The following is a 72089-nucleotide window of genomic DNA, read 5'->3' on the forward strand; positions in this document are numbered from 1 at the left end:
AAAACATGCATGTATTGTATAACATAATGTCCTAGGAGTGTCATCTGATGAAGATCATCAAAGGTTAGTGCTGCATTTAGCTGTGGTTTTGGTTTTGGTGACATATATGATTGCTTTGAAAATGGCTGTGTGATTATTTTTGGGAGCGTACTCTCCTGACATAATCTAATGTTTTGCTTTCGTTGTAAAGCCTTTTTGAAATCGGACAATTTAGATTTTGGCCACTAGATGGCATCAGTGTATGTGCAATGTTTTAGACTGATCCAATGAACCATTCCATTTCTGTTTAAAATGTTGTATCAAGACTACCCAAATGTACCTAATTTGTTTATAAATAACTTTTCATGTTCAAAATTGTGCACTCTCCTCAAACAATAGCATGGTATTATTTGACTGTAATAGCTACTATAAAGTGGACAGTGCTGTTAGATTAACAATAATTTAAGCTTTCTGCCAATATCAGATAGGTCTATGTCCTGGGAAATTTTCTTGTCACTTACAACCTCATGCTAATCGCATGAACCTATGTTAGCTCAACCGTCCAGTGGAGGGGACACTGATCCCGAATAAGTTTTTAAACAAACTATTTCCGTGGTGCCCCAAGATTGCTAACGAGTTAATTGTTACATGATTAATTTAATCATTGTAATAATTAAACATAGTTAATTGATTTGATAAAATAATCATCCCATTGTGATATTCACATCACGACACTATGGATACTCACAGACTCAGAGACCGCATGAGCAGAGCACATGCAGAGCAAGCTGCGAGCATGGAGCGAGTGACAGACAGAGAGGACAAGCTAATGGACTACTAATGGAGTAAGTTATTTCTGATTTTGGGTTTCTGGCAGGGCAGGGCAGGGCAGGGCCTTAAACCTTGAATCCTATCCTGTTGGAAAACTACCTCTACCAAACCCAAATTCCCCCATATGACATCAGGGTCGTGTTCAGTCCGGAGAAAACATTTTTTAAAGGTGTGAAACCGTGAGGTACTAAGTTGTTCAATGAGAACACAGATATTAGTTTTCCATTGCAAAGCATTTTGCTATCGTGTTCCCTACTGAACACAACCCAGATCTGAGTAATGCAAGATGAAACAATAAATCAACCCTGGATTGAGTCCTAGACATGGAAAGGCCTTTGTTCACAAAAAAAAACACACTTTGGCAACGAGAGATTCAGTGCAATGTAAGCATGCAGGCTAATTTCTTTAATAGGCTTAAATAATATTTCTTCATTACAGAAGTCTTTGAGTGATTTTCAAAGCTTTTGTGAAACTATCAACATGCTCCAGTGAAGGCCAAAATGAGGATAAATCTGCTGTAATATAGCCTAATCCATTCTATCTTCCCAATTAGCCAGGACAACTATTGACAGATAAATATCCAACCTGGATAATTAACCGTCTTTCTAAATTGTATTAAAAAGTCTCATCTCCATGGTGGGCCCAGTCTGGCACTAATATGATAGATGAAACAGGGATAAACAACAGCAGTCAATTACAGCAGTTAAAAATAACCTCAACTAATTAAGGCCTTCAGGTAGTTTGGGAAATGGAACTGTGGTCCCTCGGTTGACAACATTAATCCCTCTGTAGCTTTCCAATAGTTTCACTGTGTTCCTTTGACTTTGTCTCCTTCCCAAATGGCATCCTATTCACTATATTAAGGCCATAAGGTTTTGGTCAAAACTAGTGCACAATGTAGGTAATATGGCATTTGGGACTTAACTTTCTTCTCCTCCTATCACGTAACTATTTCCAACCAATCCTATACTGTAAATTCCCACTTGGCACACAAAGTCATTTCAACGGGGATCATTTTGTAATATTTGGTTCAGGCATTGCTCAATGGGACTACAGTCGTGGCCCAAAGGTTTGAGAATGAACAAATATTACATTTCGCAATGTCTGCTGCCTCAGTTTGTATGATGGTAATTTGCATATACTCCAGAATGTTATGAAGAGTGATCAGATGAATTGCAATTAATTGCAATGTCCCTATTTGCCATGCAAATGAACTGAATCACAAAAAAAAACATTTCCAGAGCATTTCAGCCCTGCTACAAAAGGACCAGCTGACATCATGTTAGTGATTCTAGCGTTAACACAGGTGAGTGTTGATGAGGACAAGGCTGGAGATCACTCTGTCATGCTGACTGAGTTCGAATAACAGACTGGAAGCTTCAAAAGGAGGGTGGTAATTGGAATCATTGTTCTTCCTCTGTCAATCATGGTTACCTGCAAGGAAACACGTGCCATCATCATTGCTTTGCACAAAAAGGGCTTCATAGGCAAGGATATTGCTGCCAGTAAGATTGCACTTAACCTGTTTAGGATAGGGGCAGTATTTTCACGGCCGGATAAAAAACGTACCCGATTTAATCTGGTTATTACTCTTGCCCAGAAACTAGAATATGCATATAATTGTTTGATTTGGATAGAAAACACCCTAAAGTTTCTAAAACTGTTGAATGGTGTCTGTGAGTATAACAGAACTCATATGGCAGGCCAAAACCTGAGAAGATTCTATACAGGAAGTGCCCTCTCTGACCATTTCTTGGCCTTCTATAGCCTCTTTATCGAAAACAGAGGATCTCTGCTGTAACGTGACATTTTCTAAGGCTCCCATAGGCTCTCTGCAGTCGCTGGGCGAAAAACAGTAGCACATTTGGATAGTGGTCGATCTGAGAACAATGACACGGGCGTGCGCGTGCACGTGAAGAGTCCATTTTACATTTTCAGTCTTTGAACGAAAACAACGTCTCCCGGTCGGAATATTATTGCTATTTTACGAGAAAAATCGCATAAAAATAGATTTTAAACAGCGTTTGACATGCTTCGAAGTACGGTAATGGAATATTTTGAAATTTTTTGTCACGATAAGCGCCGGCGCATCACCCTTCGGATAGTGTCTTGAACGCAAGAACAAAACGCCGCTATTTGGATATAACTATGGATTATTTGGAACCAAAACAACATTGGGTGTAAAGTAGAAGTCCTGGGAGTGCATTCTGACGAAGAACAGCAAAGGTAATCCAATTTTTCTTATAGTAAATCTGAGTTTGGTGAGTGCCAAACTTGGTGGGTGTCAAAATAGCTAGCCATGATGGCCGGGCTATCTACTCAGAATATTGCAAAATGTGCTTTCACCAAAAAGCTATTTTAAAATCTGACATAGCGAGTGCATAGAGGAGTTCTGTATCTATAATTCTTAAAATAATTGTTATGTTTTTTATGAACGTTTATCGTGAGTAATTTAGTAAATTCACCGGAAGTTTCGGTGGGAATGCTAGTTCTGAACGTCACATGCAAATGTAAAAAGCTGGTTTTTGATATAAATATGAACTTGATTGAACAAAACATGCATGTATTGTATAACATAATGTCCTAGGAGTGTCATCTGATGAAGATCATCAAAGGTTAGTGCTGCATTTAGCTGTGGATTTGGTTTTTGTGACATTATATGCTAGCTTGAAAAATGGGTGTGTGATTATTTCTGGCTGGGTACTCTCCTGACATAATCTAATGTTTTGCTTTCGTTGTAAAGCCTTTTTGAAATCGGACAATGTGGTTAGATAAAGGAGAGTCTTGTCTTTAAAATGGTGTAAAATAGTCATATGTTTGAAAAATTGAAGTAATAGCGTTTCTAAGGTATTTGAATAACGCGCCACAGGATTCCACTGGCTGTTACGTAGGTGGGACGATTTCGTCCCACATACCCGAGAGAGGTTAAAGAAACTTCTTGTTAATCCAACCACGGTGTCAGATTTCAAAAAGGCTTTACGGCGAAAGCATACCATGCGATTATCTGAGAACAGCGCCCAGCAGACAAATCATTACAAACAGTAACAAGCCAAGTAGAGGAGTTACACAAGTCAGAAATAGTGATAAAATTAACCACTTACCTTTGATCTTCATATGTTTGCACTCACAAGACTCCCATTTACTCATTAAATGTTTGTTTTGTTCGATAAAGTCCATGTTTATATCCAAAAACCTCAGTTTTGTTGGTGCGTTTTGTTGAATAATCCATTGGAACAAAGCGCGGTCACAACAGACAGACGAAAAATCAAAAAAGTACAATAAAAGTTCGTAGAAACTTGTCAAACGATTTTTTAAATCAATCCTTTTTGGATTTTTGAGGAGTTTGTAATTCGCGCCACGCCCTATCATTGGATATTGGAGCGGTGTTCCGCTAGCGGAACATCTAGATGTACGATTAAATCAACCATTTATCGGATCATCAAGAACTTCAAGGAGAGCGGTTCAATTGTTGTGAAGAAGGCTTCAGGGTGCCCAAGAAAGTCCAGCAAGCGCCAGGACCGTCTCCTAAAGTTGATTCAGCTGCGGGATCGGGGCACCACCAGTACAGAGCTTGTTCAGGAATGGCAGCAGGCAGGTGTGAGTGCATCTGCACACACAGTGAGGCGAAGTCTTTTGGAGGATGGCCTGGTGTCAAGAAGGGTAGCAAAGAAGCCACTTCTCTCCAGGAAAAACATCAGGGACAAACTGATATTCTGCAAAAGGTACAGGGATTGGACTGCTGAGGACTGGGGTGAAGTCATTCTCTGATGAATCCCCTTTCCCATTGTTTGGGGCATCCGGAAAAAAGCTTGTCCGGAGAAGACAAGGTGAGCGCTACCATCAGTCCTGTGTCATGCCAACAGTAAAGCATCCTGAGACCATTCATGTGTGGGGTTGCTTCTCAGCCAGGGGAGTGGGCTCACTCACAATTTTGCCTAAGAACACAGCCATGAATAAAGAATGGTACCAACACATCCTCCGAGAGCAACTTCTCCCAAACATCCAGGAACAGTTTGGTGATGAACAATGCCTTTTCCAGCGTGATGGAGCACCTTGCCATAATGCAAAAGTGATAACTAATTGGCTCGGGGAACAAAACATCGATATGTTGGGTCCATGGCCAGGAAACTCTCCAGACCTTAATCCCATTGAGAACTTGTGGTCAGTCCTCAAGAGGCGGGTGGACAAACAAAAACCCACAAATTCTGACAAACTCCAAGCATTGATTATGCAATAATGGGCTGCCATCAGTCAGGATGTGGCCCAGAAGTTAATTGACAGCATGCCAGGGTGGATTGCAGAGGTCTTGAAAAAGAACGGTCAACACTGCAAATATTGACTCTTTGCATCAACTTCATGTAATTGTCAATAAAAGCCTTTGACACTTATGAAATGCTTGTAATTCTACTTCAGTATTCCATAGTAACATAGTATCTGACACAAATATCTAAAGACACTGAAGCAGCAAACTTTGTGAAAATGTATATTTGTGTCATTCTCATATTGAATTGTGTTTGGTTGACAAAGCAACCAGATATCAACATTTAACCTCTATGGGCTAGGTGGGACGCTTGCGTCCCACCTACTCAACAGCCAGTGTAATCCCGTGGCGCGATATTCAAATACCTCAAAAATGCAAAAACGTCAATTTTTCAAACATATGACTATTTTACACCATTTTAAAGACAAGACTCTCGTTAATCTAACCACACTGTCCGATTTCAAAAAGGCTTTACAATGAAAGCAAAACAATAGATTATGTCAGCAGAGTACCGAGCCAGAAATAATCAGACACCCATTTTTCAAGCTAGCATATAATGTCACATAAACCCAAACCACAGCTAAATGCAGCACTAACCTTTGATGATCTTCATCAGATGACAACCCTAGGACATTATGTTATACAATACATGCATGTTTTGTTCAATCAAGTTCATATTTATATCAAAAACCAGCTTTTTACATTAGCATGTGACTAGCATGTGACTAGCATTCCACCGAACACTGCCGGTGAATTTACTAAATGACTCACGATAAACGTTCACAAAAAACATAACAATTATTTAAAGAATTATAGATACAGAACTCCTCTATGCACTCGATATGTCCGATTTTAAAATAGCTTTTCGGTGAAAGCACATTTTGCAATATTCTCAGTAGATAGCCCGGCATCACAGGGCTAGCTATTTAGACACCCAGCAAGTTTAGCACTCACCAAAGTCCGATTTACTATAAGAAAAATTTTATTACCTTTACTGTTCTTCGTCAGAATGCACTCCCAGGACTTCTACTTCAATAACAAATGTTGGTTTGGTCCCAAATAATCCATTGTTATATCCAAATAGCGGCGTTTTGTTCGTGCGTTCAAGACACTATCCGAAAGGGTAAATAAGGGTGACGAGCATGGCGCATTTCGTGACAAAATATTTCTAAATATTCCATTACCGTACTTCGAAGCATGTCAACCGCTGTTTAAAATCAATTTTTATGTCATTTTTCTTGCAAAAAAGGGATAATATTCCGACCGGGAATCTGCGTTTAGGTAAAAAGAGGAAAGAAAATAAAGCACGGGGTCGACTCGTGCACGCGCCTAAGCCCATAGTACTCTGATCGGCCACTTGCCAAACGCGATAATGTGTTTCAGCCAGAGGCTGCCTCGATATCATTCAGCTTTTTCCCGGGCTCTGAGAGCCTATGGGAGCTGTAGGAAGTGTCACGTTATAGCAAAGATCCTCAGTCTTCAATAAAAAGAGCCAAGATGAACAACAACTTGTCAGACAGGCCACTTCCTGCATGGAATCTTCTCAGGTTTTGGCCTGCCATATGAGTTCTGTTATACTCACAGACACATTCAAACAGTTTTAGAAACTTTAGGGTGTTTTCTATCCAAAGCCAATAATTATATGCATATTCTAGTTACAGGGCAGGAGTAGTAACCAGATTAATTCGGGTACGTTTTTTATCCGGCTGTGTCAATACTGCCCCTTAGCCCTAACAGGTTAAAAGATGTCCAAGCAGATCTACTGCTTGGATAGTACCATCTGACCCATTGGCTTAATCCCATTCTTTCACTTTTATTTTTGAATCCAACATATCATTTGTTATAGGCTAAATTGATTTTATTTCAAAAGTGATTTTGAACTGTCAACACAACCACATATCAACATTTGAAGGAGATGCATTTTCTGCTTGGATAGTTCCATCTGTGCCTTTGACTTAGTCTGGCTTTAATTTCAGTTTGTATGCAAATGAATAATTGATATGGTGGATTCATGTCTCGATCTAAAACAAAAATCTAAGTTAAAGAATAGCACTAAATCAAATCAAAGTTGAAATGCACTTTAAATAAAGTTTGATTTGATTTAGTCCTATTCTTTAATCCTTAACTGGCACACTAAGAAAAACAAATATTGAAAAAATGATTGAGAATACTGTGTATTTAGCCTTAATATAGGCCATAAATGAGTAATGTTTATTTGCATTACTTAAAATGTGATATATAACACATCGCAAACATCTCAACCAGCCGGGTGAGTTGCCCAATTAGGGTAAACTCATTTCATATTGGAATGAATTATACATTAATTAGCATTATGTCTGCTAAATTACTCATAACAGAAGACAGGCCTAGTAAAATGAGGACTGATATAAAATATTAATAAAATATGATACATTTGTGTGTCAAAATATGAATATTCAAATATATGTAAATCAACTTCTTTACTGTTTATATGCTCATAATGCCTGTAAAAGGACATTTGCTGAATATTATTGTGAAACATATTGAAGATAACAGGCAGATAGTAAATACAGATATGAATATGAATATTTTTTCTTTGCACAGACAAAAAATACCATAACAATATTTTTCCTTTGTCCATAATAGCTAGCATTGACTAAATAGCATTCTTATAATGGGAAAATCAACCACCTGGTGGAACAGATTTTTTCAAGAGTTCCTAAAATTATAAAACAACATTTTAATAATTTCATCATTCCAAAATTATGTTTTAGAGGCCAACAACATTTTACACTCTTGTAATATCCCGATTAGTACTGAAAATGTGTGATTAATGAAGTTCACTTCCTGGTTTTTAACCATCTTTGAATGTGTGTTTAAAATACAGGACTCCAATAATGAAAACCACTTGATCATTTTACAAAATGGCATTGGTTGAGATGATAAAATGCCAAACAAAATGAATGTGTTTAATTTAACTTCAAATTGGTTGTTAAAATGAGCTCATCTGTCTGTGGCACAGATGAACCTATCCAAGCAGAAAATACATCTTCTTCAAATGTTGCTATTTGGTTGCGTTGAGAACCAAACACAATTCAATATCACAAAATATCATGACATTTGAAATTAACCAGAGCTTGCAAATTGCATTACTTACCAACAACACTACAAATCTAAATAAAACTACATCACGTTTTGAAGTTTACTTTCCTTGATTTGTCTAACTACACTATATTGAATCCAGGAAATAAGTTGTGTGGTTTAGAGGTGCAGTATGTATTTAGTTTCACACGCAAATGTTTTCTAGCTAGTTTCTCTCACTGGCTTTAGCCACAGTGGGAGCAGGACTGTCCAGGCAAGTCCAGGAGGGTTGCCTAGCAGTACATGCCTCGCAAATTCACAAATTCCCATGATGCTACACTACATGACCAAAACTATGTGGACACCTGCTCATTAAACATCTCATTCCAAATTCATGGGCATTAATATGTAGTTTGTCCTCCCTTTTCTGCTATAACAGCCTCCAATCTTCTGGGAAGGATTTCCACTAGACGTTGTAACATTGCTGTGGGGACTAGGTTCCATTAAGCCACAAACGCATTAGTGAGGTTGGGCACTGATGTTGGGCGATTAGGCCTGGCTCACAGTCGGTGTTCCAATTCATCCCAAAGGTGTTCAATGGGGTTGTGGTCGGGGCTCTGTGCAGGCTAGTCAAGTTTTCCACACCAATCTCGACAAACCATTTCTGTATGGACCTCGCTTTGTGCACAAGGGCATTGTCATGCTAAAACAGGAAAGCATCTTCCCCAAACTGTTGCCACAAAGTTGGAAGCACAGAATCGTCTAGAATGTCATTGTATGCTGTAGCGTTAAGATTTCCCTTCGCTGGAACTAAGCAGCCGAGCCCGAACCATGAAAAACAGCCCCAGACCATTATTCCTCCTCCACCAAACTATACAGTTGGCACTATGCATTCGAGCAGGTAGCGTTCTCCTGGCATCCGCCAAAGCCGGATTCGTCCGTCAGATTGCTAGATGGATTCAGCATGATTCATCACCCCAGAGAACGTATTTCCACTGCTCCAGAGTCTAATAGCGGCATGCTATACACTATTCCAGACGATGCTTAGCATTGCTCATGGTGATCTTAGGCTTGTGTGCGGCTGCTCGGCCATGGAAACCCATTTCATGAAGCTCTTGACGAACAGTTATAGTGCTGACGTTGCTTCCAGAGGTTGTTTGGAACTCAGTTGTGACTGTTGCAGCCGATTTGTACGAGCTACGCGCTTCAGCACTTGGCAGTCCTATTCTGTGAGCTTGTGTGGCCTACCACTTCTTGGCTGAGCCGTTGTTGCTCCTAGATGTTTCCACTTCACAATAACAGCACTTACAGTTGACCCGGGCAGCTCTAAACGGGCATAAATTTGACCAACGTGGCATCTAATCGTGGCATCCAAACGGTGCCACGTTGAAGTCACGGAACTCTTCAGCAAGGCCATTCTAGTCCCAATGTTTGTCTATGGAGATTGGATGGCTGTGTGCCCGATTTTATACACCTGTCAGCAATGGGTGTGGCTGAAATAGCCAAATCCACTTATTTGAATGGGTGTCCACATACTTTAATATATACAGTGTATGCTAGATTTGGACAGAACAATTAGCTTGAAAGCATTATGGCATTCACTAATTCTAAACTATTTACATATAACAGAATTTCAGGTACATTTGTGGACGAAGATCCTATTTATTCAATCTTTAATCACTGACAACGATGAGATAGCCTATAGGGAGCAGGTCAGAGACATGGCAGTGTGGTGCCAGGATAACAACCTCTCCCTCAATGTGATCAAGACAAAGGAGATGATTGTGGACTACAGAAAAAGGACGACATAGCACGCCCCCATTCTCATCGAAGGGGCTGAAGTGGAGCAAGTTGAGAGCTTCAAGTTCCTTGGTGTCCACATCACTAACAAACTATCATGGTCCAAACACACCAATACATTCGTGAAGAGGGCAGCAACAACGCCTATTCCCTCTCAGGAGGCTGAAAAGATTTGGCATGGGTCCTCAGATCCTCAAAAAGTTCTACAGCTGCACCACTGAGAGCATCCTGACTGGTTGCATCACTGCCTGGTATGGCAATTCCTCATCTTTGCCACCTACCGTCCATGCCTTGTGAGTCATTACACTACATACTTTGGGAATGCCTCTAGAAATAAAATTAATCACTATAGTCATGCACTGTCAAACAAATTAAAACCCCTGTAGGTCTAAGCCCTTAGTTGGCGCTATCTACTAAGCTAACATATGGAATTGTTTTAAGATGGTCATAGAATGGATCACTTAGCTATTAGATTTTTTTAATACCCCTCTAGGTATTAAAAAACGTTTGATAAAACAATGAATTTGGCTTTACTGCTATAGCCCACAGAAACACATTGTCAGAATGGTCAGAAAATACAATTAAAAAATAAATCATATACGTAATAAGGTTTTGAAGTGTCCCATATCTAAAAGAAATAAGAAAACACAATTTGACATACATTTTTTTTACCATTTTTGTTCACTTTACTCATGGCACATTTTACACCTTATTCACTTTGTGTGATTTCTGGGCTACCTTCAGATGACTTACGTGAAGCTTGTGGGCGTCGTAGAGGAAAACAAACATGTACAGTTGTGTTACAAAGTGGGATTAAAATGGATTTAATTGTAATTTTTAGTCAACAATCTACACAAATTACTCTACCAAAGTTGTCCGGGGAGTGTCTATCTTACTAATTAAACTTCCTAATAAACTTTCTATTAGCTAAATTATGTCTAGTTAGCATGTCTGGGCTAGGGGGCAGTATTTTCACGGCCGGATGAAAAATGTACCCAATTTAAACAGGTTACTACTCTGGCCCAGAAACTAGAATATGCATATTATTAGTAGATTTGGATAGAAAATACTCTGAAGTTTCTAAAACTGTTTGAATGGTGTCTGTGAGTATAACAGAACTCATATGGCAGGCAAAAACCTGAGACAAATACAACCAGGAAATGAAAAATCTGGTGCCTGTAGGTTTTTCAAGTCATTGCCAATCGAACACACAGTGACTAAGGATTCATTTTGCACTTCCTAAGGCTTCCACTAGATGTCAACAGTCTTTAGAAAGTTGTTTGAGGCATCTATGATGAACAGAGACCGAATGAGAAGGCTGGGAAGTTGGTGACCCAGGGAAGGATGTCAGTTCATTGGCGCGCATTCACACGAGAGGTAGCTCTGTTCCAAAACGTTTTTCAAGACAATGCATGAGTCCGGTTGGAATATTACTGAAGTTTCACGTTATAAAGGCCCTAAAGATTGATGCTATACAACATTTGACATGTTTGAATGAACGTAAATAGATTTTTTTTTAACTTTTCGTCGTGACATTTTCCTCGCGCGTCCTACATTTTGAGTAGCTTGCTGAACGCGCAAACAACATGGAGTTATTTGGACATAAATTATGAACTTTATCGAACAAAACAGCATTTGTTGTGGACCTGGGATTCCTGGAAGTGCCTTCTGATGAAGATTATTAAAGGTAAGTGAATATTTCTAATGCTATGTGCTTTCCCAGTTATTTTGAAATCGGTCAATGCGGTTGCATTCAGGAGATGTTAAAGGTTTTGTTCACATCGGCTACCGAGAGTGTTATCACACAGTCATCCAGAACATCTGGTGCTCTCGTGCATGCTTCAGTGTTGCTTGCCTCGAAGCGAGCATAAAAGGCATTTAGCTCGTCTGGTAGGCTCGCGTCACTAGGCAGCTCGTGTCTGGGTTTCCCTTTGTAGTCCATAATAGTTTTCAAGCCCTGCCACATCTGATGAGCATCAGAGCCGGTGTAGTAGGATTCAATCTTAATCCTGTATTGACGCTTTCTTGTTTGATGGTTCGTCTGAGGGCATAGCGGGATGTCTTATAAGCGCCCGGATTAGTCTCCCGCTCCTTGAAAGCGGCAGCTCTACCCTTTAGCTCGATGCAGATGTTGCCTGTAATCCATGGCTTCTGGTTGGGATATGTACATACAGTCACTGTGGGGACGACGTCATCAATGCACTTATTGATGAAGCCGAAGACTGAGGTGGTGTCATAAGGTACTCTACCTCAGGAGAGCAATACCTCAAGACTTCTTTAATATTAGACATCAAGCACCAGCTGTTATTGACAAAAAGACACCCTCACCCATCGTCTTACCAGAGGTAGCGTCTCTGTTCTGCCGGTGCATGGAAAATCCCGCCAGCTCTATATTGTTTTTTCTTCGTTCAGCCACGTCTCAGTGAAACATAGGGTGTTACTGTTTTTAATGTCCCGTTGGTAGGATAATCTTAATATTAGGTCATCAATATTATTTTCTTACGATTGCACGTTAGCAAGAACAATGGAAGGCATTGGGTGTTTACTCGCTCGCCTCAGGATTCTCAGAAGGATCCCCGATCACCGTCCCCTTTTCCGTTGTCTTTTCTTCACGCAAAAGGCGTGGATCTGGGCGTGTTCCGGTGAAAACAGGACATCTTTCTCGCCGGACTCGTTAAAGGAAAAAGTTTCTTCCAGTCCATGGCGAGTAATCGCTTTTCTGATGTGCAGAAGCTATTTTCGGTCATAAGAGACAGAAGCAGCAACATTGTTTACACAATAAGTTAAAAAATAAGTTACACAAAAAAATTAAATTGGTTCTCTCAAATGTTTTTTTGTTCCTCGAGGTTGAGTCCTCATTGTTTGATTTAAAAATTCAACCATTGTAATAGAAGGGGATGGCGCACAGGGGCTGTGTGTGGCTGTGGGTGTTTGAGTGAAAAAGACAGAGGAGAGCCAACCAGTAAAGGCATAGCCCCCTTCATTATCAACGCATTGTGTCGACAACATCAAAGAGCCATTCCAGACTCTGAAGTCAGGAGGACTTCCAGAGTTAGCTAATAGCCAGACTAGTCCATCTGCAATGGAAAAGTAATTGTTTGTCTGGCTACAACATAACACAATTTGAAGTCATATGGGGCAGAGTCTCACAAGCATTAGAAACAGCATTGGGTGTGAATATGGTGGGAACATGTGGATCTGAGCAAGTGTCATGTCATTAATATTTGTGGGTATGTATGTAAATATTGTCTGTTGTTTTTGTCAATGTATGTTTTTGTTTGTTAAAAAAACTAAAAGTTAAGTAAACTATTACAAAATGTAATTGTCTGCTTTACTACAGATTACCTAAGGACGTCTACGTTTTAAACCAGGACTGCTCAGGGAAACTCGCCGATAACTGGATTGTGGTCTTCAAGGACACACAGCTTTGCTTCGCCAGCCCAGAGAGAAGCAGGCCCACTATCTCCTCTTCCAAGCGCAGGTATAGTTGGACATGACACTGCTGGTGGTGCCTCAGATGCTCATTTATTTTTAACATGAAACGATCAAATTATTCACTAAACATTCTTATCTCCAGATACACCTTTTGACATAGTTCTAAGACCTCTGCCAGTGGTCCTCCCAACACCAGTCTACAAGATAGGCAGGAAGACATTCCGACCCAGCTTCAATGAGACCAGAAAGTAATTTATTGACTTGCAAGCCTGTAAGTTTAAATAGTGGACAGGCATGGGGAAATTAGATGATTGCATTTTGTAAACCTTGAATGAAAGGAACAGCCATCCAAAATCTGTTAAACATAACTGCATACTCCAAGATATTAAGGTTTCCATCCATTTTGCGACAGATTGTCATGCGAATATTCTAAAATCTGCATGCACATTTTCTCACTGGAGATGAGAAACCGACTTTAAGCGAATAAAGGGCTGTGCGTGTTGACGTAGTGCACATAAAAATAACTGTTGCCCGTTAAATTCCCATGTACTGAATAAAAAAAAGAAAGTTAAATGGGTTTCCATCGCATTTTCAAATCTGCAGCTCGCAAATACAGTAGGGGTAGACTATCTACATTATGAGATAATTATCGATAAGAGCGGTATTATTTGTATTTGTCAAATGGCAGTCAAGCATCGATCATCATGTCACCAGTGTAAGACCCTCAATATTTATTGGAAAGAATCATCAAGCTCATCATCTTGCACCTTTACCATCCTGTGAAGTTCATCATAATTTATCTGTAGAATCTGTAGCCTAATAAACTGCATGCTTTCACAAGTCATCATAGTGGGATGACCACACAACACATCATCGCGTGACTCCAAGTTTACTTCGATATGATGGTTATTATATCAATATTTTTCACTAAAATATCCTACCATGTCGAACGAACAAATCGTCTTTAGGCATTTATTAAATTGTACCGGCATTTCATATACACTACCGTTCAAAAGTTTGGGGTCACATAGAAATGTCCTTGTTTTCCATGAAAACAGACATGAAGTTAGTTGCAAAATGAGGAGGAAATATAGTCAAGATGTTGACAAGGTTATAAATAATGATTTTTAATTTAAATAATAATTGTGTCCTTCAAACTTTGCTTTGGTCAAAGAATCCTCCAATTTGGCTCCAATTAAGCATCCGTCCAAAGGGTATGGCATTGCGTTGCAAAATGGAGTGAAAGCCTTCCTTCTTCAAGATCCCTTTTACCCTGTACAAATGTCCTACTTTACCACAACCAAAGAACCCTCAGACCATCACAATGCCTCCACCACTCCTCAAGCATCTTTTCATTTTTTTCTGCGTCTCACGAATGTACTTCTTTGTGATCCGAACACCTCAACAACAAAAAAGCTGACTATCTGGATGACTGTTTCAGGCAGCAGGGTTACCCAGAGGAATGGCTGCATGACGCAAGGGATCATTGTAAACATACGACCCAGGATGACAGTCTCACATCTAAACCACCTCACCCTCCTGACCAACGTGATCAATGCTTCCTTCAGTACTCCCACTTGGTAAACAGTTCGACCACATCATTAAAAAACACTTCACATCTTGAGCACTGATCCACAACTGGAAAATACGTTTAAAGAACCTCCACTGATAGTCTTCAGACTCACCCCCAACATCAGTCAAATGGTGGTGAGGTCTGATCTTCCACAAGTGCCATGTAGTACCTTTCTAGACAATGTGCCAGACTGTAATTATAGATGCATCTACCCGGCGCATCTATAATTACACAATGTTCAATCACCCTATTACGAGCAAGGGCATTAAGATTAAGAGCATCATTACAAAAAATGTGATATACCTGATCAATATACCTGATCAAGTGTATTTGTCGTCTATGCTATGTAGGAAAAATGAAATGAGCTCTGAAAACAAGGATAGCAGAACACAGGAGTAATATCAGGACTCTTGACCAGAGAAACCCTGTGGCTGCGCATTTCATGGAGGCCCATCACAACATTAGCTCTCTGAGATACATTGGTATCGAACATGTTTAGAATCCTAGGAGGGGGGAAATATTGATAATCTATTATTGAGAAGAGCATTGTATTGTATTGAATTCATCGTTTGTGTAGCATGTCTCCTAGAGTTCTGAACCAAGAGTTTGATATCAGACCATTTCTTACATAAATGTGTCACTTTGATTTGTCTTATGACCTCCTTGGTAATTTTATAAGTATATATTATTTTATGTAACTACTACATGTGCCCATCTCATTGATATTACATTATTAGAGATACACAATTGTTTTTGCACCCACCATGCGTCATGTCCGTAATGGTCATGTGAGGTGAAATGTGTATATTTTGGGATGTGAGCACTCAATTTGTCTGTTTGACCTGATGACGATCCGTTATGGATTGAAACATTGTCAACAAAGTTGCAAATTGCGAGCTTTAACAGTGTATCAGGCCTTCTTGTTCTTTACTATTATTCTTTGTTAGCCCAGCACCTGCACTACTGTTGAAAAGTTTGGGGTCACTTAGAAATGTCCTTGTTTTTGAAAGAAAAGCAAATCTTTGGTTCATTAAAATAATACCAAATTGATCAGAAATACAGTGTAGACATTGTTAATGCTGTAAATGACTATTGTAGCTGGAAACAGCAGATTTTTTAAATGGAATATACATGGGCGTACAGAGGCCCATTATCAGCAACCATCACTACTGTGTTCCAATGGCACTTTGTGTTAGTTAATCCAAGTTTATCATTTTAACACCATAACACTTGTTTCCAATCTTCCTCTGTCCAGTGTCATATTATGACCAAAGAGCTATTGAAATTCAAAAATATAAATCAATATTTTAAAATAGTGCAAAAAAAGTGTGTGCAATGTGTGTCTATGCCATTGGGTTAGCTACAACCAGTTTTAAAAGTATTAGGAGTAATGCTTAAAGAGCTATTGAAATTTGAAAAATGATATTTGTCACTATGTTGACGGTCCCTAACTGCTAATGGTGGACGTAAGGAAAACTACAGGCGAGTATTCATTGAAAATCCAACCTGAAACTGACTTTACCTCGGTGTGCATGAAGGAGTCTTGCAGTTTGGAGTGCCATAAGGAAATGCCATCTATAGAAAGGTTTGTGGACATACGTAGATCCTTAAAAACCTAAAGTTGAAGTCGGAAGTTTACATACACCTTAGCCCAATACATTTAAACTCAGTTTTTCATCATTCCTGACATTTAATCCAAGTAAAAATACCCTGTCTTAGGTCAGTTAGGATCATCACTTTATTTTAAGAATGTGAAATGTCAGAATAATAGTAGAGAATGATTTATTTCAAATTTTATTTCTTTCATCACATTGCCAGTGGGTCAGAAGTTTACATACACTCAATTAGTATTTGGTAGCATTGCCTTTAAATTGTTTAACTTGGGTCAAATGTTTTGGGTAGCCTTCCACAAGCTTCCCACAATAAGTTGGGTGAATTTTGTCCCATTCCTCCTGACAGACCTGGTGTAACTGAGTCAGGTTTGTAGGCCTCCTTGCTCGCACTCACTTTTTCTAGGATGAGGTCAGGGCTTTGTGATGGCCACTCCAATACCTTGACTTTGTTGTCCTTAAGCCATTTTGCCACAACTTTGGATGTATGCTAGGGGTCATTGTCCATTTGGAAGACCCATTTGCGACCAAGCTTTAACTTCCTGACTGATGTCTTGAGACGTTGCTTCAATATATCCACATAATTTTCCTTCCTGATGATGCCATCTATTTTGTGAAGTGCACCAGTCCCTCCTGCAGCAAAGCACCCCCACAACATGATGCTGCCACCCCCGTGCTTCATGGTTGGGATGGTGTTCTCCGGCTTGCAAGCCTCCCCCTTTTTCCTCCAAACATAACAATGGTCATTATGGCCAAAGCGTTCTATTTTTGTTTCATCAGACCAGAGGACATTTCTCCAAAAAGTACGATCTTTGTCGCCATGTGCAATTGCAAACCGTAGTCTGTTTTTTTTATGGCAGTTTTGGAGAAGTGGCTTCTTCCTTGCTGAGCGGCCTTTCAGGTTATGTTGACATAGGACTAGTTTTTCTGTGGGCATAGATACTTTTGTACCTGTTTCCTCCAGCATCTTCACAAGGTCCTTTGCTGTTGTTCTGAGATTGATTTGCACTTTTCGCACCAAAGTACGTTCATCTCTAGGAGACAGAACGCTTCTCCTTCCTGAGCGGTATGACGGCTGCATGGTCCCATGGTGTTTATACTTGCGTACTATTGTTTGTACAGATGAACGTGGTACCTTCAGGCGTTTGGAAATTGGATGAACCTGACTTGTGAAGGTCTACAATTTTGATTTTCCCATGATGTCAAGCACAGAGGCACGGAGTTTGAAGATAGGCCTTGAAATACATCCACAGGTACACCTCCAATTAACTCAAATTCCGTCAATTAGCTTATCAGAAGCTTCTAAAGCCATGACATAATTTTCTGGGATTTTTCAAGCTCTTTAAAGGCACAGTCAACTTAGTGTATGTAAACTTCTGACCCACTGGAATTGTGATACAGTGAATTATAAGTGAAATAATCTGTCTGTCAACAATTGTTGGAAAAATGACTTGTGCCATGCACAAAGTTGATGTCCTAACCAACTTTCCAAAACTATAGTTTTTTGCAAGACATTTGTGGAGTGGTTGAAAAACGAGTTTTAATGACTCCAACCTAAGTGTATGTAAACTTCTGACTTCAACTGTAGGTGCTGGGCTAATAAAGAATACTTATAAAGAACAAGAAGACCCACACACTGTCACAACAATTTATTTTAAATACAATTGTTACATTTTGGGGATTGTAAAAAGTGATGGATGAATTAAATACAGTTATTAATTAATGAGTCATTAGTCCATGTCCTTAGTAGAGTGACCTTCAATTGTAATATTTTACACTTGTTCTGTGTAACAGTGTTTTATCTCGACCCAAATGTAGACCATTATTGCACGGCAAAACAGCATGGTGTGTGTGCTGTCCCCTAAGATTGCCATAGTGTGTCAGTGAATGTGAATATCTATTGATTAGCTCTGGCACTGTCTTATAGTCAGATCTGTTTTAATACCACTTAAGACAGACAGTGTCGCACGCATGCCTTGTTTTTCTTAGATTGCAATCTGAGTGTGCACATCAAGTTCAGCGGAGGCTTTAGTATGATGTTTGGACTGTTTGGTTCATGAAATAATATAAATCAATTCTAACAAACAGTCCTATCTTATGAAAGCTTATCTTATGAAATAGTGCATATTTAGACAATAGGGCTTTGTTTCAATGTGCTATTTGAAAAATGTATATACTGTATTATTGTACATTCTGACTGTGATTTATGTTCTGAAATGCAGGCAATAGAATACATTATTTGAAATTCAACATTGTATCTTCATCGTGTGTGTCGAAAAGGAAGGGGATGGGTTAGGGTTAGTTGAAATTAGTTGAAATTAGTTAATTGAAATTAGGATGACACTGAAATTAACTCAAGGATTACATCAATTACCCAGATGCTGGGTCAATCCCCCAACCCAATGTGCTGGGTTTATGTCACACCCCAACACATTGGGTTGTTTTAACCCAACAAAATAGTCTAATTTACCCAGCAGTTGTGTCAGGTTTGTGGTGGTTCATTTCTTTACTATCAAATGAGGCGAGACAAACTTATCACACAGCTCAGAGTTATACTTAAACTAAATCTTTAAGAGTTAGAGCTTTGCAATAGCAATGGCTTGTCGACGAATCACCGTCTCTTTGATGATTCGTTGAAAGCGGCAACACAAAGGCTACTGAGATCTTTTATAGCAAAGATCCACCCCCTAGTTGACACAACAAACCACAGATGTTTTGAATGGGTCACAAGGTGAGACTTTTTAAATGAGAAAGGAGTATCCCATAGCCAGATAGCATTCGCTATAAATTATCATTCAGTTTGGCCCCTAAAACTAGGTTCCAATCTCGTTCCTGGTACTTCATAGCACAAAAACACCAGCTCATCCAATGGCATAAATCAATTGTCAACTCCAGATACTCCCATCTCAAGTAAAACCCCTTCTTGACCCCACTCCTGGACAAGCTCACTGAGGGTAGTGAGCCTCTAGGTCATACGCTATCCCAGGATAAGTGCAACATCAGAGATGACATACAATGGTTCCAGACACTACAACACACATCCCCCAATGCTAAGGGAGGGAGTGACTGGTGCACAGACATTGTGGAGACAAGTAATTGGTTCCCCATTAATCACGCCATCCCTTCACATGGTTTAAGAATAGGTAAAGACATTCACATATGAAGACAATGTTCCCTCCTGTCCCCTTCCCTTTCTGATATTCTGCATAGCACCAGGGACATGTGAAAGACAAGCCTGACCTCTCCCCTCTCTGGGCCCCAGCTGAGGGAAGAAGTGCAACTGCCAACACCAGAGTCCAAAGGGATACATTCTAATAATAAGTATATCACATAAGCATATTATGCAGATAAGACATCTTAATTATCTATGTTACACAACTAATTCTGATTCTTCCACCACAGGTTGAATTAACCCAATGCTGTCCAATATTGACCAAGCACTGGGTTGTTGAAATAAATTTTAACCAAGCATTTTTGAGAAACAATAATTCATTTTGGAAAAATAATATAAATTGCCATATTAGGTATAACTCAATTTCTACCTCTTAAGATGGCAAAATGTTATGCAATTTTTTAATCGTTTCAGTGCATGCCTTCAACAAGCTTTTGACGAAGGACTTCAACAGGCCCGCCATCTCAAAAGTTCACTCAAAAAGGCAATAGTTCTGAACTGGGTTTGATTTAGTTTTGTTTTAATTATAATTGTTTGTATTATCTTTTAAACTTCCATTGGTTAATATATTGCTCAGTTGTCACTTGGCTCATGTAAATAATTCTGTAGTTGTGCCTTTAAACATCCTAAGGTCCACATCCCCATAGTGTTAACATTTCTCTAGCGTAAATGTTGTAGCTACATAAAAATATTGAAGAAACTATTTATTTGAAAAATATCTGGTCATTGCTGTTTTCTTTATTACCATGCTGATGATTTCAAGTTGTATTGGATTTATTTGTATCTATTAAAGACATTGCATACATGTTGTTTAGTATATTTAAACATTTAGTATGTTTAGTTTTTTCTCTGAAGTAAGTTCATTTAAAGTTATGTAGATACATTTCAATGTTGTTCAACACACAGTAACCAAACACCTGATATAATTTGTATATTCATACTGAGTTTGCGGCAAACAGAATTTTCACCACAAGTTTCCTAGAATTGTTTGCCAGAAGTTCGCAAGTTGCCGCACATTTACCGCAACAGTTTGCCACAAAACTAATATGAGCTTGCCATAATGTTTCTGCAAATTAGCCAAAGACTGTTTGTCAGAAGCCTGTTTTTTTTTCGGTAAAGGAGCGATTACAGCTGTGAGTCTTCTTAGGTAAGTCTCAAAGAGCTTTGCACACCTGTATTGTACAATATTTGCCCATTATTCTATCAAAATTCTTCAAGCTCTGTCAAGGTGTTGGGGATCATGGCTAGACAGCAATTTTCAAGTCTTGCCATAGATTTTCAAGCCATAGATTTTAAGTCAAAACTGTAACTTGGCCACTCAGGAACATTCACTATCTTCTTAGTAAGCATCTGCAGTGTAGATCTGGCTTTGTGTTGTAGGTTATTGTTCTGCTGAAAGGTGAAGTCCTCTCCTAGTGTCTGGTGTAAAGCAGACTGAAGCAGGTTTCCCTCTAGGATTTTGCCTGTGCATAACTCCATCCCATTTCTTTTCATCCTGAAAAACTCCCCAGTCTTTGCCGATTTCAAGCATACCCATACCATGATGCAGCCACCACCATGCTTGAAAAATATGGAGGTAGTTACTCAGTGATATCCTGTCTGGGCGACCTAGTCAACAGCCAGTGGAATCGCGTGGCGCGAAATACAAATACCTCAAAGGCAGGGTAGGAAAGATATAGGTCTGTGCAGTTTGGGTCTAGAGTGTTACCCCCTTTGAAGAGGGGGATGACCGTGGTTTCCAATCTTTGCGAATCTCAGACAATACGAAAGAGAGGTTTAATTAACCTCTATGGGCTAGGTGGGACACTTGCGTCCCACCTACTCAACAGCCAGTGTAATCCCGTGGCGAGTTATTCAAATACCTCAAAAATGCAAAAACTTCAATTTCTCAAACATATGACTATTTTACACCATTTTAAAGACAAGACTCTCGTTAATCTAACCACATTGTCCGATTTCAAAAAGGCTTTACAGCAAAAGCAAAACATTAGATTATGTCAGGAGAGTACCCTGCCAAAAATAATCACACAGCCATTTTCAAAGCAAGCATATAATGTCACAAAAACCAAAACCACAGCTAAATGCAGCACTAACCTTGGATGATCTTCATCAGATGACACTCCTAGGACATTATGTTATAAAATACATGCATGTTTTGTTCAATCAAGTTCATATTTATATCAAAAAACAGCTTTTTACATTAGCATGTGATGTTCAGAACTAGCATAACCACCGCAACCTTCCGGTGAATTTACTAAATTACTCATGATTAACCTGTTGGGTCTAGGGGGCAGCATTTGCACGTCTGGATAAAAAAAATGTACCCGATTTAATCTGGTTACTAATCCTACCCAGTAACTAGAATATGCATATACTTATTATATATGGATAGAAAACACTCTAAAGTTTCCAAAACTGTTTGAATGGTGTCTGTGAGTATAACAGAACTCATTTGGCAGGCAAAACCCTGAGACATTTTCTGACAGGAAGTGGATACCTGATGTGTTGTATTGACTTTAAACCTATCCCATTGAAAAACACAGGGGTTTAGGAATATTTTGGCACTTCCTATTGCTTCCACTAGATGTCACCAGCCTTTACAAAGTGTTTTGAGTCTTCTGGAGGGAGATCTGACCGAACAAGAGCCATGGAACGGTGATGTCCCATTAGACACCTGGCGCGTTAGTTCATGTTGGGTACCCTCGTTCCAATACGTTATAAAAGAGTATGCATTCGTCCACCTTGAATATTATTCATGTTCTGGTTAAAAAAGGCCCTAATGATTTATGCTATACAACGTTTGACATGTTTGAACGAACGGAAATATATTTTTTCCCCTCGTTCATGACGAGAAGTCCGGCTGGCTTACATCATGTGCTAACGAGACGGAGATTTTTGGACATAAATGATGAGCTTTTTTGAACAAAACTACATTCGTTATGGACCTGTGATACCTGGAAGTGACATCTGATGAAGAGAATCAAAGGTAATGGATTATTTACATAGTATTTTCGATTTTAGATCTCCCCAACATGACGTCTAGTCTGTATCGCAACGCGTATTTTTCTGGGCGCAGTGCTCAGATTATTGCAAAGTGTGATTTCCCAGTAAGGTTATTTTTAAATCTGGCAAGTTGATTGCGTTCAAGAGATGTAAATCTATAATTCTTTAAATGACAATATAATATTTTACCAATGTTTTCTAATTTTAATTATTTAATTTCTGACGCTGACTTGACTGCCGGTTATTGGAGGGAAACGATTTCCTCAACATCAATGCCATAGTAAAACGCTGTTTTTGTATATAAATATGAACTTGATAGAACTAAAAATGCATGCATTGTCTAACATAATGTCCTAGGAGTGTCATCTGATGGAGATTGTAAAAGGTTAGTGCATCATTTTAGCTGGTTTTATGGTTTTGGTGACCCTGTCTTTGACTTGACAAAACATTACACACAACTCTTGTAAATGTACTGTCCTAACATACTCTAAATTTATGCTTTCGCCGTAAAACCTTTTTGAAATCGTAAAACGTGGTTAGATTAAGGAGATGTTTATCTTTCAAATGGTGTAACATAGTTGTATTTTTGAAAAATTTGAATTTTGACATTTATTTGGATTCAAATTTGCCGCTCTTGAAATGCACCTGCTGTTGATGGAGTGCACCACGGGTGGCACGCTAGCGTCCCACCTAGCCCCGAGAGGTTAACGTTCAGAAAATACATAACAATTATTTTAAGAATTATAGATACAGAACTCCTTTATGCAATCGCGGTGTCAGATTTTAAAATAGCTTTTCGGCGAAAGCACATTTTGCAATATTCTAAGTACATAGACCGGCCATCACGGCTAGCTATTTTGACACCCACCAAGTTTGGGGCTCACTAAACTCAGAATTACTATTAGAAAGATTGGATTACCTTTGCTGTTCTTCATCAGAATGCACTCCCAGGACTTCTACTTCAACAACAAATGTTGTTTTGGTTCCAAATAATCCATAGTTATATTCAAATAGCTCCGTTTTGTTAGTGCGTTCTGGTCACTATCCGAAGGGTGACGCGCGAGCGCATTTCGTGACAAAAAATTTCAAAATATTCCATTACCGTACTTCGAAGCATGTCAAACGCTGTTTAAAATCAATTCTTATGCGATTTTTCTCGTAAAATAGGGATAATATTCCAACCGGGCGACGTTGTATTCATTCAAAGGCTGAAAGAAAAAAATTGAGAATTCTCTCAGTCTCACTGTCCCCAGGCTGACCACTCACAAATTCTCCTGCTGTTCTTCGCCCAGAGACTGCAGACACCCCATTCCACTTTCTGGCACCTTCTGAGAGCCAATGGAAGCCTTAGAAAATGTCACGTTACAGCAGAGATGCTGTATTTTCGATAGAGATGCAACAGAAGGACAACAAATTGTCAGACAGGGCACTTCCTGTATGGAATCTTCTCAGGTTTTGGCCTGCCATATGAGTTCTGTTATACTCACAGACACCATTCAAACAGTTTTAGAAACTTTAAAGTTTTTTCTATCCAAATCTACTAATTATATGCATATTCTTGTTTCTGGGCAAGAGTAGTAACCAGTTTAAATCGGGTACGTTTTTTATCCGGCTGTGCAAATACTGCCCCCTAGCCCCAACAGGATTACTTGTGTTGGATTTGCCCCACACATAAGGCTTTGCATTTAGTCCAAAAAGTGTATTCCTTTGCCATGTTTTTTTTGCAGTATTACTTTAGTGCCTTGTTGCATACGTGGACATGTTTTGGAATATTTTTATTCTGCATATTTGTATTCTTCGTTTCATTGTCATTTAGGTCATTATTGTGGAGTCACTACAATGTTTTCTATCTATCCTCAGTTTTCTCCCATCACAGCCATATAACTCTGTAGCTGTTTTAACCTGTTATGGCTAGGGGGCAGTATTTTCACGGCTGGATAAAAAACGTACACGATTTAATCTGGTTACTACTCCTGCCCAGTAACTAGAATATGCATATACTTATTGGCTTTGGATAGAAAACACCCTAAAGTTTCTAAAACTGTTTCAATGGTGTCTGTGAGTATAACAGGACTCATATGGCAGGCAAAAACCTGAGAAGATTTCATGCAGGAAGTGGCCTGTCTGACAAGGTGTCGTTCTTCTTGTCTCTGTTTATTGAAGAGTGAGGATCTTAGCTGTCCCGTGACACTTCCCACGGTTGCCATAGGCTCTCAGAAGGCGGCAAAATGCTGAATCGTGGCTTTGCAGGCTCTGGCTGAAACAAAGTAGCGCGTTTGGGTAGTGGTTGGTTACAGTACTGTGAGACTCAGGCTCGTGCCCGCGTCGACCGAAAGCTTTGTTTTCTTTCCTCTGTTTAGCTAAATGGACATTCCCGGTCGGAATATTATCGCTTTTTTACGAGAAAAATGGCATAAAAATGGATTTTAAACAGCGGTTGACATGCTTCGAAGTACGGTAATGGAATATTTAGATTTTTTTGTCACGAATTGCGCCATGCACGCGACCCTGATGTACCATTTCGGATAGTGTCTGGGACGCACGAACAAAACGCCGCTATTCGGATATAACGATGGATTATTTTGGACCAAACCAACATTTGTTATTGAAGTAGCAGTCCTGGGAGTGCATTCTGACGAAGACAACAAAAGGTAATCAAACTTTTAGAATAGTAAATCTGATATTGGTGAGTGCTAAACTTGCCGGGTGTCTAAATAGCTAGCCCGTGATGGCTGGGCTATGTACTTAGAATATTGCAAAATGTGTTTTCACCAAAAAGCTATTTTAAAATCGGACATATCAAGTGCATAGAGGAGTTCTGTATCTATAATTCTTAAAATAATTGTTATGTTTTTTGTGAACGTTTATCGTGAGTAATTTAGTAAATTGTTAGCAAATTCCCCGGAAGTTTGCGGGGGGTATGCTAGTTCTGAACGTCACATGCTAATGTAAAAAGGAGTTTTTTGATATAAATATGAACTTGATTGAACAAAACATGCATGTATTGTATAACATAATGTCCTAGGTGTGTCATCTGATGAAGATCATCAAAGGTTAGTGCTGCATTTAGCTGTCTTCTGGGTTTTTGTGACATTATATGCTAGCTTGAAAAATGGGTGTCTGATTATTTCTGGCTTGGTACTCTGCTGACATAATCTAATGTTTTGCTTTCGCTGTAAAGCCTTTTTGAAATCGGACAGTGTGGTTAGATAAAGGAGAGTCTTGTCTTTAAAATGCTGTGAAATAGTCATATGTTTGAAAAATTGAAGTTTTTGTATTTTTGAGGAATTTGTCATTCGTGCCACGCCTATCATTGGATATTGGAGCAGGTGTTCCGCTAGCGGAACGTCTAGATGTAAGAGGTTAAGAATGACCTAATGGCCTCATGGTGACATCCCTAAGCAGTTTCCTTCTTGTCCTGCATCTCAGTTCAGAAGGATGACTGCATCTTTGATGTGTGTGGGTTGTGGATAGGGGGCAGTATTTTCACGGCCGGATAAAAAACGTACCCGATTTAATCTGATTATTACTCCTGCCCAGAAACTAGAATATGCATATAATTATTAGCTTTGGATAGAAAACACTCCAAAGTTTCTAAAACTGTTTGAATGGTGTCTGTGAGTATAACAGAACTCATTTGGCAGGCCAAAACCTGAGAAGATTCCTTACAGGAAGTGGCCTGTCTGACAAGTTCTTGTTCTTCTTGGCTCTATTTATTGAAGACTGAGGATCTTTGCTGTAACGTGACACTTCCTACGGCTCCCATAGTCTCTCAGAACCCGGGAAAAAGCTGAATGATATCGAGTGCGTTTGGATAGTGGCTGGTCAGAGGACCATCAGACTGGGGCTCGTGCACGAGGGCACGAGATGTTTTTATTTTCTCTCTCTTTGAACGTAAACACGCTTTCCCGGTCGGAATATTATCGCTTTTTTTATGAGAAAAAAGGCATAAAAATTGATTTTAAACAGCGGTTGACATGCTTCGAAGTACGGTAATGGAATATTTCGAATTTTTTTGTCACGAAACGCGTCGGGCGCGTGACCCTTATTTACCCTTCAGATAGTGTCTTGAACGCACGAACAAAATGCCACTATTTGGATATAACTATGGATTATTTGGGACCAAACCAACATTTGTTATTGAAGTAGAAGTCCTGGGAGTGCATTCTGACGAAGAACACCAAAGGTAATCAAACTTTTCTAATAGTAAATCGGAGTTTGGTGAGTGCCAAACTTGGTTGGTGTCAAAATAGCTAGCCTGTGATGGCTGGGCTATCTACTTAGAATATTGCAAAATGTGCTTTCACCGAAAAGCTATTTTAAAATCGGACATAGCGAGTGCATAGAGGAGTTCTGTATCTATAATTCTTAAAATAATTGTTATGTTTTTTGTGAACGTTTATCGTGAGTAATTTAGTAAATTCACCGGACGTTTGCGGGGGGTATGCTAGTTCTGAACGTCACATGCTAATGTAAAAAGCTGGTTTTTGATATAAATATGAACTTGATTGAACAAAACATGCATGTATTGTATAACATAATGTCCTAGGGTTGTCATCTGATGAAGATCATCCAAGGTTAGTGCTGCATTTAGCTGTGGTTTGGGTTTATGTGACATTATATGCTAGCTTGAAAAATGGGTGTCTGATTATTTCTGGCTGGGTACTCTGCTGACATAATCTTTTTCGCTTTCGTTGTAAAGCCTTTTTGAAATCGGACAGTGTGGTTAGATTAACGAGAGTCTTGTCTTTAAAATGGTGGAAAATAGTCATATGTTTGAAAAATTGAAGTAATAGGATTTTTAAGGTTTTGAAAATCGCGCCACAGGCTGGCAGTGGCTGTTACGTAGGTGGGACGAATTCGTCCCGCCTAGCCTAGAGAGGTTAACCTCTTGGGGCTAGGTGGGACGCTAGCGTGCCACCTGTGGTGCACTCCATCAACAGCAGGTGCATTTCAAGAGCGGCAAATTTGAATCCAAATAAATGTCAAAATTCAAATTTTTCAAAAATACAACTATGTTACACCATTTGAAAGATAAACATCTCCTTAATCTAACCACGTTTTACGATTTCAAAAAGGTTTTACGGCGAAAGCATAAATTTAGAGTATGTTAGGACAGTACATTTACAAGAGTTGTGTGTAATGTTTTGTCAAGTCAAAGACAGGGTCACCAAAACCATAAAACCAGCTAAAATGATACACTAACCTTTTACAATCTCCATCAGATGACACTCCTAGGACATTATGTTAGACAATGCATGCATTTTTAGTTCTATCAAGTTCATATTTATATACAAAAACAGCGTTTTACTATGGCATTGATGTTGAGGAAATCGTTTCCCTCCAATAACCGGCAGTCAAGTCAGCGTCACAAATTAAATAATTAAAATTAGAAAACATTGGTAAAATATTATATTGTCATTTAAAGAATTATAGATTTACATCTTTTGAACGCAATCAACTTGCCAGATTTAAAAATAACCTTACTGGGAAATCACACTTTGCAATAATCTGAGCACTGTGCCCAGAAAAATACGCGTTGCGATACAGACTAGACGTCATGTTGGGGAGATCTAAAATCGAAAATACTATGTAAATAATCCATTACCTTTGATTCTCTTCATCAGATGTCACTTCCAGGTATCACAGGTCCATAACGAATGTAGTTTTGTTCAAAAAAGCTCATCATTTATGTCCAAAAATCTCCGTCTCGTTAGCACATGATGTAAGCCAGCCGGACTTCTCGTCATGAACGAGGGGAAAAAATATATTTCCGTTCGTTCAAACATGTCAAACGTTGTATAGCATAAATCATTAGGGCCTTTTTTAACCAGAACATGAATAATATTCAAGGTGGACGAATGCATAGCCTTTTATAACGTATTGGAACGAGGGTACCCAACATGAAGTAGCGCGCCAGGTGTCTAATGGGACATCACCGTTCCATGGCTCTTGTTCGGTCAGATCTCCCTCCAGAAGACTCAAAACACTTTGTAAAGGCTGGTGACATCTAGTGGAAGCAATAGGAAGTGCCAAAATATTCCTAAACCCCTGTGTTTTTCAATGGGATAGGTTTAAAGTCAATACAACACATCAGGTATCCACTTCCTGTCAGAAAATGTCTCAGGGTTTTGCCTGCCAAATGAGTTCTGTTATACTCACAGACACCATTCAAACAGTTTTGGAAACTTTAGAGTGTTTTCTATCCATATATAATAAGTATATGCATATTCTAGTTACTGGGTAGGATTAGTAACCAGATTAAATCGGGTACATTTTTTTTATCCAGACGTGCAAATGCTGCCCCCTAGACCCAACAGGTTAACATAATTTTTGAATGACTACCTCATCTCTGTACCCCACACATACAATTGTCTGTAAGGTCCATCAGTCAAGCAGTGAATTTCAAACACACGTTCAACCACAAAGACCAGGGAGATTTTCAAATGCTTCGCAAAGAAGGGCACCTATTGGTAGATGGGTAAAAATGAAAAAAGCAGACATTGAAATTCCCTTTGAGCATGGTGAAGTTATTAATAACATTTTGCATGGTGTATCAATACACCCATTCACTAAAAAGATACAGGCGTCCTTCCTAACTCAATTGCAGGAGAGGAAGGAAACAACTCAGGCCAATGGTGATATTAAAGCAGTTACAGAGTTTAATGGCTGTGATAGGATAACAAGCAAGCGTCCCACCTAGTCCATAGAGGTTAACAAACAGATTACCGAACATTTCGAATCCCACCGTACCTTCTCCGCTATGCAATCTGGTTTCAGAGCTGGTCATGGGTGCACCTCAGCCACACTCAAGGTCCTAAACGATATAACCGCCATCGATAAGAGAGAATACTGTGCAGCCGTATTCATTGACCTGGCCAAGGCTTTTGACTCTGTCAACCACCACATTCTTATTGTCAGACTCAACAGCCTTGGTTTCTCAAATGATTGCCTCACCTGGCTCACCAACTACTTCTCTGATAGAGTTCAGTGTGTCAAATCGGAGGGCCTGTTGTCTGGACCTCTGGCAGTCTCTATGGGGGTGCCACAGGGTTCAATTATCGGACCGACTCTTTTCTCTGTATACATCAATGATGTCGCTCTTGCTGATGGTGATTCTCTGATCCACCTCTATGCAGATGACACCATTCTGTATACTTATGGCCCTTCTTTGGACACTGTGTTAACCTTTCTGGTGCAGGCGTTCCGCTAGCGACCCACCTCGACAACATCCGGTGAAATTGCAGAGCACCAAATTCAAAATACAGAAATAGTAATAATAAACATTCATAAGAAATACAAGTGTTATACCTCGGTTTAAAGACTAACTTCTTGTTAACCTGTTAGGGCTAGGGGGCAGCATTGACACGGCTGGATAAAAAACATACCCGATTTAATCTGGTTACCACTCCTACTCAGTAACTAGAATATGCATATACTTATTACATATGGATAGAAAACACCCTAAATTTTCTAAAACTGTTTGAATGGTGTCTGTGAGTATAACAGAACTCAAATGGCAGGTCAAAACCTGAGAGATTCCTTTACAGGAAGTGGCCTGTCTGACCATTTCTGGAACTTCTTTGCCATCTCTATCATTTACTAAGGATCTCTGCTCTAACGTGACACTTCCCACGTCGTCCATAGGCTCTCATAGCCCGGGAAAAAAGAGAATGTCGTCATTCCAGCCCCAGGCTGAAACACATTATCGCCTTTCTCAAGTGGCCCATCAAGAGACACTAGCTTATGCGCGTGACCCCGACCGCCCCCGCCTTTGGGATTTTTTCCTCTGTTTGCCGAAAAGGAGATTCCCTGTCGGAATTTTACCGCTTTTCTACGAGAAAAATGACGTAAAAATTGATTTTAAACAGCGGTTGACATGCTTCGACGTACGGCAATTGAATACTTTGAATTTTATTGTCAGGAATTGCGCCAAGCGCGCGACACTTCTTTACTATTTCGGATAGTGTCTGGAACGCACGAACAAAACGCCGCTATTCGGATATAACGATGGATTATTTTGGACCAAACCAACATTTGTTATTGAAGTAGACGTCCTGGGTGTGCATTCTGACGAAGACAACAAAAGGTAATGACATTTTTATAATAGTAAATATGATTATGGTGAGTGCTAAACTTGCCGGGTGTCTAAATAGCGAGCCCGTGATGCCTGGGCTATATACTTAGAATATTGCAAAATGTGCTTTCACCAAAAAGCTATTTTAAAATCGGACATATCGAGTGCATAGAGGAGGTCTGTATCTATAATTCTTAAAATAATTGTTATGCTTTTTGTGAACGTTTATCGTGAGTAATTTAGTAAAATGTTAGCGAATTCCCCGTAAGTTTGCGGGGGGTATGCTAGTTCTGAACGTCACATGCTAATGTAAAAAGCTGGTTTTTGATATAAATATGAACTTGATTGAACAAAACATGCATGTATTGTATAACATAATGTCCTAGGGTTGTCATCTGATGAAGATCATCAAAGGTGAGTGCTGCATTTAGCTGTCTTCTGGGTTTTGGTGACATTATATGCTGGCTTGAAAAATGGGTGTCTGATTATTTCTGGCTTGGTACTCTGCTGACATAATCTAATGTTTTGCTTTCGTTGTAAAGCCTTTTTGAAATCGGACAGTGTGGTTAGATTAACGAGAGTCTTATCTTTAAATGGCTGTAAAATAGTCATATGTTTGAGAAATTGAAGTAATAGGATTTTGAAGATTTTGAAAATCGCGCCACAGGCTGGCAGTGGATGTTACGTAGGTGGGACGAATTCGTCCCGCCGGTCCCATAGAGGTTAATCCAGCCGCTTTGTCAGATTTCAAAAAGGCTTTCCGGAGAAAGCATACCGTGCGATTATCTGAGGACAGCGCCCCGCTTGCAAAAGCATACAAACATTTAAAACCAAGTAAAGGAATTTCAAAAGTCAGAAATAGCGATAAAATCAATCACTTACCTTTGAAGATCTTCATATGGTTGTAGTCACAAGATTCCCAGCTACACAATAAATGTTTGTTTTATTTGATAAAGTCCCTCTTTATATCCCAAAAACTCTGTTTTGTTGGCGCGTTTTGTTCCCGTAATCCACTGGCTCCAAGGCGGTCAAAACATGCAGACGAATACATCCTAATAGTACCGGTAAAGTTTGACGAAACATGTCAAACGATGTTTAGAATTAATCCTCAGGTTGTCAATTGTCTAAATAATCAATAATATTTCAACCGGACAATAGCATATTCAATAGAAAGGAAAAACAATGAAGGGCACGCAATCGGTCACACGCGCAAACCAGCTCTGCATTCTTCCTCAGTCCACTGAGAGAAAGGTCTCATTCTTCTTCATTTTTCATAAAACAAGCCTGAAACAATGTCTAAAGGCTGTTGACATCTAGTGGAAGCCATAGGAACTGCAATCTGGGTCCTAACCCATTAGAAACTCACTAGGCATTCAATTGAAAATACCCACATCAAAAGAACCCCACTTCCTCGATGGATTTTCCTCAGGTTATCACCTGCCATATCAGTTTTGGAAACTTTAGAGTGTTTTCTATCCAAATCTACCAATTATATGCTTTTCCTAGCTTCTGGGCCTGAGTAACAGGCAGTTTACTTTGGGCATGCTTCTCATCCAGACATTGAAATACTGCCCCCAAGCCATAAGAAGTTAATTAACCTCCAGACGAGCTGACTACTATCTAGTAGCATATACTACCCACCACTGCGACCTGTATGCTCACTGGCTCCAGGTCATCCCCACTGGCTCCAGGTCATCTACAAGTCTTTGCTAGGTAAAGCCACGCCTTATCTCAGCTCACTGGTCACCATAGCAGCACCCACCCATAGCACGCGCTCCAGCAGGTATATCTCACTGGTCACCCCCAAAGCCAATTCCTCCTTTGGCCGCCTTTCCTTCCAGTTCTCTGCTGCAAATGCCTGGAACGAACTGCAAAAATCACTGAAGCTGGAGACACATATCTCCCTCACTAGCTTTAAGTACCATCTGTCAGAGCAGCTCACAGATCACTGCACCTGTACATAGCCCATCTGTAAATTGCCCATCTGTCACGGCTGTTGTCGGTGAATGAGGACCAAAACGCAGCAGGTACGTGAATGCTCATCTTGCTTTTTAATTATCTTTCAAAACGAACATACAAAATAACAAAAACACGAACGATCAACAAAAACAGTCTGGTAAGGCACAAGGCGAAACACAGAACAATCACCCACAAATCACACATACAAACACACCCTAATATATGGAACTCTCAATCAAAGGCAGATAGACAACACCTGCCTTCAACTGAGAGTCCCAACCCCAATCAACCAAACATAGAAACACACAACCTAGACTAACCATAGAATACTAAACATAAACCAAAACCCGGAATTACTAAATCAAACACCCTTTACACAAAACACACCACCCCGAACCACATAAAACAAATACCCCCTGCCACGCCCTGACCAAACTACAAAACAATTAACCTTATATACTGGCCAGGACGTGACAGTACCCCCCCCTTAAAGGTGCTACCCCAGAAGCACCTTAACAAAAAATAATCCCAAGCAACACCAACAAAAAGTCCCCTTTTCTAAAGGGAGGGAAGGGAGGGTGGCTGCCGTCAACGACGGCACTGTGCTACACCCCCCCTCCCCAACCCACCTATTTCTGGAGGTGGCTCTGGCTCCGGCCGTTCCAGGCTGTCGGGCCACTCTGGCATCGCCGGGGGGCAGTCGGGGCAGTCTGGCAATTCGGGAGAGTCTGGGCAGTCTGGCAATTCGGGACAGTCTGGGCAGTCTGGCAATTCGGGACAGTCTGGGCAGTCTGGCAATTCGGGACAGTCTGGGCAGTCTGGCAATTCGGGACAGTCTGGGCAGTCTGGCAATTCGGGACAGTCTGGGCAGTCTGGCAATTCGGGACAGTCTGGGCAGTCTGGCAATTCGGGACAGTCTGGGCAGTCTGGCAATTCGGGACAGTCTGGGCAGTCTGGCAATTCGGGACAGTCTGGGCAGTCTGGCAATTCGGGACAGTCTGGGCAGTCTGGCAATTCGGGACAGTCTGGGCAGTCTGGCCACTCCGGCAGTTCAGGGCAGTCTGGCCACTCCGGCAGTTCAGGGCAGTCTGGCCACTCCGGCAGTTCAGGGCAGTCTGGCCACTCCGGCAGTTCAGGGCAGTCTGGCCACTCCGGCAGTTCAGGGCAGTCTGGCCACTCCGGCAGTTCAGGGCAGTCTGGCCACTCCGGCAGTTCAGGGCAGTCTGGCCACTCCGGCAGTTCAGGGCAGTCTGGCCACTCCGGCAGTTCAGGGCAGTCTGGCCACTCCGGCAGTTCAGGGCAGTCTGGCCACTCCGGCAGTTCAGGGCAGTCTGGCCACTCCGGCAGTTCAGGGCAGTCTGGCCACTCCGGCAGTTCAGGGCAGTCTGGCCACTCCGGCAGTTCAGGGCAGTCTGGCCACTCCGGCAGTTCAGCGCAGTCTGGCCACTCCGGCAGTTCAGCGCAGTCTGGCCACTCCGGCAGTTCAGCGCAGTCTGGCCACTCCGGCAGTTCAGCGCAGTCTGGCCACTCCGGCAGTTCAGCGCAGTCTGGCCACTCCGGCAGTTCAGCGCAGTCTGGCCACTCCGGCAGTTCAGCGCAGTCTGGCCACTCCGGCAGTTCAGCGCAGTCTGGCCACTCCGGCAGTTCAGCGCAGTCTGACCTCTCTGGCGACTGTTGACTGGCGGGCAGCTCTGACGACTGTTGACTGGCGGGCAGCTCTGACGACTGTTGACTGGCGGGCAGCTCTGACGATGACTGTTGACTGGCGGGCAGCTCTGACGATGACTGTTGACTGGCGGGCAGCTCTGACGATGACTGTTGACTGGCGGGCAGCTCTGACGATGACTGTTGACTGGCGGGCAGCTCTGACGATGACTGTTGACTGGCGGGCAGCTCTGACGATGACTGTTGACTGGCGGGCAGCTCTGACGATGACTGTTGACTGGCGGGCAGCTCTGACGATGACTGTTGACTGGCGGGCAGCTCTGACGATGACTGTTGACTGGCGGGCAGCTCTGACGATGACTGTTGACTGGCGGGCAGCTCTGATGATGACTGTTGACTGGCGGGCAGCTCTGATGAAGACTGTTGACTGGCGGGCAGCTCTGATGAAGACTGTTGACTGGTGGGCAGCTCTGATGAAGACTGTTGACTGGCGAGGCTGGGTTGACGCACTTGTAGCCTGGTGCGTGGTGCTGGTACTGGGATTACCAGATTATGTACACGCACCTCCAGGCTAGTGCGGGGAGCGGGAACAGGACGAGTCGGACTGGGTTGACGCACTTCCGGGTCCGCACGAGAGACAGGAGCTGGAAACCCAGGGCTATGGAGGCGCACAGCCGGTCTAGATCTTACCTCCTGCACAACCCGCCTTGGCTGGATGGAACTAGTAGCCCTGTACGAGCGGGGTGCTCGTACAGGGCAGACTGGGCTGTGCAGGGGCCTGATGGTAGCCGTGCGTAGAGCGGGAGTTGGGTAGCCTGGTCCTCGGAGGCGTACCGGCGACCAGATGCGCTGCGCAGGCATCCTCCTACCAGGCTGGATGCCCGCTCTAGCACGGCACCTGCGAGGGGCTGGAATAACGCGCACCGGACTGTGCGTGCGTATGGGTGAGATAGTGCGCTCCTCAGCGAAACATAGCGCTCTCAACCCCATACGCTCCTCCATATAACCACGAGTAGCTGGCTTCCGGCTCTTCTTACGCCTAGCCAAACTACCCGTGTGCCCCCCCCCAAAATTTTCTTGGGGGTGCCTCTCGTGCTTCTCCTTCTGCGCGTACTTGGCCTCGTACCACCGCCTCTCTGCCTTGGCTGCCTCAATTTCCCACTGCGGGCGTCGATAATCCCCAGCCTGATGCCAGGGTCCGGCCCCGTCCAGAACTTCCTCCCAAGTCCACTTCTCCCGCCAGTCCAACTCGAACTCCGTCTGCTCCTTCCTCTGCTGCTTGGTCCTTTGGTGGTGGGTGATTCTGTCACGGCTGTTGTCGGTGAATGAGGACCAAAACGCAGCAGGTACGTGAATGCTCATCTTGCTTTTTAATTATCTTTCAAAACGAACATACAAAATAACAAAAACACGAACGATCAACAAAAACAGTCTGGTAAGGCACAAGGCGAAACACAGAACAATCACCCACAAATCACACATACAAACACACCCTAATATATGGAACTCTCAATCAAAGGCAGATAGACAACACCTGCCTTCAACTGAGAGTCCCAACCCCAATCAACCAAACATAGAAACACACAACCTAGACTAACCATAGAATACTAAACATAAACCAAAACCCGGAATTACTAAATCAAACACCCTTTACACAAAACACACCACCCCGAACCACATAAAACAAATACCCCCTGCCACGCCCTGACCAAACTACAAAACAATTAACCTTATATACTGGCCAGGACGTGACACCATCCACCTACCTCATCCCCATACTGTATTTATTTATTTATCTTGCTCCTTTGTACCCCAGTATCAACTTGCACATTCATCTTCTGCACATCTACCATTCCAGTGTTTAATTGCTATATTGTAATTACTTCGCCACCATGGCCTATTTATTGCCTTTCCTCCCTTATCTTACCTCCCTCGGTACTCCAGTGATGGACATCTTGGGACTGGCTGCACGATCCCCCACTACCACTGAGGTCAGTGCAGCGAGGCTGTAAACGATACCAGAAGCAGAGGTGCCTCCTTCGATCACTTGGAGTCATGCCTTGATAGAACCCATGGTGCCAAGGATGGTCTGGATTAGAGGTCGACCGATTATGATTTTTCAACGCCGGTACCGATACCGATTATTGGAGGACCAAAACCCCGATACCGATTAATCGGCCGATTCCCCCCCCCCCCCATTTATTTGTAATAATGACAATTACAACAATACTGAATGAACACTTATTTTAACTTAAGATAATACATCAATAAAATCAATTTAGCCTCAAATAAATAATGAAACATGTTCAATTTGGTTTAAATAATGCAAAAACAAAGTGTTGGAGAAGAAAGTAAAAGTGCATTATGTGCCATGTAAGAAAGCTAACGTTTAAGTTCCTTGCTCAGAACATGAGAACATATGAAAACTGGTGGTTCCTTTTAACATGAGTCTTCAATATTCCCAGGTAAGAAGTTTTAGGTTGTAGTTATTACAGGAATTATAGGACTATTTCTCTCTATACGATTTGTATTTCATATACCTTTAACTATTGGATGTTCTTATAGGCACTTTAGTATTGCCAGTGTAACAGTATAGCTTCCGTCCCTCTCCTCGCTCCTACCTGGGCTCGAACCAGGAACACATCGACAACAGCCACCCTCGAAGCAGCGTTACCCATGTAGAGCAAGGGAAACAACTACTCCAAGTCTCAGAGCGAGTGACATTTGAAACGCTATTAGCGCGCACCCGGCTAACTAGCTAGCCATTTCATATCGGTTACACCAGCCTAATCTTGGGAGTTGACAGGCTTGAAGTCATAAACAGTGCAATGCATTGCGAAGGGCTTCTGGCAAAATGCACAACAGTGCTATTTTGAATTAATGCTTACGAGCCTGCTGCTGCCTACCATCGCTCAGTCAGACTGCTCTATGAAATCATAGACTTAATTATAACATAATAACACACAGAAACACGAGCCTTAGGTCATTAATATGGTAGAATCCGGAAACTATCATGTTTATTCTTTCAGTGAAATACGGAACCGTTCCATATTTTCCCTAATGGGTGGCATCCATAAGTCTAAATGTTCATGTTACAGTGCACAACCTTCAATGTTATGTCATAATTACGTAAAATTCTGGCAAATTAGTTCGCAACGAGCCAGGCGGCCCAAACTGTTGCATATACCCTGACTCTGCGTGCAATGAACGGAAGAGAAGTGACAATTTCACCTGGTTAATATTGCCTGCTAACCTGGATTTCTTTTAGCTAAATATGCAGGTTTAAAAATATATACTTCTGTGTATTGATTTTAAGAAAGGCATTGATGTTTATGGTTAGGTACAGTCGTGCAACGATTGTGCTTTTTTCACAAATGCGCTTTTGTTAAATCATCCCCGTTTGGTGAAGTCGGCTGTCTTTGTTAGGAAGAAATAGTCTTCACAGTTCGCAACGAGCCAGGCGGCCCAAACTGCTGCATATACCCTGACTATGTTGCAGAGGTGACACATTTTCCCTAGTTAAAAGAAATTCATGTTAGCAGGCAATATTAACTAAAGATGCAGGTTTAAAAATATATACTTGCATATTGATTTTAAGAAAGACATTGATGTTTATGGTTAGGTACAAGTTGGAGCAACGACAGACCTTTTTCGCGAATGGGCACCGCATTGATTATATGCAACGCAGGACAGGCTAGATAAACTAGTGATATCATCAACCATGTGTAGTTAACTAGTGATTATGATTGATTGATTGATTGTTTTTATAAGATAAGTTTAATGCTAGCTAGCAACTTACCTTAGCTTCTTACTGCATTTGCGTAACAGGCAGGCTCCTCGTGGAGTGCAATGTAAAGCAGGTGGTTAGAGTGTTGGACTAGTTAACCGTAAGGTTGCATCCCCAAGCTGACAAGGTAAAAATCTGTCGTTCTGCCCCTGAACAAGGCAGTTAACCCACCGTTCCTAGGCCATCATTGAAAATAAGAATGTGTTCTTAACTGACTTGCCTAGTTAAAAAAATATTTATATATAAAAAAAGAATAATAAATAAAGAAAAAAAAGGACATTTTTTGTTATTAAAAAATAAATACAAATCGGCAAATTGGTGGCCAAAAATACCGATTATCGCTTGTTATGAAAACTTGAAATCGGCCCTAATTAATCGGCCATTCCGATTAATCGGTCGACCTCTAGTCTGGATAACCGCCAGCACCTGTCATTGGTTGCGGCCGCAGCTAGAGGGTCCTAGGTGGAGGTGGCTGCAGTGGCGGTGTAGGGAGCGAAGCAAGAAGGACCAACCTGGTTGGAGTTGCTCATGCCTTCAGATTTTGGTATCATCCCCTCAATTTCTGAAGCCTTTCTGCAGCCTTTTCTTCCCTCTGGGCGAAACAACCTTTTCTTCCTGAGAAAGGGATGTCGTCATCTGGGAGTTGCCGAGATGAGTCAAGGATATTTGTAGCCAGTGGCTGGACATGCCTGCAACCACTTTGATACCCTTTTCAGCAAGAATTCCCAGAAGTTGAGCGTCGGAAAAGGGGCCCACTTGCTTCATGGGGATTCTTCCATTTCTTCTTGGGGAAATCCTAGTCATGGAGGGATTGCGTGTGTAAATCGATTGCTTGAACAAAGGATGTATCCTCTACCTGAAGGCAGATATTGCCATCTGACATAACCTCTTACATCTAGACGTTCCGCTAGCGGAACACCTGCTCCAATATCCAATGATGGGCGTGGCGCGAAATACAAACTCCTCTAAAATACAAAAACTTCAATTTTTCAAACATATGACTATTTCACAGCATTTTAAAGATAAGACTCTCCTTTATCTAACCACACTGTCCGATTTCAAAAAGGCTTTACAACGAAAGCAAAACATTAGATTATGTCAGCAGAGTACCAAGCCAGAAATAATCAGACACCCATTTTTCAAGCTAGCATATAATGTCATAAATACCCAGAAGACAGCTAAATGCAGCACTAACCTTTTATGATCTTCATCAGATGACAACCCTAGGACATTATGTTATACAATACATGCATGTTTTGTTCAATCAAGTTCATATTTATATCAAAAACCAGCTTTTTACATTAGCATGTGACGTTCAGAACTAGCATACCCCCCGCAAACTTCCGGGGAATTCGCTAACATTTTACTAAATTACTCACGATAAACGTTCACAAAAAGCATAACAATTATTTTAAGAATTATAGATACAGACCTCCTCTATGCACTTGATATGTCCGATTTTAAAATAGCTTTTTGGTGAAAGCACATTTTGCAATATTCTAAGTACATAGCCCAGGCATCACGGGCTAGCTATTTAGACACCCGGCAAGTTTAGCACTCACCAATATCAGCTTTACTATTATAAAAGTTTCATTACCTTTTGTTGTCTTCGTCAGAATGCACTCCCAGGACTGCTACTTCAATAACAAATGTTGGTTTGGTCCAAAATAATCCATCGTTATATCCGAATAGCGGCGTTTTGTTCGTGCGTTCCAGACACTATCCGAAATGGTAAAGAAGGGTCGTGCGCATGGCGCAATTCGTGACAAAAAAATTCTAAATATTCCATTACCGTACTTCGAAGCATGTCAACCGCTGTTTAAAATCAATTTTTACGCCATTTTTCTCGTAGAAAAGCGATAATATTCCGACAGGGAATCTCCTTTTCAGCAAACAGAGGAAAAAATCACAAAGGCGGGGGCGGTCGGGTCACGCGCCTAAGCCCAGAGTCCCTTGATCGGCCACTTGAGAAAGGCGATAATGTGTTTCAGCCTGGGGCTGGGATGACGACATTCTGTTTTTTCCCGGGCTCTGAGCGCCTATGGACGACGTAGGAAGTGTCACGTTAGAGCAGAGATCCTTAGTAAAAGATAGAGATGGAAAAGAAGTTCAAGAAATGGTCAGACAGGCCACTTCCTGTAAAGGAATCTCTCAGGTTTTGACCTGCCATTTGAGTTCTGTTATACTCACAGACACCATTCAAACAGTTTTAGAAACTTTAGGGTGTTTTCTATCCATATGTAATAAGTATATGCATATTCTAGTTACTGGGTAGGAGTGGTAACCAGATTAAATCGGGTATGTTTTTTATCCAGCCGTGAAAATACTGCCCCCTAGCCATAACAGGATAACTTACCAATACGGAAAATACCGCCATTGGAAGGCTGTTTCTGTAAAAAGGCAAGTGAGAGACACAAGGGTTTATTGCACGGGTGAAACCACAGTTTAATCAGCAAGCGTGGTGACATTGCCTTAGTGTACCGTGCTAATAGGCTGTTAATAGCTGAATAACATTCCTCACACTTGCTAAAAGTAAAGGAGGGGAGAGACATGATGCTATGCTGACGAGGTAACATCATAAACACTACTATATGAATACCTGCTATGCCCGTGAGATAGGAAGCAATATAAATATGTTATGCTTACTAGATGTAAATAAAGTGACAGCCATTCAGAACGGACTTCCTAATTGAACTTTTGTAAACTACATAAGATATTAATGTTCTAGACACGTTCCATGGGAACGTTGCAAGAACATGTATATGTCCCCCGCAAAAAATCACTACATGTAACAAAGCCAATGAAGGCCCTGGTTGGTGAACCACTGATCCATTCATAGCACTTTGTCTGTGGGCAAGGGCTACTCACACACACAGTGCTTTTAACATATTTTACACACATGATTCCATTGTGCATGTTCATTTATGCAGTAATTATGTTTCATGTCCTCACCTGGCATTTGAACTTACAACCTTCACGGTACTGTGATATTGCTTCTGGGTACACCACCATGTCCGTATCAGGTGTCAGTTAATCTGACTATTTTCTCATCATTTATTTCATTTACTTATTTCAGCAATTTAAGGGCTTTCTGTATAGTTTTCTAATGTTGGTGTGGCATACTAACTTGTTACAATGATACCCCTGAATCACTATAGTCATGTCTTATCTATCATTAATGTGATGACGATTGTTTTATCAAATCGATTAACTGTGTTTAATTATTACGCTGATTAAATTCCTCATGTAACAATTAACTCATCAGCAATCTTGGGGCACCATGGAAACATTTTATTTAACGAGTTACCATTTTCCAGATGAACTCTTAAAGATATAAATATCTCTTACATTTCAGTCATCAATCAGTCATTAATTAATTGTTATTTACCTTATATCAGTATCATTCTGAATGTCGCAAAATCCTTGGATATATGCATGAACCCTAGCATAAATGATGAATCAGCGATATACAAATTGGCTTAATTATTTATTTACTAACTGACTAAATAATCACACAGAATTACATAAACACAAACAGAATAGCCCTAAAATATAGCCCTAAACTAGCCCTAAACTGACATGACGGCTTGTTACACAAAATGAAAAGGGAGGGGCATGTAAGAAAGAGCGGGAGAAAAAGAAAAAACAAAGGACTTTGCTATCGTACACACAGCTGATAACTATGATCAGTGGCGGTTCTAGCTTGTATGGCTCCCTGGACGAACCCCCGCTTCAGCTTCATAAAATCACAAGTGCAATACACCAAATTAAAGCTATACCTCTTGGTAATTTATCCCCAGTGTCATATTTAAAAAATACTTTTCTGCGAAAGCAAACCATGCATTATCGCTCAGTAGACAAAACATTAAGTACAGCTACTAACGATGTATATTAGTCACAAAAGTCACAAATACCAATGAAATTCATGAATTACCTTTGAAAATCTTCTTCTTTGGCAATACAGAAGGTCATGACAAAACAATAAATGGTTGTTTTGTTCGATAAAATCTATTTTTATAGCCTAACACGAAACATTTTGTAAACGGCTTCTGTCGTGAATTTGGTGTCCTTCAACTTTTGGACGTAACTTCTCAGTCTAAAGTTGTGTTTATCTAGTCATGGTTGGCTTCATTGCAATACTGTGTTTGTTAGTAGCAAAGCCAAACTTGCTTGTTCTTTCCCGGGACCTATTGACCGATAGGTACTCATTTGAACACACCAACCTCCGACCTCATTGCGCACCAATGATATGGCCATCGCTTCATTGATTGACTGTATTTCGGCCCAATGACCACTGATCGTCTTGAAATCTAGCTTGGTAGATAGCCAATGAGCTGAGGTAAACGGCGATGTGGGCCGATTCTAACCAGGGAGATGATCCTACGTCTAAAACTCACGCGTAAAGACAAGACAACCATTCGCCATTGTATTTCAACTGGAGTAGCCACGTTATTTACGCGCAGGATTTTCGCTTGTTAGTATTGTTTTTACCTGAGTTATGGCAGCAAAATCAGGGAAATCGAAGGCGAAATTGAATTATAGAGATGTTAGAGAGATTATTGAGGAAATAGATCGTGAAAGTGATAGTGAATTATATACATTTGATTCGGATAGTTTGCACTCGTGGATTCTAAAACTGAGGACATGTTCATTCATGGAGAAGACGCAATATTAGACATGTGAGTACCGTTATTTGAAATTAATAATATAAGATATTATTCATTTGAGTTTTATAATTTTATTTGGAAATGCAATTGGCCTTAGTGAATGGTTCCCTGCTCCTATATAGAATCTGTGTCTGTGTGTCTGTATATGTTAGCAATTTTATTTACATTGTATATTATCAAAACAATATTTTGGAAATGCAATTGACCTTATTGAATGGTTCCCTGCTCCTATATAGAATCTGTGTCTGTGTGTCTGTATATGTTAGCAATTTTATTTACATTGTATATTATCAAAACAATATTTTGGAAATGCAGTTGACCTTATTGAATGGTTCTGTGTGTGTTATAATTTCACAGTGATAGCGACTCTGACTGGGAGCCCCCATTGCCAAGATGCCCATCCCCCACTGAAGCTGGTCCTTCCAGGAGGACCCCTGCTCTCTCTGGCACCACACCCGCCCGGCCATCTAGAGGTGTGAAGTCCGGGACAAAGAGGCGGAGGAGGGAAGGTGTGGAACCTGCTGGCAGAGAGGAGGAGGGGTGCTGGCACTCTGTGGAAGAGGGGGATGTGGCCCCACCTCCTCCATTGTTCAGACAAAAAAGGCCACCAGGACCTCAGCTAGACATGACCTCCAAGTACAGCCCCATGCAACTTTTCCAGCTTTTTTTTACCACCTCTGTTGTTGATTCCCTGATCTTTAATACGAACAAGTATGGTGCAAAGAAGCAGGACGGAAAGAAAGAGGCATGGAAGCACATTTCCGTGGCACACATGTTCAGCTATTTTTCCATAGTAATTTACATGGGTATTGTAAAGCTGAAGACCCTCAAAGACTACTGGAAAACTGCACCCCTTTATAACCTGCCTTTCCCCACCACTGTCATTTCATGTAAAAGGTTCCTGACCATCTCACAGGCTCTTCACATCAGTGACCCTCAAGTTGATGAGGAGAACGAGAAGAAGCGAGGCACAGCAGGGTTTGATAGGCTCTGCAAGATCAAACCTCTCTACCACAGTATGGTTGAGGCCTGCAAGACCTATTTCCAGCCCGCCCAGAACCTGTCCATAGATGAGAGGATGGTAGCCTCAAAGGCCAGAATTGGACTAAAACAGTACATGCGGAACAAGCCGACCAAGTGGGGTTACAAGCTGTTTGTTTTAGCCGATTCTGCGTGTGCATACACGTGCAATTTTTTTGTCTACGAGGGGAAGAGCAGTTGTGCGACCGGTAAGGGGCTTAGCTACGACTCTGTCATGGAGTTGCTAGATTTTCAGCTCCTGGGGAAGGGCTACAAATTGTTTGTGGACAATTTTTATACAAGCCCTACCCTATTTGCTGACCTCAGGAAGCTGGAGGTGTGGGCCTGTGGCACCATCCGGTCCAATCGAGTGGGATTCCCCAAGACAAAGGTAAATGACATGCCTAAGCGGGCTGATCGGGGTGGCATGAGATGGATTTTCGCCAGGATGGACTACTCTTTGTGAAGTGGATGGACACCAGAGAGGTGGTCATGTGCTCCAGTATCCACAAGGCCTTCAGTGGTGATCACGTCGTCCGTCGCGTGAAGGGCGCTACTGGGGCATGGACCACCAAGAATGTGCCCATTCCTGCAGCAATAAAAGACTATAACAAGAGCATGGGGGGTGTAGACCTATCAGACGCACTGATAGGCTACTACAATGTCCTCCATAAGACGAAGAAATGGTATAAGACATTGTTCTACCATTTCATTGATATAGCTGTAGTGAACTCATTCATACTCCACAGGGAAATGGCAAAGAGCTGTGGGCAGTCCCTCATCTCACAGCTGGCTTTTAGAGAGCTGCTCATCAGCGAGCTTGCTAGCTTCAGCAAGTCCACTGTAGCAGCTTCTGTCCCCTCTACCTCTGTACCTCCTGCTCCTGCAACTGGTGGCCTTCAAGTGCTGAAGTTTATAATTGCAGGCAGGGATGTGCCTCAGGGCAAGAAGGGCTCAGTAGGGAGGCTTCGTTGTGCTCTCTGCCACAAGAAGTCCCCTGTGACCTGTGTAACTTGCTCGGTGACCCTGTGTTTCACACCAGAAAGAGACTGCTATGGGCTTTGGCATCAGCAGCAGGGTTTTGTGTAGAGGATTGAGGTCTGCACAACATAAGGCTTTATACTCAAACTGTAAATAGTTCCCATGTTATTTGTAATGTTTCTAAAATGTAAAAAAAAATATATATATATATATATATATTTTTCAATAAAATCACAAAAAAATGTTTCTGGTGTGTTAGAATTGATTTTTTGGTAATTTGTATATAGTAATTTGCATCAGTGTATCACTGTGCCAATTCGGCCACTTGGGTACATTCGGGAAACTTGTGAGGGACACCTGGGTGACCTCATGCTCAAAGTCATGTTCCTCGCTCATTCCTGAAGGTATCCGTCTAAAACTTTGGAAAAAATGTGTTGCCCACTTCTGTTATAATTTCAAATTATCTCCAGCATCATATCTCAATGTTTGTCTGAGTGTTTGTTCATTTCAATGAACCCACAACTACAAAAGAACAGAAAATGTATGCTTATTTCCTTGTCTTTTCTTCTACCAAATCTATTGTGTTATATTCTCCTACATTAATTTTACATTTCCAAAAACTTCAGAGTGTTTCCTTTCAAATGATACCAAGAATATGCATAACCTTGCTTCTGGGCCTGTAGTTGGGTATGTCTTCAGGCGGAAATTAAGACAAGGGGGGGGGGTAGCCATAACAGGTTAACCTGTTATGGCTAGGGGGCAGTATTTTCACGGCTGGATAAAAAACGTACCCGATTTAATCTGGTTACCACTCCTACCCAGTAACTAGAATATGCATATACTTATTACATATGGATAGAAAACACCCTAAAGTTTCTAAAACTGTTTGAATGGTGTCTGTGAGTATAACAGAACTCATTTGGCAGGCAAAAACCTGACAAGGTTTCATGCAGGAAGTGGCCTGTCTGACAAGGTGTCGTTCTTCTTGTCTCTGTTTATTGAAGAGTGAGGATCTTAGCTGTCCCGTGACACTTCCTACGGCTGCCATAGGATCTCAGAAGGCGGTAAAAAGCTGAATTGTGGCTTTGCAGGCTCTGGCTGAAACAAAGTAGCGCGTTTGGGTAGTGGCTGGTTACAGTACTGTGAGACTCAGGCTCGTGCCCGCGTCGACCGAAAGCTTTGTTTACTTTCCTCTGTTTAGCTAAAAGGAGATTCCCGGTCGGAATATTATCGCTTTTTTACGAGAAAAATGGCATAAAAATGGATTTTAAACAGCGGTTGACATGCTTCGAAGTACGGTAATGGAATATTTAGATTTTTTTTGTCACGAATTGCGCCATGCGCACGACCCTGATTTACCATTTCAGATAGTGTCTGGGACGCACGAACAAAACGCCGCTATTCGGATATAACGATGGATTATTTTGGACCAAACCAACATTTGTTATTGAAGTAGCAGTCCTGGGAGTGCATTCTGACGAAGACAACAAAAGGTAATCAATCTTTTATAATAGTATATCTGATATTGGTGAGTGCTAAACTTGCTGGGTGTCTAAATAGCTAGCCCGTGATGCCTGGGCTATGTACTTAGAATATTGCAAAATGTGCTTTCACCAAAAAGCTATTTTAAAATCGGACATATCGAGTGCATAGAGGAGTTCTGTATGTATAAATCTTAAAATAATTGTTATGCTTTTTGTGAACGTTTATCGTGAGTAATTTAGTAAATTCACCGGCAGTGTTCGGTGGGAATGCTAGTCACATGCTAGTCACATGCTAATGTAAAAAGCTGGTTTTTGATATAAATATGAACTTGATTGAACAAAACATGCATGTATTGTATAACATAATGTCCTAGGGTTGTCATCTGATGAAGATCATAAAAGGTTAGTGCTGCATTTAGCTGTCTTCTGGGTTTTTGTGACATTATATGCTAGCTTGAAAAATGGGTGTCTGATTATTTCTGGCTTGGTACTCTGCTGACATAATCTAATGTTTTGCTTTCGTTGTAAAGCCTTTTTGGTTAGATAAAGGAAAGTCTTATCTTTAAAATGCTGTGAAATAGTCATATGTTTGAAAAATTGAAGTTTTTGTATTTTTGAGGAATTTGTCATTCGCGCCACGCCTATCATTGGATATTGGAGCAGGTGTTCCGCTAGCGGAACGTCTAGATGTAAGAGGTTAAATTGCCAATAATTTCATCTTGAGCTACAGCTCCATGCTCTCTGGTCTAATGTAAATTTTGTCACGAGTGGGTTTTATGCACTCTGGGAAAAGGGGCATTCCATGACGCAGACGTAATTTCTGTGCTCACGGGGGTGTGGACACTGACTTGGTTAACCTCTCTGGGCTAGGCGGGACGAAATCGTCCCACCTACGCAACAGCCAGTGTAATCCCGTGGCGCGATTTTAAATACCTTAGAAATGCTATTACTTCAATTTCTCAAACATATGACTATTTTACACCATTTTAAAGACAAGACTCTCGTTAATCTAACCACACTGTCCGATTTCAAAAAGGTTTTACAACGAAAGCAAAACATTAGATTATGTCAGCAGAGTACCCAGCCAGAAATAATCAGACACCCATTTTTCAAGCTAGCATATAATGTCATAAAAACCCAGAAGACAGCTAAATGCAGCACTAACCTTTGATGATCTTCATCAGATGACACACCTAGGACATTATGTAATACAATACATGCATGTTTTGTTCAATCAAGTTCATATTTATATCAAAAACCAGCTTTTTACATTAGCATGTGACGTTCAGAACTAGCATACCCCCCGCAAACCTCCGGTGAATTTACTAAATTACTCACGATAAACGTTCACAAAAAACATAACAATTATTTTAAGAATTATAGATACAGAACTCTTTTGTGCAATCGAGGTGTCCGATTTTAAAATAGCTTTTCGGTGAAAGCACATTTTGCAATATTCTGAGTACATAGCCCAGCCATCACGGCTAGCTATTTAGACACCCACCAAGTTTAGCCCTGACCAAACTCCGATTTACTATTACAAAAGTTTGATTACCTTTGATGTTCTTCGTCAGAATGCACTCCCAGGACTGCTACTTCAATAACAAATGTTGGTTTGGTCCAAAATAATCCATCGTTATATCCAAATAGCGGCGTTTTGTTCGTGCGTTCAAGACACTATCCGAAGTGTAAATAAGGGTCACGAGCATGGCGCAATTCGTGACAAAAAAATTCTAAATATTCCATTACCGTACTTCGAAGCATGTCAACCGCTGTTTAAAATCCATTTTTATGCCATTTTTCTCGTAAAAAAAAGCGATAATATTCCGACCGGGAATCTGCGTTTAGGTAAACAGAGGAAAGAAAACAAAGCATTCGGTCGACGCGGGCACGCGCCTGAGTCTCACAGTACTGTAACCAGCCACTACCCAAACGCGCTACTTTTTTTCAACCAGAGCCTACAAAGCCACGATTCAGCTTTTTGCCGCCTTCTGAGAGCCCATGGGAGCCATAGGAAGTGTCACGTAACAGCAGAGATCCTCAGTAATGGATAGAGATAAACAAGAATGGCAAGAAATTGTCAGACAGGCCACTTCCTGCATGGAATCTTCTCAGGTTTTGGCCTGCCATATGAGTTCTGTTATACTCACAGACACCATTCAAACAGTTTTAGAAGCTTTAGGGTGTTTTCTATCCAAAGCTAATAATTATATGCATATTCTAGTTACTGGGCAGGAGTAGTAACCAGATTAAATCGGGTATGTTTTTCATCCAGCCGTGTCAATACTGCCCCCTAGCCCCAACAGGTTAAGACTTCACATGAAAAACTATTCTCTCATTTAGAAGGCTAACGTCACATTACATCTTCTCACAAATAGTTTCATATTTAATCATATCAGTTCCCCAACATTTGGATGTGAATCTGATCACTGGGAAATATACACATTCAGAGATACAGTTTTGTTGTTATACTGTCCTTCATGGGATCCCAAAACACAACTGATCTTATATAATTGTTCTTTAAGTTCCCACGGACCATTCCAACTGTTTGGACAAAGGGAAATAATGTTTCATTCCCCAATCTGTTGATGTTGGAGTTTTGGCAGGAGGACTCCCTTTGTTCCACAGAGGTTCTCTCCCTCAATATCGGATGACAAGGAAGAGAACGTTTCTGTAAGGTATTTACCACCGTCATAAAAAGCCCAACCACCACTCTCCCTGTTTTTGGGGGTGAGAGGGCATTGTAGAGCGGACCCACTGTAACCTGATCCTTCGGATCCTCACAGGAGTCATGACACTATGATCAATAAAATATTTTCTTTAGTGTACTTTTAACCTCTTAGTGACCCCTTCGAGACAGGATCCCGTTAACAGGATTGTTTGAGAAAATAGCATGGCGCGAAATTTAAAACAGCAAAAATATCAAAATTTACATTTCTCAAACATACGACTATTTTACACCATTTTAAAGATACACTTCTCCTTAATGTAACCACATTGTGCAATTTCAAAAAGGCTTTACAGCGAAAGGAAAACATTACATTATGTTAGGAGAGTACATAGACAAAAATAACCACACAGCCATTTTCCAAGCAAGGAGATATGTCACAAAAACCCAAAACACAGCTAAATGAAGCACTATCCTTTGACGATCTTCATTAGATGACACTCCTAGGACATCATGTTACACAATACATGTATGTTTTGTTCGATAAAGTTCATATTTATATCCAAAAACAGCATTTTACATTGGCGCGTGATGTTCAGAAAATGTTTAGCCTCCAAAAGCTCCGGTGAATGAGCACAATGAGCACACGTATTACAGAAATACTCATCATAAACGTTGACAAAATACATAACAATTATTTTAAGATTTATAGATACAGTACTCCTTTATGCAACCGCTGTTTCAGATTTTAAAATAACTTTTCGGCGAAAGCACATTTTTCAATATTCAGTTCATACCGAGGCGAGGTCATACCTCGCCATCAAAGCAAGCTATACAGACACCCGCCAAGTTCTGGGGTCACCTAAACTCAGAATTAGTATTATAAATATTCTCTTACCTTTGCTGATCTTCATCAGAATGCACTCCCAGGACTGCTACTTCCACAAGAAATGTTGTTTTTGTTCGAAATAATCCATATTTATGTCCAAATACCTCCGTTTTGTTTGTGCGTTCAGGTCACTATCCAAAGGCATAACGCGCAAGTGCAATTCGAGACACAAAAAGTAAAAATGTTCTATTACCGTTCTTAGAAGCATGTCAAACATTGTTTACGATCAATCTTTATGGTATTTTTAACGTAAAAATGCGCTAATATTCCAACCGGACAATAGCGTATTCATTCCAGAGGAAAAATAAGGAAAGGTGACCTCACGGGATCGCGCATTACCAATCTCTTTGTCCATAGGAAGTCCACTCATTGACTGAGCTACTATTCTCTGCCCGGTTAGAGGACAACGATGAAAAAACGTTCTGAAGGCTTTTGACAGCCAATGGAAGCCTTAGGAAGTGCAACGTGACCCCACAGACACTGTAGTTTCGATAGGCATTCAAAAGAAGAACTACAATTCTCAGATTTCCCACTTCCTGGTTGAATTTTTCTCAGGTTTTTGCCTGCCATATGAGTTCTGTTTTACTCACAGACACCATTCAAACAGTTTTAGAAACTTCAGAGTGTGTTCTATCCAAATCTACTAATATAATACGCATTTTATAGGTTCTGGCCCAGAGTAGTAACCAGTTTAATTTGGGTACGTTTTTCATCCGGTCGTGAAAATACTGCCCCCTATCCCTAAGAGGTTTAACAGGGCATGAGATTTACTTCAACATGTATTCAACCTATTACTTACCTCTATCAAGTTGTTTCATATCTAAGTTCCTGGGTAGGAGGGGTTAGGGTTTCTTCTTGACAAGGCCTAACTATACTGTCCTTACCCTGGAGATATACCTTATTGGGACAGTCGTAAGGGTGTTCGTCAGTGGTGCTGGTGGCCTGGGTTTGAGACCAGCCTGAGAAGTTACCCTACTCTCACTTTCTTAGCAATTTACGTTCATGTCATTATTTGGCAACACACCTACCTGATTGAATTAAAATGAGTTTCTTTCCGAAATATGGAATTTTGAGGATGTATTATGACCACATTTCCACTACCTCTAAGTTATCAGTATTTATTAATTCTATATAGCTGAGCATCTCAAACAGAACTCTGTATCATCTTTTCGAAATCCATACCACCTATTCCATGTAGAACAGACATGGCTGTGTTCACAAAGGCAGCCCATTTCTGATATTTTTTCACTAATTGATATTTTGACCAATCAGATCAGCTCTGAAAAAGATCTGATTTGATTGGTTTTCCTCCAATTAGTGGAAAAAAAACATCAGAATTGGGCTGCCTGTGTCAACTCATCCTAACTGATGTAATTAAAAACAGTTTCGAATTGAAAGATGGGACACTGTAGGATTAACCCTTTAGCACAAATTATGACCACATTTCCACTACCTCTCATAAATGATCAGTATTTATTAATTCTATAGAGCTGAGCATCTCTCCACTAACTTCATGAAATCCATTTACATTTAAGTCATTTAGCAGATGCTCTTACCCAGAGCAACTTACAGTAGTGAATGCATACATTTCATTTCATAAATTTCTTTTTTTTTTGTACTGGCCCCCTGTGGGAATCGAACCCATAACCCTGGCATTGCAAAGACCATGCGTTGCAAACACCATGCTCTACCAACTGAGCTACACCACATCCTCATGTATATCACATCCACACCACATAACATGTATATCATTAATTTAAAAGTTCAAAAATGGATGTAGCAACTAAAGATTGCCCCTTTAACATATTGTGATTTCTGTGATTTGCCCCAAGGGATTTTGTTGCAATATGTCTATTTTTACACGTTAAAACTTAGAGATGGAACTCTGTGTTGTGTAAAGTTTTGCTATATCTGGCATCATCATTGCTTAAATCTATCAAAAACAGAAACACTACCACCTGGGCCATGTTTTGGCAAACAAATTAGGCATGTTGTCACGCCCTGGCCTGAGAGAGAGGGTTTGTTTCTCTATGTGGTTAGGCCAGGGTGTGGGGTGGGCATTCTATGTTTTGTATTTATTTGTGTTGGGCCGAGTATGGTTCCTAACCAGAGGCAGCTGTCTATCGTTGTCTCTGATTAGGAACCATACTTAGGCAGCCTGTTTTTCCTTTGGGTTTTGTGGGTAGTTGTTTTCTGTTTTGTTCCTTGTAACCTGACGGAACTGTTGACGGTCATTTTGATTTAGTGTTTTCATTAAAGTAAAATATGAGCGCTTTACATGCCGCGCCTTGGTCTCCTTTGTACAACCCTCGTTACACGTTACAAATAGAAATGCAATGATGAGAGCTGAAGTGATTCCTAATCAGAGAGACAAGGTTGTTTGTTCTAGAAGACGATATATGTGGTGGGGATTTCAAAAAGACAATAGGGAGTTCTATTTGAGATGCTCAGCTACCTATAATTCTACCGATTCCCATCTTTCAATGAGGAACACATTTTTATTAGACCAGATAGGTGTGTCATAACTGTTGCCAAATAATGACATTGACATGCACTGAGTGGACAAAACATTAAGAACACCTTCCTAGTATTGAGTTGCCCCTCTTTTGCCCTCAGAACAACCTCAATTTGTCGGGGCATGGACTCTGCAACGTGTCGAAAAAGTTCCACAGGGATGCTGGCCCATGTTGACAATGCTTCCCACAGTTATGTCAAGTTGGCTGGATATCCTTTTGGGTGGTGGACCATTGAGACACACGGGAAACTGTTGAGCATGAACCCCAGCAGCGCTGCAGTTCTTGGCACAAACCAGCATGCCTAGCACCTACTACCATACCCCATTCAAAGGCACGTACATTTGTCTTCCCGATTCACCCTCTGAATGGCACACATATACAATCCATGTTTAAATTGTCTCAAGTTTAAAGGATCATTTTGAAATTGTATTTTACTTGTTACTAGATGTACAAAAAATACATGAAAAAATCATTTGATGAAAATGTGTATTTGGCCTTACTGCTATTCGCCCATGCAAATGCATTGAATAACATATTCACTACATAGAACAACATATCGCTCCCCCAAAAAATCTACAGGAAGTTTGTTCAGAAATGTCTATCCTATATCTGAGAGATAGAAGAAAGATCCGGAAAAGTGATATTTTTTTGGACATGCGTTTAACTCTTTATTTTTGGCACTAAACAGTTTCTATATATACACTGTACTTCCAATCATTTTTTTCAACTGGTATTGAGGGACCTCCAGACGAGCAAAACAATTGACATGTACGTGTTCATGAGAGTCTCACCTTTCCACAGAGGGGTCAAATTAGTGTGTAGCCCAAACTGTTCTGACGCTACAGACATATGTTGGCATATCGGCTGTACCGACTTAAGACGAGTCCCAAGACGTTTCTGGGGGTCGTAGAGCAAAACGGAGAAAACATCGACCATAGGGGGCTAAACACTATTATTGCACATAGTAAGTCCATTCAACTTATTATGTGACTTGTTTAGCACATTTTTACTCCTAAACTTATTTAGGCTTGCCATAACAAAGGGATTGAATACTTATTGACTCAAGACATTTCAGGCTGTAACATAAATTCAGGCTGTAACAGCAAAATGTGGAAAGAGTGAAGGGGAGTGAATACTTTCAGAAAGGACTGTAAATATCTACCTCTATTACATTTTAGTCATTTAACAGACACTCTTATCCAGAGCGACTTACAGTAGTGAGTGCATACATTTCATTTCATGCATTGTACATTTTTTTTTTTCAAACCCACAACCCTGGCGTTGCACACACCATGCTGGCGTTGCAAACACCATGCTCGACCAACTGAGCCACAGGGAATGCCTCTATCACTCAAGTATCCCTGCATATTGTAAATATGATATTGGAACTAACCATGTATATACTGTAGTTGTTTTACTTTCTCGTGTTCTTCACGTGTGTTTTAGTTTCACCTTTTGTTATTTTTAGTGCTACACTGATATTGATTACTGCATTGTTGGGTTTGGAGCTTGCAAGAAAGGCATTTCACTGTACTTCTGCTCGTGACATTAAAACTTAAAACTTAGTTGGGCTTGATTGAGCTTGCATGGCACAATGAAACTCTGCCCATCTGGCACTCCAGGCAGAGTAAAACAAAAGCTAAACATATTTGATAGATTTCACTTTACACATAGCCAGACCAGGCGTTCCCATGAATATCAAGCAGAAACAAAGGGTCTTACTGATTTAATTTCGAGCTCAAAACTTTTGAAACAATATATTCTGCCTTAACCTGCTCTTAAAACTTTAAGAAACCGATTGTGGCTTTGAGAAATGATTTACGCCAAGGTTAGGTTAGCTTAGCTCATGAGAGATGAACATGAGGTTGTTTTGGTCTTTTGACTTTATTACACAACATTGCAAAAGGGCCATGGGCCATGTATCCAAAGTCAATATGGCCTTGTAAAAACGCTCCATAATTTCTAATAGTTAATTTCTAACATTAAAGTGTAGGATATATTTTAATAGTATGTCAAGGGTTTAAGTTACACTCTGGATTTGGAAAGCTGTTTGATGGTCATTTCAATTCTTGATATTAAGTATCAAGAATTGAAATGACCATCAAACAGCTTTCCAAATCCCAGAGCGTAACTTTAACCCTGGAAATACTCTTTTTTTACCAATATATTCTTGAAAAATAGAACTTATAAATACCTCATGAGCTTAGCACAACTGTCCGTCTTTATAATAACTTGAAATATAACGTTTTATTATCACAATGTTTACAGACAGCAACAACGTAAGTAAACAATGAATAGCTTCAAAATATGGTAAAAAAAACTCTTGGATGTCATGGACTGTCGGTCCTTGCATCTAGAACACTGTCTATGAATTTGAGTGGTGTTACATTCCTAGCCCAATTCCTAGCGCGAAATACAAATACCTCAAAAATGCTATAACTTCAATTTCTCAAACATATGACTATTTTACACCATTTTAAAGACAAGACTCTCGTTAATCTAACCACATTGTCCAATTTCAAAAAGGCTTTACAGTGAAAGCAAAACATTAGATTATGTCAGGAGAGTACCATGCCAAAAATAATCACACAGCCATTTTCAAAGCAAGCATGTATGTCACAAAAACCAAAACCACAGCTAAATGCAGCACTAACCTTTGATGATCTTCATCAGATGACACTCCTAGGACATTGTTATACAATACATGCATGTTTTGTTCAATCAAGTTCATATTTATATCAAAAACCAGCTTTTTACATTAGCATGTGACGTTCAGAACTAGCATTCCCACCGAACACTTCCGGTGAATTTACTAAATTACTCACGATAAACGTTCACAAAATACATAACAATTATTTTAAGAATTATAGATACAGAACTCCTTTATGCAATCGCGGTGTCCGATTTTAAAATAGCTTTTCGGTGAAAGCACATTTTGCAATATTCTGAGTAGATAGCCCGGCCATCATGGCTAGCTATTTTGACACCCACCAAGTTTGGTATTCACCAAACTCAGATTTACTATAAGAAAAATTGGATTACCTTTGCTGTTCTTCGTCAGAATGCACTCCCAGGACTTCTACTTCAATAACAAATGTTGGTTTGGTTCCAAATAATCCATAGTTATATCCAAATAGCGGCGTTTTGTAGTGCGTTCAAGACACTATCCGAAGGGTAAAGAAGGGTGATGCGCCCAGCGCGTTTCGTGACAAAACATTTCAAAATATTCCATTACCGTACTTCGAAGCATGTCAAACGCTGTTTTAAATCAATTTTTATGCGATTTTTCACGTAAAAAAAGCGATAATATTCCGACCGGGAATCATTGTTTTCGTTCAAAGACTGAAAATAAAAACATGGAGTCATCTCATGCACGCGTGCACCAGTCTCATTGTTCTCAGATCGACCACTTACCAAATGCGCTACTGTTTTTCAGCCATGGCCTGCAAAGTCATAATTCAACGTTCTGGCTCCTTCTGAGAGCCTATGGGAGCGTTAGAAAATGTCACGTTACAGCTGTTTTGGATAGAGATGATCAAGCAGGCCAAGAAATGGTCAGAGAGGGCGCTTCCTGTTTGGAATCTTCTCAGGTTTTGGCCTGCCAAATGAGTTCTGTTATACTCACAGACACCATTCAAACAGTTTTAGAAACTTTGGAGTGTTTTCTAATAAAAGCTAAATATATGCATATTCTAGTTTCTGGGCAGGATTAATAATCAGATTAAATCGGGGTACGTTTTTTTATCCGGCCGTGAAAATACTGCCCCCTATCCATAACAAGCTAACCTAAATGACAGAGTGAAAACAAAGAAGCCTGCACAAAATAAAAATATTACAAAACATGCATCCTGATTGCAATAAGACACTAATGTAAAACTGCAAATACTGCCCCCTATCCATAACAAGCTAACCTAAATGACAGAGTGAAAACAAAGAAGCCTGCACAAAATAAAAATATTACAAAACATGCATCCTGATTGCAATAAGACACTAATGTAAAACTGCAAAAAAAATTGTCAAGGAAATTCACTTTATGTTCTGAATACAAAGTGTTTATGTTTGGGGCAAATCCAACACATCGCTGAGTACCACTGTAACTCTAACTTCCATGTTGCATACAAGGCCCTCCCCTCCCTCCCTTCGGCAAATCCGACCACGACTCCATCTTGCTCGTACCGTCCTATAGGTAGAAACTCAAACAGGATGTCACCGTTACTAGAACCATTCAACGCTGGTCTGACCAATCGGAATTCATGCTTCAAGATTGTTTCGATCAGGTGGACTGTGAAATGTTCCGGGAAGCCTCAGACAATAACATAGATTTATACGCTGACTTGGTGAGTGAGTTTATTAGGAAGTGCATTGGAGATGTTGTACCCACTGTGACTATTAAAACCTACCCCAACCAGAAACCGTGGATAGAAAGCAGCATTCGCGCAATACTGAAAGCGCGAACCATCGCATTCAATCATGGAAAGAGGTCGGGGAATATGGCAGAATATAAACAATGTAGTTATTTCCTCCGCAAGGCAATCAAACAAGCAAAATGTCGGTATAGGGACAAAATGGAGTTGCAATTCAACGGCCCAGACATGAGCCATATGTGGCAGGGTCTACAGGCACTTACGGACTACAAAAACAAAACCAGCCACGTCACGGACACTGACGTCTTGCTTCCAGACAAGCTAAACACCTTCTTTGCCAGCTTTGAGGATAATACAGTGCCACCAATGCTGCTCGGTACCAAGGACTGCGGCACCCCCTCTTCTTCTCTGTGGCCGAAGTGAGTAAGACATTTAAACGTGTTAACCCTTGCAAGGCTGCTGGCCCAGACGGCGTCCCAAGCCACATCCTCAGAGCATGCACAGACCAGTTGGCTGGTGTGTTGACGGACATATTCAATCAATCCCTTTCCCAGTCTGCTGTCCCCACATGCTTCAAGATGGCCACCATTGTTCCCATACCAAAAAAGGCAAAGATAACTGAACTAAATGACTATCCCCCCGTAATACTCACTTCTGTCATCATGAAGTGCTTTGAGAGACTAGTGAAGGATCATATCACCTCCACCTTACTTGCCAGCCTAGACCCACTTCAGTTTGCATACCGCCACAACAGGTCCACAGATGATGCAATTGCCATCACACTGCACACTGCCCTATCCCATCTGGACAAGAGGAATACCTATGTAAGAATGCTGTTCATTGACTACAGCTCAGCATTCAACACCATAGTACCCTCCAAGCTCATCATTAAGCTTAAAGCCCTGGGTCTCTACCCCGCCCTGTGCAATTGGGTCCTGGACTATCTAACAGGCCGTCCCCAGGTGGTGAAGGTAGGAAACAACATCTCTACTTTGCTGATCCTCAACACTGGGACCTGTTCAGCCCGCTCTTGTACTCCCTGTTCACCCATGACTGTGTGGCCATGCACTCCTCCAACTCAATCATCAAGTATGCAGACGACACAACAGTAGTGGGCTTAATTACCAACAACGACAAGACAGCCTACAGGGAGGAGGTGAGGGCCCTCGGAGTGTGGTGTCAGGAAAACAACCTCTCACTCAACGTCAACAAAACAAAGGAGATGATCGTGGACTTCAGGAAACAGCAGAGGGGGCACCCCCTTATCTACATCGACGGGACAGTATTGGAGAAGGTGGAAAGTTAACCTCTTGGGGCTAGGTGGGACGCTAGCGTGCCACCCGTGGTGCACTCCATCAACAGCAGGTGCATTTCAAGAGCGGCAAATTTGAATCCAAATAAATGTCAAAATTCAAATTTTTCAAAAATACAACTATGTTACACCATTTGAAAGATAAACATCTCCTTAATCTAACCACGTTTTACGATTTCAAAAAGGTTTTACGGCGAAAGCATAAATTTAGAGTATGTTAGGACAGTACATTTACAAGAGTTGTGTGTAATGTTTTGTCAAGTCAAAGACAGGGTCACCAAAACCATAAAACCAGCTAAAATGATGCACTAACCTTTTACAATCTCCATCAGATGACACTCCTAGGACATTATGTTAGACAATGCATGCATTTTTAGTTCTATCAAGTTCATTTTTATATCCAAAAACAGCGTTTTACTATGGCATTGATGTTGAGGAAATCGTTTCCCTCCAATAACCGGCAGTCAAGTCAGCGTCACAAATTAAATAATTAAAATTAGAAAACATTGGTAAAATATTATATTGTCATTTAAAGAATTATAGATTTACATCTCTTGAACGCAATCAACTTGCCAGATTTAAAAATAACCTTACTGGGAAATCACACTTTGCAATAATCTGAGCACTGCGCCCAGAAAAATACGCGTTGCGATACAGACTAGACGTCATGTTGGGGAGATCTAAAATCGAAAATACTATGTAAATAATCCATTACCTTTGATTCTCTTCATCAGATGTCACTTCCAGGTATCACAGGTCCATAACGAATGTAGTTTTGTTCAAAAAAGCTCATCATTTATGTCCAAAAATCTCCGTCTCGTTAGCACATGATGTAAGCCAGCCGGACTTCTCGTCATGAACGAGGGGAAAAAATATATTTCCGTTCGTTCAAACATGTCAAACGTTGTATAGCATAAATCATTAGGGCCTTTTTTAACCAGAACATGAATAATATTCAAGGTGGACGAATGCATACTCTTTTATAACGTATTGGAACGAGGGTACCCAACATGAAGTAGCGCGCCAGGTGTCTAATGGGACATCACCGTTCCATGGCTCTTGTTCGGTCAGATCTCCCTCCAGAAGACTCAAAACACTTTGTAAAGGCTGGTGACATCTAGTGGAAGCAATAGGAAGTGCCAAAATATTCCTAAACCCCTGTGTTTTTCAATGGGATAGGTTTAAAGTCAATACAACACATCAGGTATCCACTTCCTGTCAGAAAATGTCTCAGGGTTTTGCCTGCCAAATGAGTTCTGTTATACTCACAGACACCATTCAAACAGTTTTGGAAACTTTAGAGTGTTTTCTATCCATATATAATAAGTATATGCATATTCTAGTTACTGGGTAGGATTAGTAACCAGATTAAATCGGGTAAATTTTTTTTATCCAGACGTGCAAATGCTGCCCCCTAGACCCAACAGGTTAAGTTCCTCTGCATACTCATCACGGACAAACTGAAATGGTCCTCCCACATAGACAGCGTGGTGAAGAAGGCGCAACAGCCCCTCTTCAACCTCAGGAGGCTGAAGAAATTTGGCTTGTCACCTAAATCCCTCACAAACTTTTACAGATGCACATTCGAGAGCATCCTGTCGGGCTGTATCACTACCTGGTACGGAAACTGCACCGCCATCAACCTCAAGACTCTCCAGAGGGTAGTGCGGTCTGCATAACGCATCACCGGGGGCAAACTACCTGCCCTCCAGGACACCTACACCACCCGATTGTAACAGGAAGGCCAAAAAGATCATCAAGGACAACAACCACCCGAGCCACTGCGTGTTTACCCCGCTATCATCCAGAAGGCGAGGTCTTTACAGGTGCATCAAAGCTGGGACCGAGAAACTGAAAAACAGCTTCTATCTCAAGGCCATCAGAGTGTTAAACAGCCATCACTAACATAGAGAGGCTGCTGCCAACATACAGACCCAATCACAGGCCACTTTAATAAATGGATTTAATAAAGGTATCAGTAGTCACTTTAAATAATGCCACTTTAATAATGTTTACATATCCTACATTACTCACCTCATATGTATATACTGTATTTCATACCATCTATTGTATCCTGCCTATGCCACACGGCCATCACTCATCCATATATTTATATGTATATATTGTTATTCCATCCCTTTACATTTGTGTGTATAAGGTAGTTGTGAATTTGTTAGATTACTTGTTAGATATTACTGCACTGTCAGAACTAGAAGCACAAGCATTTCGCTACACTTGCACAACATCTGCTAACCATGTGTATGTGACAAATAAAAGTTGATTTGATTTGATTTTGATTCATATTTTCAAGCATAGTGCTGGCTTCATCGTGTTATGGGTATGTCATCAGCAAGGACTAGGGAGTATTTTAGGATAAAAAGAAACAGAATAGAGCTAAGCACAGGCAAAATCCTAGAGGAAAATCTGGTTCGGTCTGCTTTCCAACAGACACTGGGAGACCAATTCACCTTTCAGTAGTACAATAACCTAAAACACAAGCCCAAAAATACACTGGAGTTGCTTACCAAGATAACATTGAATGTTCCTGAGGGGCCTAGTTACAGTATTGACTTGAATCGGCTTGGAAATCTATGGCAAGTCTTGAAAATGGCTGTCAACAATGATCAACACAGCTTGAAGAATTAAAAAATAAATAATGTACAAATATTGTACAATCCAGGTGTTCAAAGCTCTTAAAGACTTACTCAGAAAGACTTACTACAATAATCTCTGCCAAAGGTAATGGTAACATGTATTGAATTCTTATGTAAATGTAATACTGTATTTCATCTTCCCAAAATGTGCTATAATTTCTAAAAACATGTTTTCACTTTGTCATGGGGTATTTTTGTAGATTGGTGCGAAACAAACTAAATTTAATCCATTTTGAATTCAGGCTGTTACACACCTAAATCTGGAATAAGATGTATGAATACATTCTGAAGGAACTGTATAGGGGTAAGGTGACCAGGATATATGATGAACAGAGTAGCAACAGTATAAATTCTGAATGTACAGTATGTGAGTGGGTGTGTGTGTGTAGAGTCAGTGTAAATGTGTGTGCATGTTATGTGTGTGTTGGAGTGTCAGTGTGCATGAGTATGTAGAGGGAGTCCTGTGAATGTGCATAGAGGCAGGGCAAAAAATGTAATAAGGGTCAACTCAGATAGTCCGTGTAGCCATTCTGTTAGCTATTTTGCAGTCTTGTGGCTTGGGGATAGGTGTTCAGGAGCCTGTGTCTGTTCGACTTGATGCACTGTTGCCGCTTACCTTGCGGAAGCAGGGAGGACAGTCTATGGCTTGGATGGCTGTAGTCTTTTACGACTTTTCTGGGCTTTCCTTTCAAACTGCCTGATATAGAGGTCCTGGATGGCAGGGAGCTCGGCTCCAGTGATGAACTGGGCTGTCCACACCACCCTCTGTAGCGCCATGCGATCGAGGGCGGTGCTTGTTGCCAAACCAAGCAGCCAGTCAAGATGCTCTCAATAGTCCAGCTGTAGAACTTTTTGTGGACCATTTTGGTGTTTTTGATATTTTATTAGGATCCCATTAGCTGTTACGAAAGCAGCAGCTACTCTTCCTGAGGTCCACACAAAACATGAAACATGACATAATACTGAACATTAATAGTCAAAAACAGCTCAAGGACATTACGACATACATTTCAAAACGGCACACATAGCCTACATACAGTATCAATACATACAGACAAATACATGTATCAATATATCTAGGTAAAATAGGAGAAAGTCATTGTGCTGTGAGGTATTGCTTTCTGTTTGTTTTTTTTTACCAGGTTTGCTGTTAATTTGAGCCATATGAGATGGAAGGAAGTGCCATGCAATAATGGCTCTATATAATACTGTACCCTATCTTGAATTTGTGTGTGTGTCAGAGCTGTGTGTAAGTTTACTATGCAAACAATTTGGATTTTTCAACACATTCAGGTTTCTTATAAAAGACGAAGTTATGCAGTCAGTCTCTCCTCAACTCTTAGCAAAGAGAGACTGGCATGCATAATATCTTTGTTAGCCCTCTGATTAAAATGAAGAACAAGACACGCCGCTCTGTTCTGGACCAGCTGCAGCAATACTAGGTATTTCTTTGCAGTACTTGATCACATGATTGGACAATAATCAAGACAAAACTAGAGCCTGCAGGACTAGCTTTTTGGAGCGTGGTGTCAAGAAAGCAGAGCATCACTTTATTATGGACAGATCTCTCCCCATCTTTACAGCTATTCAATCTATATGTTTTGACCATGACAGTTTACAAGTAATTTAGTCTCCTCAACTTGTTCAACAGCCAACCCATTCATTACCAGATTCAGCTGAGGTCTAGAGCTTAAGGAATGATTTGTACCAAATACAATGCTTTTAGTTTTAGAGACCATTCTGTAAACCCCACATTATGACTAACATCATTCCTGATGCCACATCATGTGCCCATGCCACAATGAATACCACCCTGTAGAACTCACATCTGTATTATGAAGTGCTTTGAAAGTCTGGTTATGGCACACAACTCCATCATCCCAGACACCCTAGACCCACTCCAACTTCCATCCCACCCCAACAGATCCACAGACGACACAATCTTAATTGCCCTTCACACTGCCCTCACCCAACTAGATAAGAGGAAAACCTATGTGACAATGCTGTTCATTGACGACAGCTCAGCGTTCAACATCATTGTCCCCTTTAAGTCCTTAGTGATTTGGGCACTGAGGAACTTGAAGCTTCCGACCCGCTCCACTGCAGCTCCATTGATGCGGATGGGGGTGGGGTGTGCTTGCCCCCCCCCCCCCCCGTTTCCTGTAGTCCACAATCAGCTCCTCTGTCTTACTGACGTTGAGGGAGCTGAAGGCAATGAACAGCAGCACTAGGTGAGTGAGGGCAGTGTGGAGTGCAATTGAGATGGCGTCGTCTGTGGCTCTCGTATTCATTGTGGCTTGAAGCCTTAGAGTTATTGGGATCAGGAATGATGGTAGTCATTTTAATGTGGGGATTACAGATTGGGACCAGGAGAGGTTGAAATGTGCCTTGAATATGCCTCGAGGTGATATTAGCATGTTCTGAAAACGCGACTTGGAATACCGTCTGCCCCCAGCGGTCTTGCAAGGGTTGACATGATTAAAGACCTTACTCATGTCGGCCTCAGAGAGCGAGATCACCCCCAGTCTTCTGGGTTAGTGGGGGCCCTCCCGCATGGTACAGTGTTGTTATTGTCGAAGTGTGCATAAAATGGCTTGAGTTCGTCTGAAAGAGAGGCATCGTTGGGCAGATCATGGCTGGGTCTACCTTTGTAATCCGTAATGGACTGTAACCCCTGCCACATGCGACGGGCGTCGGAGCCTGTGTAATATGATTCCTCCTTTTTCAGATATTGTCCTTTTGCTCATTTGATGACACTGCGGAGTTCGTAGTGGGACTTCTTGTACTCGTTCCTGTCCTCATCCGTAGCCTCAGGGTTGTCTGTGATAGCCTTGTCCTTTAGTTTAGCACCAACATCTGTGTTAATCCAGGGCTTTTGATGATTGTGATTCAGATGGCCATTTCTCAATGGAATGAGTCATGGGTACTTCCTTTTTGAGCTTCTGCTTGTAAACAGGAAGCAAGAGTACGGAGTCATGATCTAATTTGCTGAATGGCGGACGAGGGAGGGCCTTATATGCTTGCTTGTGGGTAGAGTAACGGTGATCTAGAACTTTATCACCTCTAGCGGCAAAGGAGACGTGTTAATGGAAGCTGGGCATCACGTGTCATAATGACACAGAATTAACCTCTTGGGGCTAGGTGGGACGCTAGCGTGCCACCCGTGGTGCACTCCATCAACAGCAGGTGCATTTCAAGAGCGGCAAATTTGAATCCAAATAAATGTCAAAATTCAAATTTTTCAAAAATACAACTATTTTACACCATTTGAAAGATAAACATCTCCTTAATCTAACCACGTTTTACGATTTCAAAAAGGTTTTACGGCGAAAGCATAAATTTAGAGTATGTTAGGACAGTACATTTACAAGAGTTGTGTGTAATGTTTTGTCAAGTCAAAGACAGGGTCACCAAAACCATAAAACCAGCTAAAATGATGCACTAACCTTTTACAATCTCCATCAGATGACACTCCTAGGACATTATGTTAGACAATGCATGCATTTTTAGTTCTATCAAGTTCATATTTATATCCAAAAACAGCGTTTTACTATGGCATTGATGTTGAGGAAATCGTTTCCCTCCAATAACCGGCAGTCAAGTCAGCGTCACAAATTAAATAATTAAAATTAGAAAACATTGGTAAAATATTATATTGTCATTTAAAGAATTATAGATTTACATCTCTTGAACGCAATCAACTTGCCAGATTTAAAAATAACCTTACTGGGAAATCACACTTTGCAATAATCTGAGCACTGCGCCCAGAAAAATACGCGTTGCGATACAGACTAGACGTCATGTTGGGGAGATCTAAAATCGAAAATACTATGTAAATAATCCATTACCTTTGATTCTCTTCATCAGATGTCACTTCCAGGTATCACAGGTCCATAACGAATGTAGTTTTGTTCAAAAAAGCTCATCATTTATGTCCAAAAATCTCCGTCTTGTTAGCACATGATCTAAGCCAGCCGGACTTCTCGTCATGAACGAGGGGAAAAAATATATTTACGTTTGTTCAAACATGTCAAACGTTGTATAGCATAAATCATTAGGGCCTTTTTTAACCAGAACATGAATAATATTCAAGGTGGACGAATGCATACTCTTTTATAACGTATTGGAACGAGGGTACCCAACATGAACTCGTGCGCCAGGTGTCTAATGGGACATCATCGTTCCATGGCTCTTGTTCGGTCAGATCTCCCTCCAGAAGACTCAAAACACTTTGTAAAGGCTGGTGACATCTAGTGGAAGCAATAGGAAGTGCCAAAATATTCCTAAGCCCCTGTGTTTTTCAATGGGATAGGTTTAAAGTCAATACAACACATCAGGTATCCACTTCCTGTCAGAAAATGTCTCAGGGTTTTGCCTGCCAAATGAGTTCTGTTATACTCACAGACACCATTCAAACAGTTTTAGAAACTTTAGAGTGTTTTCTATCCATATATAATAAGTATATGCATATTCTAGTTACTGGGTAGGATTAGTAACCAGATTAAATCGGGTACATTTTTTTTATCCAGACGTGCAAATGCTGCCCCCTAGCCCCAACAGGTTAAAACTGCCAGCGACAAGAAAGGCACCCTCCAGATTTAAATTTTCCTGCTTGTGTATAGTATTGTATAGTTCGTTAAGTGCCAGCTTGTTATTTTTTTCTCCTGAGGTAGAACTCATACAACAGTCACGACAACAGCTGAAAACTCCCTCGGGAGGTAGAAAGGTCTGCATTTGACCATCAAATATTCCAAAATGGTGAACAATGGGTCAAGACTTTCACTGCGCTCGGGTCAGCACACCATTTATTATTGATGAGGAGGCAAACCCTGCACCCTCTCAATTTCCCTGACTCTACTGTCCTGTCCACTCGGTGAACGGAGAATCCATCGAGTTGGATAGCCATGGGGGTTATCTTTCAGTTACGAGAGTCCCATTGGTAGCAAATCTGCGATCGGAGATCATTCATTTTATTACCATGTGACTGTACATTGGCCAGTAGAATGGAGGGAAGAGGTGTCCGGTTTTTCCTTTGCCTTAATCTCGCCAGGACTCCCCTTCTCCTGCCTCTATAACGCTACCGTTTCCTCTTGGATATCTCGGAAATTGGGTCAGAATTACAAAAAGAGCCCATGGCAGATGAGTCAAAGTCGAAGTGAAGCCACAGTTGGGCTAAGTAACTGCCGATCTGATGTTCAAAAGTTGTTGTTGGTTATCCTGTTAGGAGTAGGGGGCAGTATTGACACGGCTGGATAAAAAACGTACCCGATTTAATCTGGTTACTACTCCTGCCCAGTAACTAGAATATGCAAATAATTATTGGCTTTGGATAGAAAACACCCTAAAGTTTCTAAAACTGTTTGAATGGTGTCTGTGAGTATAACAGAACTCATATGGCAGGCCAAAACCTGAGAAGATTCCATGCAGGAAGTGGCCTGTCTGACAATTTCTTGCCCTTCTTGATTATCTCTATCCATTACAGAGGATCTCTGCTGTTACGTGACACTTCCTACGGCTCCCATGGGCTCTCAGAAGGTGGCAAAAAGCTGAATCGTGGCTTTGCAGGCTCTGGTTGAAAAAAGTAGCGCGTTTGGGTAGTGGCTGGTTACAGTACTGTGAGACTCAGGCGCGTGCCCGAGTCGACCTCATGCTTTGTTTTCTTTTGTCTGTTTACCTAAACGCAGATTCCCGGTCGGAATATTTTAGCTTTTTTACGAGAAAAATGGCATAAAAATGGATTTTAAACAGCGGTTGACATGCTTCGAAGTACGGTAATGGAATATTTAGATTTTTTTTGTCACGAATTGCGCCATGCTCGTGACCCTTATTTACACTTCGGATAGTGTCTTGAACACACGAACAAAACGCCGCTATTTGGATATAACGATGGATTATTTTGGACCAAACCAACATTTGTTATTGAAGTAGCAGTCCTGGGAGTGCATTCTGATGAAGAACATCAAAGGTAATCAAACTTTTGTAATAGTAAATCGGAGTTTGGTCAGGGCTAAACTTGGTGGGTGTCTAAATAGCTAGCCGTGATGGCTGGGCTATGTACTCAGAATATTGCAAAATGTGCTTTCACCGAAAAACTATTTTAAAATCGGACACCTCGATTGCACAAAGGAGTTCTGTATCTATAATTCTTAAAATAATTGTTATGTTTTTTGTGAACGTTTATCGTGAGTAATTTAGTAAATTCACCGGAGGTTTGCGGGGGGTATGCTAGTTCTGAACGTCACATGCTAATGTAAAAAGCTGGTTTTTGATATAAATATGAACTTGATTGAACAAAACATGCATGTATTGTATAACAATGTCCTAGGTGTGTCATCTGATGAAGATCATCAAAGGTTAGTGCTGCATTTAGCTGTCTTCTGGGTTTTTGTGACATATGCTAGCTTGAAAAATGGGTGTCTGATTATTTCTGGCTGGGTACTCTGCTGACATAATCTAATGTTTTGCTTTCGTTGTAAAGCCTCTTTGAAATCGGACAGTGTGGTTAGATTAACGAGAGTCTTGTCTTTAACATGGTGTAAAATAGTCATATGTTTGAGAAATTGAAGTAATAGCATTTCTAAGGTATTTGAAAATCGCGCCACGGGATTACACTGGCTGTTGCGTAGGTGGGACGATTTCATCCCGCCTAGCCCAGAGAGGTTATAAGAAATGATAGAGGATGCATTTTGTGAAAATATAGTAATGATTAATGCCAAAAGTGTCACAAAATAGCAAACTTGGGTCGGATCTAATTTAAATACTTTTAAATTGTATTTGAACCTGGTCTGGTGTTAGTATTATTAGGAAATCAAGGTATCCTGTTTCAAGGTATTCTGTATTATCAAACAAAAAACTAAGATTTTCTGAATGTTGATGATTTTATTAGAAATGGGCTTGGGGTAACAGTGAGATATTATTCATTAGCAAAGAGGACATAATCTTGATGACTCCTGAAAAAAAGAACACACATTGATTGCAAAAAAAAAATCTTAAGCACTCGAGAGGCATATTTTAATGACAGAAATATTGAATGTGAAGATGCCTATAAATCTAAGTGTCCAAACGTAGGCCTATTCCCTTTTTGACGTTTCACTCCCTCCACTGTGTTTCTTTTTCAGAGGTCATGTTGAAGTGACAACATATTTGATCATAACTCAACTGTCTTTGTTTGAGATTGTAATCCTGCCTAAATCTAAATGCAATTAATTGCACTGGCACTGAGGTCCCATTTGAATAACAGATAACATTTTATACTAACTTCTGCATCTACCACTCCATCTGTACACTAATGCAACCTTTTCCCCTTTAAAATGGCTAGTGATATCAGTAATCTAATGAAATGCAATACCACTGATGGAAACATTCATCCTTGCATTAAAATAATTTCCTCCTGTTCAGTGTTTACATCAAAACGCACCCAGGTGAGGAAAGTGTTCCCTTCCTTTCAAAACCTAATCTACATAATTTACCTGACTCAGTAGACATATGAAATATGGATGCACCTCGTATTTACTTCAAAACGATCGTGTTTCTTCACCGGCATCAATAAAGTCAAGACAGGAGATTTCTCTGGCTCCAGTCGTGTTATTATTTCATCACTTGCGGATGCTGAAGATACTGTGTTGTTGGAAAGAGGGATATGGGCTGAATTCACAACACCACCAGGCTTTGGTTTTGGATTGACACTGGGTGGGCATGAGTTTGAACAACTTGTTTGACGGATGTTTGTTGACTTTAGTGCGCTATAGCCTTTCCAAACTCCTGAGCTGAGCCGTTCTACTAGCTATACTGGTACTGCCCTGGCCTCATTACGTGTCCTCCATAGTTGCTGGAACAGTGCTGGTGAGGACAATGTGAACAGAAAATATTTGGGCCAACACACTATGGTTTGGGCCAGCGCGTTAGTGTGAAAAGGGTAGGGTACACACACAAAACAACCTTGCCAGGAAGCTGAGGCAGGGAGGAACTTGTCCTCACAGTCCTGTAGTGTCAGACAAGGCTCCTCTTTGAGTCCAGCCCAGCCCTCAGCTCATCAGTGTCGAGATCTGAAGTAGTATCCTCATCCTCAACACGATCCTCCCCAGTCATCAGGCCTCTGATGTGGACAGCCAGGTGCAAACAGCATGCAATCCTGTTTATTTTGATACGCAATCTGGAATGGAAACACAGCCTGTATTCCATGACTCAGACAGGTAGCCTGGCTAGCATCACGCCGCACGCTTCGTGAGGCGCTGATTTTTTGGATGCTTACAGAGATAGAAAATAGGGCTTTACTGTTTGTGGCCTGCTTTCTCCCCTTTTGAGCGCTCTCAAAGCTCCAGATACCAATTTTTATCAACGTCGAAATCTCCTCCCCTCTAATTCCCTCTCTGACACACTTTGAGGAATTTCTCATGAGATAGCCCCTCCCGGGACAAAGCGTCAACAGTATCAGGTCAGGCTCAAGGTTTTATAAGCAGATTAGGGAGCCGCCTTTGGTAGAGTGCACACTGCCTCCGAGTTGTTATTCTCACCGCTGCTAAAAATATGGCAGCTTCAATGCAATTTCTGCTTACTATCGCGGTCTACTACAACCCATAGGGCGCTAATTTCCTCCCCGCTGCTAAACTTAACCTTCCACACTTGTATAATTACGTTTCCAGCAAGCAGACATTCCCTGATTGCAAACAGTTACTAATGAATCTCAAGACTATTAGGGAAATTGAGGGAGAGCCAAGCAGCCGAGGATGTTGGAGGGACTGTGCCTCCCTGCATCTTGGTTTTGTACCAGTGCCAATGCTCTACTCTAACCAGATAGCTGAGGAAGCTCTCGGGAACTCTGAGTATAGGTAAATGCCAAAGTGTTTGACAATGCCCTGCCTCCTGTGGGGTTAGTAGTGGGTGCTGAGCCTCATTGCTGGGCTGGAGCCGTTCCCACCTTCCCCTCTATTGTTCTATTGTTGACTTTAATTGGCTCTGTTTTCCCACGCCAGCGATCCCCTTTCTCGTCTTCCTACCAGGTGCTCTGCTCCCAGCCTATCTCATACCTCAGCTGTGTGTGCGTGTGTGTGTGTGTGTGTGTGTGTGTGTGTGTGTGTGTGGTGTATATATGTGTGTGCAGACATGGGCAGTATGTATTTGAAATGCGTATTATAATTTATTCTGAGTATTTTGTATTACACTGGGCTGAACTACACTCCAATGTATTTTGTAACAAGATACTTTCGAAAGCTGTAACTTGTATTTTCAAAATACAGAATACATTTCTACACCATTTCTTTATAGTGGTTCACAATTTTGGTAAGAAACACTTGATTAAATGAGAGATTGAAAGTTTATTGAAAGCAGGTGCTTCCACAGAGGTGTGATTCACGAGTTAATTAAGCAATTAACATCCTATCATGCTTAGGGTATTTTTGAAAGAGGGGTCTCAAAGGATCATAGGGGGTTTAAAGGGTGTGTGTGTGTGTCTCTCTCATTGTCTGGGAAACGTAAATCCCATTTTAGGTGAGCCAGCCAGATTATGTTGCTTGGCCCTACAACTGAGCAGCACAAGTCTACAGTACAAGCCTTTGTATCAGGATTGCTACTGCATTGTTCTTCTGCTTTTATGTTCCATTTGAGGAAAACATCCTTTTAGCATACTTCTCCTGGCCTGAGAATTCTCCCCAATCAATCTGTTCATGCTCATTGCATTGTGTAAATTTCATGCTAGAAAAATAAATGAGATAAAATGAAGCAAACACCAATCGCCTCTGGATTAATGTCATATTTTTTTGTCAAGTTCTTTGAGTACCACCAGTTGATTGACATATATGCCTCGTTTCAGGAAACTAGGCATATGTTGCGCGTCACTACTTCACAGGAGACGCATTTGAACTTTTTTTAAATCAAAATGCGTTTTTTGTCAGAAATGCCTTCTGGAACATGTGAACTTTCATGTGCCTTAAAAACAAACTTGTATGCTATCTGTAAATACAAATAAAATTGTTAAATTACGAGCATAGTTGGTTTATCCACAGAAAAAGTCAGCAACCTTCCCACTAGCCATGATTGGCTGAGATAATGAGTGGGCTGGACATGTCGAGAGATGAGTTCAGATTGGCCTGCCATGTAGCGTGCTTCTATCTTTTTGAGCTGGTCAGTATGTGTAGGTAATCCTGGCTAACTCGGCTTTAAAAAAATGTATTGCGTATAAGAACTGCATACATTTTGAAGTCAGTGGAGTTAGAGTATGATAGCTAAGGAGATGGAGAAAACACCTGTCTCCAGATTACATCTTCAAACTAAGGGCAACCATGGCATCCATGACAGAGGGAGAAGCGTCCATCCATGTATACGGGTAAGATAGTCTAGCTCGAAACATTTTCAGATATTACACGTTTCTAATGTTAGCTAGCTAGCTAACATTAGTTGGCTGGCTCGCTTGATAGCATTACATGTATGATCTGTGTAGTAATATTATTCATACTTCAGAGCCATTTGCTTTGCTATTTATTGCCTAATGTTAGCTAGCTAACATTGAACCTGGTTGGTTAGCTACCTGCAGATTCATGCAGGGTAGTAACGTCATGAGTTTGGATTATGGTTCATTGTTTAGCTAGCTAGCTACATGTCTTGACAAAAGACAATGCAAGTATCCATTTCAATAGAATCTTCATGATGTCACTGCGACAGCTGTTGATAGACATAGCTGGTAAATTCACTCTGGCTATCTACTCCGATTTCAGAGCACGCTCGTCTGAGTGTGCCAGAGCGGAGAATAACTGACAAATTTACGAACGCTCAACACCCGTTGAATATGGCCGGTATAAGTAAACGTTGGCAAAAAAGCGTGATTAAATTGTTTCCAGCAGCACCGTTGCAGTCAACAACACTCTGGATAACATAAAAACAGCCTAACCAGCTCTGCTAGGGTGAGTAAAATGGTGAGAGTGAGCTGTCCTCTCATTTGTACCTGGAAGTAGCTAGCAAGCTAGCCAACGTTAGCCAGTTAGGTTGGGTGCATGACTGCTGTTATTAGGTCAGAACGCTCTGATCAACCCTTGAAGGGATGGGTGGGGCTAAAGCTTAAGAGGGTGTGAACAATGCTGAATGGGTGTAGACAAATATTCAAAGGCCATTTTTTCAAAAGTGAGATTACAAGTTTAACAACTTTCAAAGCAGAATTACTTTCCCATTGTTCCTCAACTGTAGTGTATGATATACCATGTCAAGTCTCTACCATTATCCAATGTAAAAAACACAATTTCAAATTTTGCTACTTAAGTCCGAATCGAGCCGGTCGGTCACATATGACAAAATTCTTAAAGGAGTTGCATGTAACAGTTGCATGTAACATTC

Source organism: Salmo salar, chromosome 13 (assembly GCF_965601325.2).
Source record: "Salmo salar chromosome 13, fSalSal1, whole genome shotgun sequence".
In the NCBI taxonomy this organism is placed as follows: Eukaryota; Metazoa; Chordata; class Actinopteri; order Salmoniformes; family Salmonidae; genus Salmo; species Salmo salar.